Source organism: Adiantum capillus-veneris, chromosome 16 (assembly GCF_014529385.1).
Source record: "Adiantum capillus-veneris isolate H3 chromosome 16, ASM1452938v2, whole genome shotgun sequence".
Classification (NCBI taxonomy): Eukaryota; Viridiplantae; Streptophyta; class Polypodiopsida; order Polypodiales; family Pteridaceae; genus Adiantum; species Adiantum capillus-veneris.
The window spans coordinates 154,528,939-154,601,027 of record NC_140946.1 but is presented as its reverse complement, the minus strand read 5'-3'; the positions used below and the strand labels follow the sequence as shown (position 1 = coordinate 154,601,027).

Sequence of the window (72,089 nt, the reverse complement as noted above, 5' to 3'; positions counted from 1 at the left end):
TTGGGCGTTTCTACCTTCAGAGCCATTTTTGCAGTGCTCTTTTCCTACATATGTTTCGTGCGAGCTGCATGAGAGGTGACAGCCAGGATTTCAAATTTTTGTGCATACAGGTCTTTATATGTAGAGGCCAAAATTGTAGGAACAAAGTCATCACAGTCCTGCCGTTCATCAGCATCTGTCTCTCTTCAGACCTTTGCACTTAGTGGGCTTAACTTGCTGCTTTGCACAAGACATTGCATATCTATTCTTTCAATCAAGACCCATCTAACTTCTCAATGTTATAGGCAGTCTATGATGAGTTCTTTAGTGAAAGGTAAGCAGAAAGCCGAAGCAAAGAAAGGTGATGGTGAAGATGCTTAAAAGCGGAGCACCACTATGGTGCTGCCATTATGGCGCTAAGGGCCATTATTGGTGGAAGTGTTTTCTTGCCCAAGCGCATAGGAAATTCTTCAGCTGCAACAACAAACTCACAAGCATTTGTGCTTACTGTGTAGGATTATGGAGATTGCAATTTAGATACCAAAAGTGCAACCTAGTGTTCTTAATTCAAGGAGGAGGAATATTCTCCTTCAACTTCACATCCAAAGCGAATAGTTTACCCTAACCAGTGTTCTTAATTCAGGAAGGAGTATCCTCCTTCAACTCCACATCTAAAGCAATAGTCGGTCCTTTTTTCCGGGAGTACAAAACAAAAGTTCATATAAAACTGTGGCATGCCAAGAGCACATTAGAGTGAGGCAAGTCGACGATGTTGGAACAGTCGTGAACCTTAGTTTGTGGAGTCACACCACCCATAACTAATTTGGCTTGAATAGAGTTGCCAAGGGAGCATGGTGTCTTGCAAAAAAGTTCTTAAAAGAAATTTTTTCGAGCCTCCGGGATCGATTGTTCTTTCTGGAAATTCTTGTTGCATGGGAGTAAAGTTGAAGTTCTGAAAGGTGTGCTGGTTGGTTTGGTTAGGTCCAGGTGTGGTGTCTATGGAAGATTGAGGTATAAGAGACGAATAAGTAATGAGTGTAGATAGAAGAGGTGCAACCTTGGAAAGGCATTGGCCATTGATTGTGTCCAACGGCAACATGATCCATAAATTCTTGCATTGTGGAAACTTTGATTGTAAGACAATACTCCTTGAAGATAGAAACAAGAAGATAAGCATCCCAACATTTTTTATAATAGTCATCAAGGGTAAAGAAGGAACCATCGATGTAAAAGGTATCTGCAAGCTAGGATTTTTATTGGCCATTGTACAGAAAATACCTCCCATTAATGAGGAGTGAGGATAAGAAACAACAAGAACGGACACTAGGTGGTGGAACAAAAGTCATGGTTGAATTCAAGGGTTGAGGAAGGGTTTACTTATCCCAGTAAAGTGCACCCCAAAACATCATAGAGACTTTAAAAATCCTCGACTTCAACATAGAGTGCATGCTGTTCAGAGGTGATAGCGTTTTTTAATTTGCATACCAAATCCACCAAGTAATTCAATCATTGCGGGTTTCTTGGAAGTAGTAGTATTTTGAGAAATTCCGTGGGTTTCCTTTGCCAAAGTCGGATTAGGGTTAGTCTCTATTGTAGGTGATCATTCCTCTTGTGAGAACAATAGAAAAAGTGTGCTCTCTTACCATTGTAATCACCCTCTCTAAGCATGATCCACTCACACAAAAAAAGTGCAATGAAAAAACCGGTAGAGAATAGAATAATCCGCATTTGTAAACTTGTAGATGTAAGGTCCTCAACCTGTTTTAGCTTGTTGATTATTCGTGCACGCTCCCGTTTGTGACACTGGCTTACTGCAAGATACAAGAGCTACTAACCATAACTTATTCTTTACTAACCGTAGTATTTTTGTGTGAACGACGAGTTTCTCTGCTAATAGCAAGTCCCATTTGGCAAGAAGATGATGTATCAATAGATATCTTTTCAAGGGATGTCTTTCAATAGTATTCAAACAAATTTATTTTAAAATTAGACAATACTTTCATCAAACGACTCTCTTCGATTTAGAAAACATATGCTTGTCTCTTGATGAAAATCACATATTTTGGCTGTTTTTGGGATCTCCCAGGCTTCTCTTACTAAGGTCAACTATGTATTAACAATGCAAAAATTGATAATTTGACTTGCGAAGACACATGCGGGTGCAATAATGGCTTGCCAATGCTGATGGCCATTTGCAAGTTCGTTCACTTGTGCCGTGGATCAAGGGTTCACTGGAGCTGTAGGTATGGCGTTGGAACTTGACGTATTTCTCCTTGGTGGGGCATCCCTTACGCAGTACATAGAAAAGTAAAAAAGGGTGGTAATACTAAAATCAATAGAATTCACTTGGATGTTAGTCGCAAACAAGGGAATATTCGAATTAATAGATAGGGAAAAGAAGTGAAGAAATAACCCTAGTACATGGGATTCATATCATCTTAGCGCACACACAACCATAAGTGGAAAAAACCCATGCTTCACATACCAATTTCAAGTGATTAATAAGCTAGAAATTAGGGAGGAGTAATACAACGAGGGGAGTGAAATAAGGTAAACAAAATCACAAAAGAAAACAAAGGATTCTATCTCCCAATTATTGGTGCATGCGTCCATAATACACCCATCTACATGCATATTTAACTAGGTCTAGATTATCCTTCATATGCCACATGTGGTTTAGTGCATAGTTTTTTTTGCTTGGTACGGATCTCCAACCGTGTTGTAGTACGTGTCCGAGTATGGAAGCGTACGGAAAGGGATTCCGTACCCCCAAGCCAACGGGAAAGAGAATTTGGAGCAAAACTTTCTCAGGTTGCAGATTTTTTGCCGCGTGAGTACTACTGTAGAAACGTTTATGCAAGGAGTGCTCCATGTGTGAGATTTGGGCATATCAACCCATCCTCTCTCTCTCTCTCTCTCTCTCTCTCTCACCTTCTCCCGTGCCCACGAAACCTAAACCATCACGCATCTTCCTGGCGAGCCCACCACCGACATGGTGTGACTCTTCCTTGCGAGGGCCAAGACACTTCAAGCTCCATCTTCCAAGCTGGATTCTTTGCAAATGGGCCGAACAAGCATGCAGAGTGGCAATATAAAGGCTCTTCCAAAAGGAAAATGGACTTGCTAATATGTTTTTTGTGGGCATTCATTTGACGGTGGTCCTTTGCATATCCATGCACATCTACAGGGCATTGTTGGCCATGGTGTGGGAGGCCCATGTGATGAGGTGTGAGTTGATGTTGCAGAGATTGTCACAAGATACATGTAGATGCAAGGCTAGAGGGAGAAGAGAGAGGTGCGTTGTAGATTTATTGGTCAATGATTTGGGAGGAGTTGCCTCTCAAGCGTAAGGAGTGTTAGGAAATAGGGTGTAGCTTAGTAGATAATTGAGTAGATTACTTAATGGAGAGAGATAATTTTCACACACAAGAGATTATAGAGTAGATAGAGAGAGAGAGTACACATGATATACGTGGTTCACCCAATGTGGGCTACGTCCACGAAAAAACGGCCACTCAATGGCTTTAGTACTTCAAAACAAGAAGTCGAATACAAAGGGATTATACCCTTTTGGAGCTCTCTCCTTGCTTCACTCTCACCACCTCACACCCACCTTGTTGCCTCAACTTCACACTGCACCACAATGCTTCACAATCCGTTTTTGTGTGTAGAAAAGGCCTCCTTTTATAGGCCAAAAGGGTTGTCCTCTCTCATGAGAGGCAGCCATGTGTAGCCGCCCTTGTGTTGCCTCTCTCATGAGAGGTAGCCATGTGTAGCCGCCCTTGTGTTGCCTCTCTCATGAGAGGCAGCCATGTGTAGCCGTCCTTGTGTTGACAAGTCCAAATCGGACTCTCCAATCCACCTATATGTGGCCTCCCTTGAGAAGACAAGTCCGTCTTTGAAATCGGTCACCGATCACCGGCCATTGACTTTTGGTCAACCAGCCAACCCGGTCAAATGACCAGCTGTTTTTCGACCACTTTTCGACGGCCGTCCGGCAATAATACTTCGGCAAAAAAGAATATTCCGACGACAAATGTGCGTTTTTAATACAAAAATTTACAAGGGGTAAATCAGGGTCCATATTTAACAAGGAATTGATTTAGTGAGTACGCATGCTAAGGGAAACTAATGTAAGTCGCTCTTTCAAGTCCAATGTGGGGTCCTCAAGCAAGAAGAGAAAGGTTGTGCAAGGGGGTTTCGCAAGTGCATTCAGCTTGCAAGCAGGCAAGCAAGCATACCAAGCCGTGTGCAGGTTTTTTTATGTTGAGGATGTTCCTACATGGAAAGTGAGGAGCACTTACTTTTTGGAGATGGTGAAAGCAATTGGACGAGCAGGTCCTTCATATGTTCCCCCGTCTTACCATGTTTTGCACACCACATAATAGAATGAGGAGATCAAATGGGTGTGCACAAGAAATGAAAAAGACATGGATGCGCTAATGTATGTGATTGATGGTCTAATATTAGACAGGCCTATCATTAACTTTCTTGCATGCTCTATTCATGGGTCTTTTTTTTTTGAAAGTTGTAGACACATCTAGGGAAATGAAGACATCCGAATTCATTTTTAGGCATCTCAAAGAGGTTATCATTGAGGTTAGCCCAACAAATGCTGTATAGATATGCATGGAAAATGCAACCAATTATGTTGGTGCTAGGGAGATGGTTAAAAGGGAGTGGAAACGTAGTTGTTTTACCATTTTTTATTGCCATTGCTTGGACCTTCTATCCAAGGATATTGGCAAGATTGGTTGGGTTGCAAAAGTGCTTGAGGATGCAACAGAGATTGTTACAAGCTTGGACACTATGAGCAAGAAATCAATAGCAACACATATAAGAGAGAGAGAGAGAGAGAGAGAGAGAGAGAGAGAGAGAGAGAGTCGACACGGCGCAACAGAGTTTCGTGCCTAGACGCACTTGCCCCACAGATTGGCGCCCTTCCAGTATTTCTTTATTATTGACTCGTCAAGGTACAACTCCCGAGGGTCCTCTGCTCTCAAACTCTGCATCCAAATGCTCTGCAAAGTGAGAGGCCCTAGGGACCTTATAAACAATACAAGGGATTCCCAAAAGCAGAGCCCTAAAAGCACTTCACCCAAAAGCATGTGCTCACAAAAGCGAGCGTGGAAACTGCCAAAAGTCGCCAATGTAAAAAGCAAAAATTTGTGCAGCTTGCCATGTGGCATAGAAATGGCAAAACATGGAAAATCCATACATCCCTACCACGTCAGCATCTGTACGATCTGCCATGTCAGCATGCCAGTGCAATTTATAGAAATCAACCTCAGAGCTCAAGCTTCTGGTTTTTTGGGTTTTAGGCCCCTCAACCGATGCTCCACAAGGTGGGTGGGAACTAGGATTTAAAAATCTATCCTTCTCTTTAGTGTTAGTCCCCTTGGCCATTCTTTCGAGGTCATACTTTCTGTGTTATTCAGGTTTAGTTTCTCTTGTTCTTTGTGCCATTTCTTTCCAATTGGGCATGCCATGTCATCACTTTGCGAAAGCGATTGTCATATTTGTGACAAGAAAGTCTATTGTATTGGCATTGTTTCAGCATCTTAGCAAGAAGGACTTGGTGAAGTCGTCAGAGCCACATGATTTGTATACTACTTTATTATGTTGGCCAATCTGTGGATGAGAGATGCATGCAAGGTGTGCGTAAGCTTATGATCGATGACAAATTTGCGAAGACGAAGACATCAAAGACTACAAAGGCTATTGAGTTCTCGAACATTGTGTTTAATGCATCCTTTTGTCTAGAGGTCTAACTAAATTCAAAAATTTGTGCTCCCATTTTTAAAATTCTCTGTTCGGCTGATAGGGAAGAGGCCACCATGGGGCTTATGCACGAGCTTACGGATCGCATGGTAGAGAAAATTGAAGACATGCAAGGCATTGATGCTACAAGGATGAGAGAAATTAGGGATCTATGCATTGAAAGATGGAATATGATGCACACGTCGCTACATGTTGTTGGATACTTGCTGCATCCTATTGGCGAGTAAGAGGGAAAGATAGTGATAGAGAGGTGCATAAAGGATGGATAACTGTTACGGGAGCGACTCACACATCCATGAAGTGCATGAAAACACTACCTAGATCAACATAATGTCAATCGAGGACACAGATGACACGATAGGCACACAGAAGAAATCTCTTTAGCTTGTCAGGCTGAGACCATCCTACACATACAACACTCTGGAAGGCCAACTAAACCACAATCAAGAACCTCACTGCTCTCAACTACACCACCTAGCCACATACACACATACGGAAGGTAACTCACCTAATCATGCAAGATTCGTACAAAAATTAAGGAACACCATCCCCTCACTAGGATACACCTGTCCCTAAGCTTCTACACTCAAAACCCTCACTCTAAACCCATCTGCAGAAAACGCGTAGGATGACAGATCATAATTTTGAAAGTTCCCGAAAATGAAATTTATGAGTACCTATGCATAGCTTATGTCGCCACGATTCTATAGACTTCTAGCACGCAGAAAACAGAAATCGTTTGATACACTTACGACCACAAATAGCTCGTAGATGCGTCGACGTGTGCGCTTCGTCTCGCGTGGAATGCTTGGCGTTGTCGCGTAGCCCTCCTCAAGCCTATAGCAATGGTGCAGTCGGATCTCCAATTTCATAACTCGCAAAAGATAAGACTTTGGCACGAAACTTGAGTTATGTTGTGTTGTTGACCCAGCGGTCAACACTCCCCCCTTCCGCGTTCATGTCATCCCCGACATGACCTGATTGTCGATGGCGATGTGGTCTTTGCTGTCGTTTTGGCTTCATCTGTTGCATTGCTTGTAACTTTGTCTAACCACAACAAGAACTATGATCCATTAGAGCGGACATCTATCATCATAACCATTCATCTTTTGAGATCCTCTGATTACTTTTATGTCTGCTCTTCTTCATTGGGGACTTCTTTGTTCCTGTGCAATCATGTTGTTAGTGTTGTCTGCAGCTTTGTCATTGTAGGCCATTCTTTGACTCGCCATTGAGGAGAAGTATGCTATGATCTAAAATTGGTGCTCCAATTCATTTGTCAATTGATTTGAGTAGCATTTCCTTATTGTTGATGTAGAAGGAATATGTACAAGAGGATGGTGATAGGTGTCTTTAGATTAGGGTTTAAAACCTGGATGACCAAAGGGAAAAAAACCCGGTGGGAAAAAAAATGCCTTTGGTATACGCTCTTATTGGAGTTGAGCAGTTGAACGTGAAGTACATGTTCATGAAAGGTGAGTTCTTGGGTGAAACACGGAAAGAGTGCCTGATGCAAGTACCAATTATGGGATACTCTATATGCATATGAGAAATTTGTCAACAAAAGCATGCAACGTGAAAGAAGGAGATGGTGGGTGTTTCGAGGAATAAATGTAGCACATGTGACATCAAAAGATGTCTCAATAGCTTCCACCTTTCCAAGAAGGGTTGTTGATGTAGAAGTTTCTCCACTCGTATCTCACTGTGCTTAGTACGTGAGTGTCTTTTGGACCTTCTCCTTCACTTCACCAGACTTAAGTACTTAGACTTCGACTCTTTTGTTCACGTATACCAGCATGAGCGACACAACGTAAATATGCTCAACTCTTCCAGCTTGAACAGTACCTAGAATAGCTAAGACGCTTAGACCACAGAGAATATTACTTGAAGCTTTGGGACTAACACCTCACTCATTTTGTGGCTTAGCTACTCGACTCTGACTTTTATGACTTGTTGGTTGCATGTTGACGCTGCTTCGTGACAACTTCTTCGGCTGTTGTAGTGGCTGCTGAGACATACTTCGTGAAGTTTCATCCTTTTCCTGTACCTTCTTCTCTTTGTAGTGCTCAGGCCTCTCGTCAGTCTTTTCTTCATGTGGATTATGGATTTTTTAATTTTTTTCTTAATAATAAACAAAGAAAATCTTTAAAAAACTTAACAAAATAAAAATCATTCAAATAGAAATATAAATTCTATGTACACTATACACATGTCCCTAGGGGCTCATATATGGATTTTGTCCCCATACTCCTCTGTAACACTACTATGAGGGCATATACTCTAAATTTCGTCAAAAAATTATCACAATAAAAAGCAAAAATTCAATGCATCTAATAGTCATAATGTTAGGTCCGCATTCAGAATGCCTCCCCCCTTCCTATTTGAAGTCGTCCTTTACGACAGGGTATCGCAAAGGGTATGTGTTGTGCTTGGGCAATTAAAAGTTGTGCCTATGCAGGCCTTGTAATGTAGCCCTATTATGCATACACAATCAATGCATGGAAAAGATTTAGGTTGTGCAAGATGTGGGTATAAGAAATTTTCTTATTGGCATTTGTTGGCAAGGCTTCTTATTCTAAGCAATGTAATGGTCTTTGAAGCTCCTGTATCATTGCTTGATTGAAGCGACTTGCTCTCTTCTAACTGTACTGTAATCGTAGGAAGAATTGTAAGAATTCAAGCGGCGATGCACTGACAGCAGTTTTGTTGTTCTTCTTTGGGACCCATTTCTTTGTGATTACTGGCTGTTTTGTTGCTGACTCTCGTTTGGGAACCCATACTTGCCCGTGCTTTGTTTGTGTTTGAAGAGACTTCTTTGGGATCCACCTTTTTGTTGTGTGAGTCAACAGTGGTCTTTACTTCAGCCCTTGTACGCTTGTTTGGGGACGGTATTCATGCTTTGAAAGTTGATACTGTGGTTGGTTTGGAATCCAAATGAATTCCTGACTTTTTGTGCTTGAATCAACTTCTTTGGAGTCCAAACCTGAGTTGTGAAAGCTTGCAACTTTGTGATATTCTTACCCGTTAGTGCACGCTTCCTTGTTTTTGTTTTGGTGTTGGATCTTGTGATTTGTCATTAGAGATATTTGTCTTCTTGATCCATATCTATTTTTGGCCGATCTGGCTTTTTGGTATCCAAATTTGTCGAGCTTTTTGGCTTTGACTTGTTGTCATGTTCTTTTGACCTGTCATGGTTGTTGCTAAAGGGGTTGGCGATAGTGATGGCCTGAGTTGATGATAGGGGATGTCGTAAGATTCATCACTATCGCTACTATCCAAAGCATGGTTGACTTCTTGTACTTTCCCTTGATTTTTTGGCTGGTAGTGGAAAGTTACTGTTTGTTTGCTCGTGGGTGGTAGTTTCTTGGAGGACTTTTCTAGCCCATTGATTAAAGCATTGTTAGCCCGTTGCTCTGGTCGTATTCCTCCTAGCTGAGTCTTTGCATCCTTATTAGGAGCCATGTATGAGGATCCTTGTGGTGGCCGTGTCTTCATGGAGGACTTTGGAATCCACTTTTGATGCACTTTATTCGTGTAGCGATGACATTGATTCCCAGGTCGTTGATCTTCTTGAAGCTCGAAGTGTTCTACAGAGTCATAGAACTCGTCGTCTTCCTCATCTTTTGATTCTCCACATTTCTTTGTTTGCTCCTTATTTTGAGAGCTTGTTGATGTCTGGTTCTCTTTGTTTTCCTGGATTACACTCACTGCAAAATAAGGAACGACATCATAGCCATTTTCATTACAAATCTTTGTTGTAGGAGCATCCTCCACGGCACACACGTCCAAAGTAGCCAAGATGTGTTCCCATCCAAAAGGCTCTAACTCTTCTTCAGGAAATGGTTCTGGGATATAGTCCATATCCTCTATAACCCGTCTAGGATACATTCCTCAAGTTTCAAGCTACCACATTGTGAAGCTCCACACATCCACAGTTCTTTAGGCTTACCTAACCAAGCTGGAAATTCTGATCCTGCTACTGTGGCGGAATCAAACTCCTCAACCGGTGTTCTCGTCACATCCCTATAACTATGGTCCCTCAAGTTTATCCTTGTTATGATTTCCATATGTCTCAGGTATATATGGTCATAACCCCAATCTTGGACCATTTTCAATTGTCACATGAATGGTCTTCCCAGAATGATGTCATAGTTGTTCTTCTTGCCAAAGTCAACAACAGCAAAAGTATGTTCATATTCAATGCCACAAGAAGTAACAAGTACTTTTTCTAGCAGTCCTAGGGGCTTTTCTTTGTGTCCATCTGCAAGCTGCACGGTCATTCGTGTGGATATCAAGGCAGGTTTTCCCCATTTTTTCCAAACCTCTTTGGTTGCAATGGCCACACCAGCTCCACTATCAAGGATTGCCATGGTTTTTACATTATTGAATTCCATAGAAAGGGTGGTGTTTCCATCTTCTCCCTCGTAATACTCGCCTACCTTGTTTAATGGCACTGGCCTAGTATTTAGTTGAGGCATTTCAAGCTCTTTGTGCCTTCCACGATTTGAGTCATTGGGGTTTTTACACCAAATTTCTCTAGACATTTACCCACATTAGCCCACATGTTTGGTCTTATTCTGAGCAACTCGGCTAACATTATTGTATAGGTGACTGGGGTAGATAGAATATCTACTAGCCCCTTTGAATCGATGGCCTTGTTGGGAGACAGTCTCTGTGATGGGATTGCAACCACATCTGACTTGGTCTCGTACTCTCCCATGTAGGACGGTAGTGTTCTTAGCGAATGGGGTTGACTATCCATAGATTGTACAGATCCTTTGTCGCCCCAATACGATCGCACGTCTAGATTCATTTGAGATCCAGTCTCAAATTCCTCTATTGGTGGTAGAAACACTCCTCGTTCATCACCAGTCTTGTCTACTCGTCTTCTTAGGTCATCGGCTTCATTGGCCTCTCTGAATTGTTTCCACAATTTGTCAAGACCATCTATCTCTTTACAATCCTCAGGTATAGCTTGGTGAAATCCCTCGGAAGAGTTATCCGTGGTATTCAGTACTATCCTTGGTTCTAATGCTGGGTCTTTGAGGTTTGGTCTGTGCTCTTGACTAGGATCTGGATCTTTTAGTTCCTGGTTTGGTGGGATTACTTGTGTAGGCAGGACACGGATCACATCCTCAGGTTTTGCAACTGGTGGTTCTAGTAAAGCTTGGGCTGTTTGAATCATTTTCTGGCACATTTCAAACCTTTGCTTTTCTAGTTCTGCATAGGGATATGTCATCCACCCGTGTTCTTGGGTTTGGTTGTTTTTGAGTCTCACATCATAGGCTTTCAAGAGGGCATCTAATGTCTCGTTAACCTTCTCTGCCAACACAGATCCTCCTGAACTAGCACTTCTCGGTTTCTCATCCGTGGATGGTTCTTAACCATCTGTGTAAGAGAAGGTGCCTCCTTTTCCTCATGTTGTTTTATCTTCTCCTCAGCTTCGGTAAGCTTCTCAGCTAGGGATTTTTGCTCTCGTTCCCTGCGTGCTTTCATCCTAGTCTTTCTAACTTTCCAACTATTTCGTTTGCTCTTGGTTTTCTGACTAGGTGCGTCTGTCTTTGGTCCATCATCTGTCTTTGGACTCGTGTCACTTTCCGTGTTCTTTGTCTCTAGATTCTCATCAGATTTCTTTTGAGCTTGTGCTCTCCTCACCACTTGAATTGGTACGACATTTTCATTTTCTGAGCTACTAGGTAGCTGAACAATACCTAATACATTTGTCGTGATTTTCCTGATTTGGTTTGGGTTTTTCGGGCAATCAGGGATCAAGTGAGTGATTCCACACTCAAGACAATAGGCATTTACTTCAGTGATCTCTGTATGAGGACATTGTTTGACCAAGTGGTTGTCACGACTTTTGTGACAATTTGTCTCTGGTTGAGGAGATTCTTTTAGCATTTCCTCTTGGCTATAAGCAAGCTTTGACCTAGATAAGCCGCTATTTGCAATGAATCGCAATGTCCTTTCGTCCATTTCATACCTTCTTTCTTTCGACCGAAACCCAGGAGTTGGAGGTTGTACCGGCCTCACCACTCCATGTGTTTCTCTCACATTTTGTTGCTCCGAAGGGTAGTACTCACTTTGGTTGCTATACCACATTGTAGCTGGTAATGGAGTTGGTTTATTTGATGCTTCCATCATTGGCATGTATCTCATGTCTACCTGCATTCTAGCACCTGGCAACGGAGGTTGTTGTCCTAAGAAAATCTGTGGCCTTAAAACTCCTACTGGTCCTGGCGCATTCCCCGTAATGTATCTAGGTGGAGTAGGTGCTTCTGGAACAGGTTGTACATACCTCGCCCTAGCATTTTCCATGCTATAATAGCACTCTTCCCCCGTATGGTTCGTTCATTTTCTCTCAATTTCACACCACTTCGGCTCTCCCGAATCAGACCTTACAAGAGGAATCAACCTCTTGACCAAGTCGTCGATAAGTTTTTCTTGATCAATAGGTGCCGTTGGCTTGGCAATGGACTCACTTACATGTGAAACACTGTGCTGAGAGGATGTGTCATCTCCTTGACTCTTTAAGTCCTTTTCTTTGTATGCCTCACAATTATCCACTAGATAAAGAGCTTCTTTGATCAACTCGTTTAGCGCAATCCTCCTTATCATATGCAGATCCTTCTGAAAGCCTGCATGTCTCATTCCCTGGATAAAGATCAGCATCAGTCGTGCTTGCGTAGGTAATTCCTCTCTCGGACAAAGCTTAACATATCTCTTGAGCCGTAATGATGCTTTGCGTACTCATTCATCCTCTTTCTGTTTGAGTCTATGGATTTGCAAGACCGTGTTGTGAGCAATGCCTTTTGGCGAGAATTCTTCAATAAACTCCTCAAACAGCTCATATGGGGTCTCAAAATCCCATTTTCCCACCGAGTCTCAAAATCCCATTTTCCCACCGAGTCGAACCATGTAGCTGCATCATCTTCTAGAGTCAATCCAAATCCCGCAAACTGTGTCGCAAAATTTGAAACTTCCTCTGCTCTAATCACTCTTCTAAAAGCCGTTACGTGATCTCTCGGATCTTTATCTCCGGAGTATTTTATGTTTACCCATTTCTGGACTTGGGATGGTCTAACTCGTCGATTGTCTACACGTTTAACCAGAGACTCTCCCAATCCTTCTCTCGTTATCGCTCTTGAAGGGAATCTTGGTGGCTCTCTTCTTGGAATTCCTATAGGAATTCTCGTGTTTGGTGGAGGCATTTGTGGTCCTTCATTGACCAAATATCCACCTCTTTCTAGTACAGTCTGTGGAGTTGTGCTTTCTACAACTCTGTATTCTCGTCCATACTTGTCGACAACTATGGATCTCCATTGACATTCGACTCCGTATGTGTAGACATATAAGAGCTTGTAATCCGTTATCTCTTCTAGGTATGGATGTGAGCACCTATAAAGATTGACCTCATTGTTGTCAATGTATCTATATAGTCCTTCACTCTCATGACCAATCATCCAAACTCTCTCAACAAGATGGATCTTTATCAATTGCAAGTTTGGAAGATCCATTGTGGGAGGATATTCCTCTATCGTCGGGATCTCCAAGCTTGTGTAAGCTGCATTTGAATCTAGGGTAGACATGATTTCTGGGCTTAAGAGCTTTTTCTTGGTTCAAGTAGACTTAGTCCACTGTGTTCAAGTGCTTTGGTTAGGGAAAAGTCGAAACTATGTCCAAAACCACAATCGTTTCGTCACAATTCTCGCAAATTGTCGCTTTTAGACACCCCTAACTTGCGGATGTATTTTGAGGCCTCAAACTACGTTTTTTTTCAAAGTTGACCTAAATGGTTGCCATAGGCGTACATTTAATTCAAGTTTTGCTCTAAGATCTGTAAAGCCGCTCTCAGGCTACGTTTTGATATAAAAACTTTTCCGATCCGATACCGTTTGTGAAAGTTATGGCCAAAACAGTGAAATGCAGTTTAGAATGGTCAAAATGAGTCCAAATTCAATTTTAAAAGAAGATTTGGGATCTCTGTGACACCGTAAACACTTTTGTATGGTCAAAATTACATTTGGACCCTAAAACTGGCCTATAGACATCCTACGCGTAGGATGTCTATATGCTCAGAATTTAACAAAATTTGGTCCAGAGACTCCCCTTAAGTCCAGCAACACAATGGTATGCTCAGAATTTCATTTGGACCTAAAAATGGCCTTGAGACATCCTACGCATAGGATGTCTTTCTGGTCAGAATGACTTGAAATTTTCACCCAAGCTTCTCCTTGATGTGCTGATCACAGTGGTGTGCTAATAGGTTGGTTTGGAGTCCTAAATCAAGCTGGAGACATCCTACGCGTAGGATGTCTAACTGCTCAGATTTTGTCCAAACTTGATCCCAAGACTCTCCTAGTGCTCAGCAACCCAATGGTATACTCAAAATTGAATTTGGATGCCAATAGGTCAAGATTTAGGCTACAAGAGCACTCCAAGAGTAGGATGTCTTTTTGCTCTGTTTCAGCTCAAACTTGCACTGTAGCTTCCCCTTGATGTGCTAAACTCACAGTTATTTTTACTTTTTGATTCTGACACCTATAGGTTGGTCAAAAGATCAAGAATCTATTCCAAAAGCTTGATGTCCGTTCTGATGAATTCACCAGTCAAATCAACTCCAAATTGGAACAAAATTGACTAGGAGGCTTGCCTAAGGCTACTATGCCTAAGGCTATACAACACCCTGCTATGTCCACAGTTTGAATTTGGCCTCTAAATCATGCCTTAGACATCCTACGCGTAGGATGTCTAACTGCTCATAATTGCCCCAAATTTGAACCACAGCTTCCCCTTGATGTCAGCAACCCAATGCTATGCTTAGATTTTAATTTGGATGTCAAAAGACCCCAAAACTAGCTGTTCTAGCCTTTTTTTCTCAAAAAAACGCTAAAGTCTGCTTAAAACCCAATTTTCTCACCCAAATGAGCTGAAACTCCTCACATGCACTCAAAACATCATGTATAACATGCACATGAAGTCACCCTCTGGTTTGGTCTCAAAATGAGGCCTTTGACACAATTTGGGTAGGATGTCTGGCAATTCTTGTCTTTTGGCTTTGATCTGTCAAAATTTGGTCAAATTTCCACTTTCAAGGTGAAAATAGGGTAAAACCTACCTTCTAAACACACTGGTAACCTCAGATTTTCAAAAAAATGCCCAGATCACCCTGTAGACATCCTACGCGTAGAATGTCTATTGCTTATTTTTTTAGACCGAAGTATCCCCGATGCTTCCTTATGCTCTCAGCAAGTGCAAGTATGCTTCACAATTGCAAAAACATGCAAAAATCACTCAGTTTAAGCCTTTTCTGAAATTTTACGTTTTCTCACTCCGCCTTTTGGCTTTTGGTCAACAAAAATAGGGAAAAACACCCAAGTCAATATGTTACTAGGGTAAAACTTACCCTCTGAACCCACTGGTAACCTCAGTTTCCCCAAATTCCTTGCCAAAAGTGCCCTGGAGACATCCTACGCGTAGGATGTCTACTGTCTTAAAATGCAATTTTTTTTGGCAATAGTATTCCCTATGCTCTGTAGAGCTCTCAGCAATAATCACAGAAACTTTTGGACTTCAAATCAGCTTCCAAACACAATTTACCGTCTTTCCTACTTAGTGTTTTCCACTTCTCTGATGAGCCTAACAACAAATAAGACATGCACAAAGTACTCTATATCAATAATCAAGATATCCTACTTACCCTACTCCTACTTATCAATGTGAGATGGTGATTTTGATGTCTTGGTTGCTTCCTAGACTCACACGGACTCTCAAGTCAACCTACCACCACATCTACCACTCCAACTCCTACTCTCTACACCACAACCTACTCTAATCCACAGATCCTAACTAAACCTATCTAGTCGCAGACCCTCTGCAAGACACACGCTTCCTAGCTATCCACTTGATCGCGGAATATCCTCTTCCGGATCCACTTAAGAAAAACGCTTTCTTTAGCCGAAACTAAATCAAGCAACCATCACACAAGTGTTAGTAGGAAACCTACTTAGGTCCTTGTGTCCTCGGCAACGGCGCCAATGTTGCTGGAGCGACTCACACACCCATGAAGTGCATACAAGCACTACCTAGATCAACATAATGTCAATCGAGGACACATATGACACGATAGGCACACGGAGGAAATATCTTTAGCTTGTCAGGCTGAGACCAGCCTACACATACAACACTCTAGAAGGCCAGATAACCACAATCAAGAACCTCACTTCTCTCAACTACACCACCTAGCCACATACACACATACGGAAGGTAACTCACCTAATCATGCCAGATTCGTACACAACTTAAGGAACACCATCCCCTCACTAGGATACACCCGTCCCTAAGCTTCTACACTCAAAACCCTCACTCTAAACCCATCTGCAAAAAACGCGTAGGATGACAGAGCAGAATTTTGAAAGTGTCCGAAACTGAAATTTATGAGTACCTATGTGTAGCTTACGTCTCCACGATTCTATAGACTACTAACACGTAGAAAACAGACATCGTTTGATACACTTACGACCACAAATAGCTCGTAGATGTGTCGACATGTGCGCTTCGTCTCGCGTGGAATGCTTGGCGTTGTCGCGTAGCTCTCCTCCAGCCTACAACAATGGTACAGTCGGATCTCCAATGTGTTGAGCGAGCCGGGCGTAGCAAGAGGATAAAGCTCACGCTCACTCTCTTTCTCTCTCACACACAGTAGACGACAGCGCTAAAGTTTTTATTATTATTAAAGTCCCCCCTTTACAAAATGACCTAGGTACCTTATATACTAAGGCTACCTTAGGTTTAACCAAAAATGGGGTTGAAAGGGTCAAATGGCTTTGTATTTACAATCTGGAAGTGCCATTGCACCCCGGCTTCTGAAACTAGAATAACTACTCATTACAAATGACGTTTATAGCCATAATCCGCAGCATTTCATAACTCGCAAAAGATAAGACTTTGGTACGCAAAAGATAAGACTTTTTCTCTTTGGTACGAAACTTGAGTTATGTTGTGTTGTTGACCCAGCAGTCAACAATAACAATCTTGGACAAGTGCACGAAGGGTGATTTGACCTTGCAAGGCATCCTAATTGATGACTTTGACATTTATAAGGCCAAAAGCAAGTCTTTTGTCCATCCAATTGCAAAAGATTAAAATAGGAAGCAAGGGGGAGTGAAATGGTGGGTATCTTTTGGGGCTTGCACATCCGCTTTGCAAGCTCTTTCTTTAAGGGTGCTTCCTCAAGGAAAGTGTCTCCATTTGAGAGAAAATTGGAGTACCTTCTCTCTCACTCATACTAAGAGAAGAAATAGGCTACTCCCATCTCATACAGAGAAGCTTGCGGACATACACACAAACTTGAAGCTCATATCTAGAATCAAAGAGTGTGGCTATGAGAGAATGGAGTACATTGGAAATTCTCAATAAGGAAAAATATGAGGACCCCTTGCTTGCCTTGCAAGAGATTCAAGAGGCCATTGTAGAGAGTACATATGATGCAATAGAGCCTATTCCCATTGCTAGTGCCAGTCATATTCGGACATCATGTTTAGTTGGTGGTGATGAGGATGAGGATGCTGATGATGGTGATGGTGATGTTGGTGATAACAATGCCGCTTATGAAGATGAGAATGTGAGCTATGGTGAGAGTTTGACCTCACTATGCCTGCTTCTAACCTTGGCCTTCCTCTAGGCTCTACCCTCTACTTTCTACCCTTGGACCTTACTTATGGTGTTGACCTCCAACATCTACTTATGTTTTATTGCCTCCCACCTCTAGGATTTACAATATAGATTCTAGCCTCTAGTGTTTACTTATGTTTTGGATTCAAGAGCCTACATTCCTTCAGGTATTTGTCTTGCTTCTACGGTCCTTTTTTCTTGGAGCCTACTTCATTACTTTTGAGAGTCCATCTCTCCACTTTTTGTTATTTGTATACATGCCTTTGGCTAGTACAATTTGTCTAGTTATGAATCATGATGGTCATTGACTGATTGATGTACTGTGTGCATATTGAGTAGTGATCTAGTCTCTAGATTCTAATTTCTAAAGTTTCTATGATTTTGTGTTCGTGTATACATGGTAGCTTTCAAATATGTGAAAACTTTTTGGCTTTTAACTAGAGATATCGGATGTAATCTTAAAGAGCAAGGGAGACTAAAAAGCTTGGGTATTGATTGTCCTTGTATTAAAGCTAACTTTTCTTCTTACCTAATGGAGCTTTGGTCATGTGGTTACTGCCGATTGCTCTATTCTTCCTTCTGATTCCTTGAAAGATCTCTTCGCTAGAGGTACTAAATATAGACTTCCTTTCTCGGATGACTCTTGTCTTCTCAAAGCCATAGAGAAAGGAATTTATAGAGAGGTGGTCTAGGGAAGGCAACAAGAGAGGCGACCTCTAAGCACCTCTCAAGGCTCCCGTGCTGCTCAATTAGGGCTGGGAAAACCACAAGCACAAAAACACAACAAACCCACAACCAAACCCAAACAAGATAGAGGCACCACCTAGTTATGGTATGAGAACTAGGATGCAAGAGACATTAAGTGCCACAAAACACACACAAGCAACCTCACACCAGGACACACACAAAATGGACCAAAGAGAGCTAGAGCAAAAGGAAGAGAGAGAATAATGGAACTTGCATAATACTTTGTTTGTGACTTACAAATGGAGATGGTTCCTTATGATGCTATCATAGAGCTTGTACAAAACTAACTCAATGCTAAACATTACCAACACACACACACAATCTTAGGGTGTGGGAGACCTCTCACCACAATACCCTCTTACCATGGACACAAAATTGGCGATGAAAACACACTACCACACTTTCTCAAACAAGATCAAATGATAGAAACATAAAATATACAAGTCACCTTGAATTCACCAAACCGTATTGCACAAGTGGAAGGACGAAAATTTGAACGTCGAATCACGCCTTTGATGCACCAAACCTCAATTTATTGATGATGGAGGAACATATACAATAGTGGTTTTGAAATTTTTGAACTCACGCTCTCTCATTTGCAATGTGTAGCTTGAAAGCTTCTCTTCACACCAAAAGTGAAGCTCACAAAGTGGTTGCTACGCTTAAGTCTCTCCTCACGCATAGAGTGTTGGGGTGCTATGTGAGATATTGGGGATGATTTACAAGAAGGAGAGGGGCCTATTTATAGGTTGGAGACCTCTCATTAAGATTATTAAAAATTCTAATTTACAAGCTAACAAATCAAGATTATGATTTTTTTTTAATATCAAAACATTGCGAGCCTTCTTTGTCTGCTTGAGTCAAAGATGTGGGCTCAAAAGAGAGAATTATTGATGGTAGATAAGATGAAAGTAGAGTTTTAAGGAAGGAGAGAGAGAGAGAGAGAGAGAGAGAGAGAGAGAGAGAGAGAGAGTTACTATGCATATCTAGGCTTGAGGTGAGGTGTCTTTTATGGTTAGGTCAATGGATATTTTATGTTAGTATGTTAGTGGTTAATGTTAGTAGTTTCGTAGTTAGTAGGATGGGGTAGAACTACATGGCATATGTACTCAAGGTGCATTATATGATTTATATAATGATAAAAAGTAAGAGAAGGATTAGAATATATACAATTTGATAAAAATCACAAGATGAAAAGCGATTTTTCCACCTATCTCCTCCAGCGAATGAGAGGTTGTAGAAATCCATCGGTGTAGTTCTTGTGATCATAGAAACGTTGAATTTTTCATTATTGAACTCCTCCTTTTGTAGAGCTTGAGCTTGGTTATTTGGTAATCTTTTCTCTTTTTGTGAAAGGATGAAGAGGTTATGGTAATATGAGTTTAATTCTAGAGAGAGAAATTGAGCTATATGTGTGTACAGATGACAATTTTGAGCTATGGAGTAAAGGAGAGATGGGAATAGTGAAGAAGATGAAAGAAGCCATGAAAGTTGTAGGTTTGAGTGAGGGATTGAGAGGAATGAGTGTGTGTGTGTGTGGAAGTAGGAAAGGAGGTGAGAAAAGACTATGGGCTACTTCTGAGAAAAGTGGGCAGATTGGGGTCCATTCAAAAAATCCTATCTCATCGATGGTAGCTCCAAAAATTATGAATTTTTTTGAGGTGATTATTTAGATCTTGGTCCAGTTTTATCTTTTGGCCACCGCTTCAAATTCGGAGTGGAGATGGATATAAAAAATCCCACCAAAATGCCTAGTTTTCTTCACAAAAAAGTCTTCAGCGGCTCCCCTTTTGTTGAATTTTCATGTGGCTTCAAAGGTGAGCTCTTCTTGGCATGAGAGCATGACCTAATTTATTCTTAGGGGTTTGAAATATGCATGGTTATGGATTATGCATAAATATAATATATGGATATGATGGAAAAAAAAAGATCGATATATAATTAATTCATGTAATCTAGAATACTGTTAGCTATATATAAAAATAAATATATGAAAATATAAAGAATCAAATGAGGAGGGTCCTCATTTTTTTTTATTGATGTATATTTATTTACAAGAGGTAAGAAAACACCTGTAGGAAAAAGGAATTTAGTGAAAGGCAATGACTGATGTGGTGAAATGTATTTTTGAGGTTTTTCCTTTGAGTGGATTCACACCAAAAATAAGAGAAGCTTGCATGAAAATATTTTTATATGAAATAAAGAGTATGCAAAATGGTACCAAAAATTGTGGTAATGATGAGTCAATTGCAAATAACGTACACCTAGGTAGAAATATTTAAGTAAATACCAAAATAATTATAAAAAATCTCTATATTTAAGCCTTATATACAATGAAATATTTACACACAAAGGGCCATAATATTTTCTTATTTTTTATTTTTATTTATTTTTTGGTTCAACTAGCTCAATTACTAGCTAGTTGAGGGTTTTGAGGAGATATAGAGAAAGTCCCCTGACTCACACACGCCTATGTATAGTGAAAGGGTGAAGATAGCCACAGTGTTTGAGTGATTTTGGTAGGGTGAGGTAGCTCACTATGGAAATTATATAGAGCCATCATTAGCCCTCCCCCAGGATGAATGTACCATCAAAAGGCATATTTTCCAAATAGAGTGGTTCTGAGTTCTCTATGATATTTGGTCCCTTGACATGATTTTTATTGTGTGGCTTCTTGTCACACTTATGCTTCATGGAGTAAAACTCACAGGAGATAGTAGATCTTTGACAATTCTTTGGTAGATCCTTTGGTAGAAGGCGACATAAGTAGGGCTTTAGCCGATACCCGTTTACCTTCGTAGAGTGCTCTTTACCATTCAAGTCCATGAGTTGGTAATAACTTGAATTGAAAGTCTTTTTGACAATGTATGGTCCCTGTTATCTAGTCTCAAACTTGGCATTAAAATGATTATCAAGTCGATTGTCATACCTTAGCATAAGATCTCCTTCCTTGATACCTTTGTCCTTCAGTTTTTTGTCAAGCTTTTCTATTGCTTGTATAGCTTTTCTCTTGTAGCACTCGTAAGTTGCTTCTCTTTTCCAGTCAAGTTCTACGAAGGTAAGAAGTCGATCCATCTATGCTTCTTGATTATCTTGTGCTGCTTTTCTATGAAGTCGCATCGTTGGGATGTTGAGGTCAATAGGCTGCAAAGCCTCTTGACCATACATCAAGTGAAATGGCGTGAACTCTGTTGCCTCCCTATATGTGGTTCAATATGCCCACAAGGCACCATCCCATATGTTTGTCTTGTTTTGCATCATCTTTATAATGATGCCTACAATGATACCATTAGCCTTCACCAAACCATTTGACTGTGGATAGTAGGGTGTGCTATGACGATGTAGAATCTGAAGCTCTTCACAAACTTCTGTGAGTAAACCCTTCTTGAACCCTGGACCATTATCAGAAACAATCTCTAGATGTGTGCCAAATCTACAACAAATATGAGTATAGACAAACCTACTCACTTTTTTTCCATTTACCCTTGCCACACTTTGAGCCTCTACCCACCTAGTCATGTAATCTACAGCCACTAGAATGTAGAGTTTACCATTTTTTGTTCTAGGAAGAGAACCCATAGCATCGATGCCCCATTTTTCAAAGGGTCCATTTGCAAGCACTATTTGCCTCAGGCTATGCACCAACCTTCTATTTCCATTTACTTGACAATTGCGATAGCTTTTACACCAATGTTGGACATCCACATGCAAGCTTAGCGAAATATACCCAGCAAGTGTTGGGGTTAAGGCCTATGTGCCTTGACCGGTCGCCCAGGTCATGGACGCCCGCCCACTGTTTCCCTATACTTATAGTGAGTATATTGTATAGGGGGAGCTGCCACTTCATAGTCTCCCCACCCACATCGTGTGTGTGTCTCCTTCTCTGTCTCTCACTCTCCGTCTCTGGTGCTCCCCAATCCCCTTCAATTGGTATCAGAGCTATGGTGACCACGGAGAGTGAGAGAGAGAGAGAGAAGGAGACACACACACGATGTGGGTGGGGAGACTGTGAAGTGGTAGCTCCCCATATACAATATACTCACTATAAGTATAGGGCAACAGTGGGCGGGCGCCCATGACCTGGGCGACCGGTCAAGGTACATAGGCCTTAACCCCAACAACCTCCCACTTAAAGGCCAATGTGCCTTTAAGCAAGATCTACTAGTGTACAACTAATAGAAGGTGAGATATTCTCTCAACCTATGCCCACTGACTCTGGATGAGCTAGCTCTGTGTGGCTTCCGCGACGGGATGTTTGTCTATCAATAGAGCCGGATGCACTCCAATACCTGCAAACCTCCCCTATGCTCTATGCCGAGATCAATCATCGAACAACTAATCAACCCTGCTGCAAATGCTCCCACTGCAGTTGCTATGTCGGGCCTCGAGATCAGCATCTCGTACATGAGAACACCGAACGTTGATGCAACCCTGGCAACCTCTGCCACCTCCAACTCAGAACTCAACTCATGGCAATCCTGTTCCCTATCATAGAGACCATGGCACTTTGACTCCGAGCTCTGGAGTGACTCCTCGTGCCCACCACATATCACATGTGTACCAAGAGTATCCATCTGTCCTGAATCTGCATCAAGCTCTGGCATAAGCATATTAAGAAATGACTCCACAATAGCTGACATCTCAGCATCCATGTGAGTCATCTCTGTCATCACCTCTGATGACACATCCTGCTGTGACTCACTAGAGCTGTCCCGCTCTACCTATGCATCCATAGATGCAACCTGCACAACAAGGTCACTGCTCTGCACTCCATGCAAAGCATCCTGCAACCCACAAGCAAAAGAGCCTCGCCTGCTCTCTCGCTCTCTACCTGGCTGCATGATCACAGAGACAACACCGTCTCTCCCGTGATCCACATGCAATAAGTAACCTGTACAACTCCTGGCACCTCTCGCAATCACTAGCAAACCCAAATGCATCACAAAATCTTGCTCTCGTAGCGAAATCTGACATCCACAATCTCTAAGCTGACCAATCGAGATCAAACTCACTGTCAAATCTGGTACATAGCGCACATGTCATAACAAGTAAGATGCACCACTCGGTAATGACAGTCTCACATCTCCTGCACCTGCTATCTCATGCACCGATCCATCGGTCAAACGTACACTGCCAAGCATCCCGCTAGAAAAGCTACAAAACCATTCACGATGCGGCGTGACATGAAACATAGCATCTGCGTCTAGCAACCACCGCGAAGGGAGTGCACTATCCACATGTATAGCATCTCGTGCATAGCTCAAGGTAAAAGTGACATCCCCGTCACTAGTATACTCCGACACTACATCTTCCTCAACTGTCAAAGCAACTGAGTCCATGGCATCACTACATACATCTCTGAGACTGCCATGTCTCCTACGATGTCGCATACGACGAAAACAGCGCCGTCCAACGTGTCTAGAATGACCACAATACCAAAATGTCACCTGTCGGCGTACTCGTTGAATGCACATGTCTCACACGAGTTCTTGGTGACTCGATCTATCAAACATATCATGTTGTCTGCGCCAAAGTGCTCTCGAATTAGTTCTCATTATAACAAGAAAAGAGCATATAATTACTTGCAAGGTCGGCAATTGAGAGCGTAGACAGTGCCATCTCCTCTAGCTCCTGCCCACTGATCGTCAGACATGTTTGAAGGTCTCTTTATACCTGCATCACCACTCAATGGTCGATGCAAACCTCGCTTGTGTCAATGCATAAAAGCATACACTCTCTCCATGCTGCGAAGTTGACCCATTCAAAAACATGACACATTTGGAGAGATCATTAATCTGAAGCGATCACTGTCTTTGCCATGAGCACAATGTAGCAAATAGAAAGCAAAAACCACTTCACCAACAAACACCTGGAAACGGTTACAAATATGGCATAAACACAAGTGAATACCTGTGAGACACACTCCAAAATAGAGCTCCGCAATGTCAATACAAGACTCGCCTGCTCTAGTATCACACTGCAATTTGTGAGCTAATCACCAAGCCCACACTATGCGGTATCGATGCATACACACGCACAAGTATCCCACCTACAGAGAACACGCACGCAAATGCTGAGTGGCAACACGCAATCTCTACCTAGATCGCATAAATGATACACATAAAAACTCCTGGGAATTTCGCCAAAGTTTCGAGTACAATGGCTATCAACACAAAAATAACCATTGTCCTGCAAGCTCAATACAATGAGCAATCAATGCGTATCAAACTATACTCAAACATACATGCATAAGCTCTGCAAAACTATGGCAAACAATGCTCGAGATCACAAGACTTCCCACCCGAGAAGCAAACCTTCTGTCTCTCAAGCAAAGAAAGATATACAACCTCACTCTTGCGAGAGTGGATACAAAAACACAAAACTGTGTCAAACTGACAAAAACTATCAATCACAGTGAGAGTAACACTCGATCACAAACTATGGCGAGAATCTGGGAAAATCCGACAGAATCTCCCCTGAAAACTGAGCAAAAAACTCAAGCACAATCTCTACCATAAACCATAACACTACTCAATGCCAATGAGTAGAAATGCCAAAATGGCTCCACATTTTCACATACAATGGAAATCCGCACTCAACGTACATCAACGGAGTGACTGCGCATAAGCAAGCGCCAAAAGATTTGCAATCCGGAAACTTGATCAATGCGAAAACAATGCTCTCAAGAGAGCTCACCGGCACTTGAAAGTGCTCGCCAAAATGCATGTATAATGGGCATCAACCATGCGCCATAACCATATGCAAACCATCCAAAAAGACCATGAATCCAAGCACAAAATCACTGCCAAAGTATCCTGTGAAAACCAGTGAAAGAAGCTTCACCTGTGTGCTCCAAAAAACCGTGTCTCTCAAGAGACCGCCTCGGTGGTGTGTAAACGCCTCCGTACTTCGTTGCCCAAGTCTACCAAAAAACCCTCAAACCACAAGCTTAACACAAGTTGCAATTGCATCTTCAGCTCAAAATTTATGCACTCAATTTCAAGCATCTCTCGTGCTTCCAAAAGTGCATCAAACTCGCACACAATGCGACAACAGAAATCTGAAATTTCTGTATACAGTCAGTCTGAGCTGAATATCAGCAAAACGGTGAGGAATTTACAAAAAGTTTCTTTTGCAAAGTTGTAGACCACGTCAAAACGGATGGACATCTTCGAAAAGAATTCTCAAATCTGCATTCTACAAGGAGAAAAACGAATCTGAAAACAGTGCTGCTGCGCACACAGTTTTAGGGCAGCACCTTCACTTACACACAATCTTCCACACTTCTTTCTGAGCTTCCACAAGAGCATACATCACTCTCAACTGAGCTCACAAGTTGGAGGTGGTAGAGGTTTCCAGGGTTGCATCAACGTTCGGTGTCCTCATGTACGAGATGCTGATCTCGAGGCCCGACATAGCAGCTGCAGTGGGAGCACTTGCAACAGGGTTGATTAGTTGTTCGATGACTGATCTCGGCATAGAGCATAGGGAAGGTTTGCAGGTATTGGACCGATACTTGTAGGAGTGCATGAGCTCTTGTAGACTCTTTGCAGATCTTGGAGTTAGCTCTGTGTGGCTTCCGCAGCGGGATGTTTGTCTATCAGTAGAGCCGGATGCACTAGCTCATCGAGAGTCAGTGGGCATAGGTTGAGAGAATATCTCACCTTCTATTAGTTGTACACTAGTAGATCTTGCTTAAAGGCACATTGGCCTTTAAGTGGGAGGTTGTTGGGGTTAAGGACTATGTGCTTTGACCGGTTGCCCATGTGATGGGCGCCCGTCCACTTTTGCCCTATCATAGTGAGTATATTGTATAGGGGGAGTTGCCACTTCACAGTCTCCCCACCCACATCGTGTGTGTGTCTCCTTCTCTCTCTCTCACTCTCTGTGGTCACCATAGCTCTGATACCAATTGAAGGGGATTGGGGAGCACCACAGACGGAGAGTGAGAGAGAGAGAGAGAAGGAGACACACACACGATGTGGGTGGGGAGACTGTGAAGTGGCAGCTCCCCCTATCCAAAATACTCACTATAAGTATAAGGCAACAGTGGGTGGCCGCCCATGACCTGGGCGACCGGTCAAGGCACATAGGCCTTAACCCCAACAGCAAGCAAAATCTTCTTCATGGTTAATTCTTGGGCAAAATGACCACCACATGTCTCTTCATGAAAACCTTTTAGAATGGCTGGAATTTCCTCGATAGTTGGTACTCTTCTACACACTTGATCCTTCCCTCTTTGATAGAGGGAGCCTTCTAGGAAGAGATAGAAACTTGCCTTCTTCATGAGTCTCCTCTTCTGAGATTTTGTGAAGTCTTGTGGAAACTCACCCTCCAAAATGTAGCCAATAATGGAAGCCAATAACTCCAATCCCTGGTATCTTGGTTGCTTGACACCTGCTGCCACCATGATGAATTCTTTCTCAACACATGTAACTGCTTCTTGTGCAAGTAAATTGGCATCTTCATTTTGTTTCCTAGGAATATGATATAGTTGCACTTCTTTAAACTGATTAAACAACCTACAAATGGCATGAACTTTTGTCCTTAAGCTTTCATTCTTGCATGCCCAAATGCCTAAAACCTGCTTCACAATGAGAAGTGCATCCCACTTTACCATGAGACATTGTATACCTTGGCTAATGCACATCTTTACACCATGAAGTAGTATGTCGTATTCTACTTCATTGTTGCTAGTTGAACCTAGTAGATTGACCTTCTCTTTCATTACCACCTCTCCACTTGGGTTGAGCAACACTAGCCCTCCCCTTGCTTTTCCTGTGGCTCATCGAAAAGATCCATCAAAGAACAAGGTAAAAGCATTAGGAATACTTTTTGGTGGTGGCAATGGTAGGGTCTTTACTTCAGGCACCTTAATCTCCTTCTCATGTACCTTATAAGTGATAATCCCTCCCAATTGTGCATGCACACTATCTTCTACTTTGAAAGAGTATTGGAACTCTTGCAATTCCATGATCCACTTTGAGATCCTAGTACTAAGATTCAATTGAGATGACACCCAAAGGGAACAAATTTTATGCAGTGAGAATTACAAAAGGTTTTTATAGCAAGTAGGATCTAAACTTTCTCACCGTAAACATGAGAGAAAGCATCATGAGTTTTGCCTCTGTGTAGACTCTCTCCAAAGCATTCATGACCCTACTAGCAAAGTAGATGGGTCGCATCCTACTACTGTGGGGATCTTGTTGTAGCAAACCAAAACCAATTGTTTCTTTCCCAACACTAGAGCTAACAATGAATTTGTACTCCCAACAAGGAGGCATAAATATTGGTAGTTCTGACAGAATGACTTTGATGTTACAAAAATATTCTTCAAGCTCATCAGACAAAAAAAAACCAACTTGTTGTGTCAATTTCTGCAAAAAGTGAAGTAGCTTTGAAGCTAAGTGAATGAAGCGTGACATATACTTCACCTTTTGAATGAATGAGATGACCTCCTTAAGACTCTTGGGTGATGGTAACTCAATAAGATCCTTTGCCTTTGAAGGATCCACCTCAATACCTTTATAGAAAACCTTGTGACAAAGCAAGATCACTTCATCCTCACCTATGTGGCATTTGTCGGGGTTGAGTTGACCTCCCATGTCATAGAGTTTCTTCAAACCTTCTTCTACCCTTTGTAGATGTAATGATTTTGAGCTATAAATGCAAAAATCATCAATAAAAACCCTAACGAACTTTCCAAAGAATTCTTGAAACACCATGTTCAGGAAGCGTTGGAAAGTTGCAGGAGTGTTTGTCAGGCCAAATGGCATGACTCTGAAAGCATAACAACCCCACGGAGTGATGAAGGTTGTTTTCAAAATGGATCCTCTAATGCGATACCTATTTGAAAGTATGCCAAGTAGCCATCACACATAGTGTACTTCTCATGAACAACTACCTCATTTAGTATCTCATCCTAAAATGGGAGGGAAAAGTAATCTCTTTTTGTTGCCTCATTCAGTGGAGGGTAATCCACACACACCCTCCACTTTCCGTTTTTCTTGGGGGTGACAACAACAGGAGAGACCCACTCTGAATTCTCCACTGAATAAATGAAACCTGTTGCTAGAAGCTTTCTTACCTCCTTGAGTAAAGCCTACTCCTTGATGACTCCTAGCCTTCGTAGCTTTTGAGCCTTAGGTGTGGTCTCAGGCTTTAGCTTGATCTTGTGTTGAACATCATCTACTCCACGCACGTCGGTGTAGTCTTTAGCAAAAAGCTTAGAAAAATTTCTTAGCACACATTTGAACTCCTCTCTTTCATCCTCTGTAAGTGTGGTAGACAACATACCTTCTAACATTCCTTCATCTTCCACATTTTGGTTCTCTTGAAGACCTACCTCCTCCAAGCCTGGGCAAGAAGTTTTTTGGTTGCTTGGCTTAAACCTTACCCCCCATGACTTCAATGGAAGACTCCTCTTCCATAGTGCTACTGCTGCCTTCTTCTTTTGAAGCGCTATTAGTCTAGTCTTCCTCCGTCTCACTTTGCGATGATTCTTCATGGAGCTCCTCTTGACGTTGCTCCTTCATATCAAAGACAACCTTCTTATGATTTTCATTTCTGCAAATCAACTTTTCACTTTCCCAATCCTGCAAAGCTTGCATTTTCATTAGCCATGGTCTTCCTAAGATAAATGGATAGCCACTTCCCTTGGTCGAAATAACATAAAAATTCACCATCTTCTTAATGCCAAAGGCCTCCACAAAGACATTTTTACAAATACCTACGCACCTAGCCTTGCTATTGTTTGCCATTTTCACTTTGATTTGAGGTGTCTCATGGATGTGCATGACTAGTCTTTGCATGAGTCCCTCTATCATGATGCAAATTTGTGCACCCCCATCCACTAGACCTTTCCTAACCAATAGTCCTTTGATGTAACAATCTAGCACATGTGTAATATTCTCATTCATTTTAACTTGTGTAATTTTTACAACAGGCACACTCTCTTTTACCTTTCTCCTCGTGCTAACTGCCTTTGTTAAATCCCTCCTAACTTGTGGACATAATGCAAGTAATTGAGGCCATGAGATATCAGGACCCTTACCTCTCATGTCTTCCAACAAGTTGTATGGAGCCATACCATGAAAAGAGGGAAGTCTTGGAAGTTGATGTGATGTCGAGTCCTCTTAGCTTCCTTGGTCTCCTTCGCCTTCTTTTCTTGTCCATGGTCACTTTGTGACGTAACTCCTTCTTTCTCCTTATTTTTTCATCGGCCACGCTTAATGCCATTTGCTTCTATGTCAACCTCTTTTGGATTTTTCACCTCTACCACATGCACATTTGGGTCTGGCAAAGGTGAAACTCCTTCCACTCGTCATGGAGGTGGTCTTGCTCCATTTGTAGAAGCCTTGGTTGTTGACTAGTTCCTTCACCTTCATTTATCAATGGGTAGTTCAAGTTAGGTCTCCTTGGCTCCCCACAGGGCCAAGGACAGGGGCCAAGGACAATTATACATCCCATGTCCAGATTCCCCGCAATTCCAACATTACAAGACTCTCATAGGTCGTGGTGGCTCTCACTCTTCTGACTTCTTTGCTTGTCCCTTTGGACCTATAGCTTGTGCAAGGTGAATTGACAGGTTGCTTAAAGATTCATTTAACTTCTCAATCACTTCAGGCATTACCTCAGGAGACTCGCTAGATGTTGATACTTGAAATTTTCCCTTTGGTCTAGGACCCTCTATTGGAACCTCTCCTCTTAGACATTTGAGTTTCCTATACTTCTCAGCAGCCCTAGTTTTAGTTGCATCAAACGTAGCAGGTGCACCCACCTCAACTTTTATCTTGAGTGTGGAAAAGAGACCGGCTATAAACCTCTCCTTCTTTTGGAACTTTGCACCATCACCATGGTTAGCAAGATTTCTCATCCATACATCCCAAAGATGTAGAAACTCTTGTTTATACATGTAGTAGTCATTTAAGTTTTTTTGTTTGTGAGAAATGATGTCTTGCCATAGCTTTTGAGTGTTTTGGGGGTCAAAGAAGTATCTCTTGAAATGATCAACAACTTCGTTATAGTTTTCCTTAACATCCTAAGATAGAGAGTCAAACCAAGTTCTAGCATCCTTCCTTATAACTACCTCAAACATTTCTAAGCGTTCCTCATCTCCTATTACTCTTTTTATGCGGCAAGCCATTTTAAAATTTGCTAGAAATACTCTACATCCTTGCTAGGCTCTCCAAAAAAGAGAGGATATCCTTACATTTGGCATTGGGCCTCCGTTGAATCAATTTCAAAGTGACAACACTTTTTGTTTTTCTTTCTTAAAAGAGTCTATGCTTGACCTAATGCTTAAAACAAAACAAAAATATAGATGTCCAAACTAAGGTCGTACCTAAGCAGACCTAATTCTTAAAACAAAATAAAAATATAGACGTCCAAACTAAGGTCGTACCTAATGAAAAGCAAAATAAAGGATTTACTGAAGCGTTTATTTCGGCCAACCTAAGAGGCCCCAGAATTCTACGAATTACTCGTTGAAATTGTAATTTTGAGCTTACAATGATATGGACCTTTTGCCTTGCAATAGGAACAAACGGGTCATATGAATTTTCATAATTTATGCAAGCTACTTGATTACTCTAAAGGCTGAGTATTCATAATAACATATACAAGTCCTCCTCAGTGGGGGCACCAAAATTGAGGCGGCCCAAGGCGGGCAACAAGAGAGGTGACCTCTAAACACTCCTCAAGGCTCCCATGCTACTCAATTGGGGATGGGGCAACCACAAGCACAACACAACAACAAACTTAAACAAGATATGGGCACCACCTAGTTATCGTATGCGAACTAGGATGCAAGAGATATTTTGTCACAACCAAGAAGATGCGCCATAAAACACACACAAGAAACCGCACACCAAGACACACATAAAATGGACCAAAGAGAGCTAGAGCAAAAGGAAGAGAGAGAAGAATGGAACTTGCGTAATACCTTGTTTGTGACTTGCAAATGGAGATGGTTCGTTATGATACTATCGTAGAACTTGTAAAAAACTAACTCAATGCTTAGTGAATGCTAAACATTGTCAACACACACACACTCTCTTAGGGTATGGGGGACCTCTCACCAAAATACCCTCTTACAATGGACACAAAATTGGCGATAAAAACACACTAACACACTTTCTCAAACAAGATCAAATGAAATAAACTTAAAATACACAAGTTACCTTGAATTCTCCAAACCGTATTGCACAAGTGACAGGACGAAGATTTGAACGTCGAATCACGCCTTTGATGCACCAAAACTCAATTTATTAATGATGGAGGAACATATACAATAATGGTTTTGAGATTTTTGAACTCACACTTTCTCATTTGCAATGTGTAGCTTCAAAGCTTTTCGCACACCAAAAGTGAAGCTCACAAAGTGGTTGCTACGCTTAAGTCTCTCCTCACGCATAGAGTGTTGGGGTGCTATGTGAGATATTGGGGATGACTTACAAGAAGGAGAGGGGCCTATTTATAGGTTGGAGACCTCTCATTAAGATTATTGGAAATCCTAATTTACAAGCTAACAAATCAGGATTATGATTTTTTTTTAATATCAAAACATTGCGGGCCTTCTTTGTCTGCTTGAGTCAAAGATGTGGGCTCAAAAGAGAGCATTATTAATGGTAGATAAGGTGAAAGTAGAGTTTTAAGGAAGGGGAGAGAGAGAGAGAGAGAGAGAGTTACTATGCATATCTAAGCTTGAGGTGAGGTGTCTTTTATGGTTAGGTCAATGGCTATTTTGTTTTAGTATGTTAATGGTTAGTATTAGTAGTTTTGTAGTTAATAGGATGGGATAAAACTACATGGCATATATACTCAACGTGCATTATTTGATCTATTCACCTATCTTCTCCAATGAATGAGCGGTTGTAGAAATCCGTTGGTGTAGTTCTTGTGACCATATGAAAGTTGAATTTTTCGTAATCAAACTCCTACTTTTATAGAGTTTGGTTTGATTATTTGCTGTTTTTTTTTTGTGAAAAGATGAAGAGGTTATGGTAATATGAGTTTGATTCTAGAGAGAGAAATTGAGTTATATGTATATAGAGATGATAATTTTGAGCTATAGAGTAAAGGAGTGATAGGAATGGTGAAGAAGATGAAAGAAGCCATGGAAGTTGCAAGTTTGAGTGAAGAATTGAGAGGAATTTGTGTGTGTGTGTGTGTGTGTGTGTGTGTGTGTGTGGTGTGTGTGTGTGTGTGTGTGTGTGTGTGTGTGTGTGTAGAAGTAGGAAAGGAGGTGAGAGAAAACTATGGGCTACTTTTGAGAAAAGTGGGTAGACTGGGGTTCATTCTTTCGCATCCTATCTCACTCGTGGTAGCTCCAAAAATTATCAAAAATTTTGAGGTGATTATTTAGATCTTGGTCCACATTTTGTCTTTTGGCCACCGCTTCAAGTTCGGAGTGGAGATGGATATACAAAATCCCACCAAAATGCTTAGTTTTATTCACAAAAAAGTCTTCAGTGGCTCCCCTTTTGTTGAATTTGCATATGGCTCCAAAGGTGAGCTCCTCCTTGCATGACATCATGACCTAATTCATTCTTACGGGTTTGAAAATATGCATGGTTGTGGATTATGCATAAATATAATATATAGATATGATGAAAAAAAAACAGATTGGTATATAATTACTTCATGTAACAAAAGTAGTGTTAGCTGTATATAAAAATAAATATATGAAAATATAAAGAACCAAATGAGGAGGATCCTCATTTGTTTTTATTGATGTATATTTATTTACAAGAGGTAAGAAAATACCTACAGAAAATAAGAATTTAGTGAAAGGCAATGACTGATGGTGAAAGGTATTTTTGAGGTTTTTCCTTGGAGTGGATTCACACCAAAAATAAAAGAAGTTTGTATGAAAATTATTTCTATATGAAATAAAGAGTATGCAAAATGGTACCAAAAATTGTGGTAATGGTGAGTCAATGTACATAGCATATATAGGCACATAACGTACACCTAAGTAGAAATATTTTAGTAAATACCAAAATAATTATTAAAAATCTCTATATTTATGCCCTATATACAATAAAATACTTACACACAAATGGGTCATAATATATTTTTTATTTTTATTTTTATTTATTTTTTTGGTTCAACTACCCCAATTACTAACTAGTTGAGGGTTTTAAGGAGATATAGGAAAAGTCCCTTAACTCACACACGCCTATGTACAGTGAAAGAGTGAAGATAGCCACAGTGTTTGGGTGATTTTGGTAGAGTGAGGTAGCTCACTATGGAAATTACTTAAGCCGGAAAACGGCTATCACTAGTTTCGTAGTTGTAATATAATCAATATCTAATTCTCCTAAATGATTTTCTCATATTAAACTGATCATTTAATGTGGGGAAGGCCAGGGGAGAAAAAGCTAGAATATTGGTTAAGCTAGCAGACCGGCCATAGTAGGGATCCAAAGGAGGGAAAATAGGGATCCAAAGGGGGGGCCATCTGCAAAAGAGCCATGTGCAACAATGGGCTAAAAAGACCCTAAGGTTCAGCCCATTAAGACTTCCAAAATGCTAAGGTTCCAAAATTCAAAGGTTGTGTCCAAAGGTCAACCTAGGGAAAATTGGATGCTTGTGTGTGCCCTAAAAGTCTTTGCACATCCCTACATGGGAGGGGGCGAGCCCTAAAGGTAGGGGATGAGAGAGACACACACACACACACACACACACACACACACACACACACAGGCTCCCTTTACACAAAGGGAATGAGGGACACATGTCAGCTCCCTAGGCCAGATGCCCACAAGGTGTGCCCAATTTCTATTGGATGACCCTTGAAGTGGACCAATGAGAATTAAGCTAGAGTAAATCTAGTTTAATTAATTTAAAAACATTTAATAAAAGAAACCAATGAGAATTAAGTCTCCTAGAAGACTATTGGGCAGTCTCCCAAGGGGTCCAATGAGCATTCAGGAGCCCCATGGCTTGCCTGATTCCTATTGGCCAGGAGGCAAAGGGGTCCAATGAGAGTTTAGTTTAATTATTTAATTACCTAAAGCTCTCACAAAAGGGAAAAGGGGGACACATGTCAGAAGGCTATCACTTATGCTGCTTAATTGTATTGGCTTGACTTGGGAGGGCCAATGAGGCAAAAGCAAGAGCAATTAGCAAGAGGGCTCGCCCAAGAGAGAGAGGGGGCTGATTTTTGCAAGGCATTATCACACACACACTCACACAAGCTCATGTGTGAAGAAAGAGAAGACTATCTCTTCCCAAGCTTTAATGGAGAGCTCATCACCTACTCCAAGCTTGTGAGATAGAAGCCTACATCAACACTCTCTTGGCATGTGGATGCAAATCCAACCAAGAGCCAAGCTTCAATGCATGCTCATCTCCTCTACCAAGCTAATTACTAAGCTAAGCTATGCTAATATGAGTGATTATGTGAGGAGATGTACATCTTTCTCGTAAGATACTCCTTCTTCCTCTCAATCTACTCTCATACCCTGCTAGCTCTCACCATCTTCGAAGGTGTGTGAGGTCTTGGGTCTGAGAACGGGGATAATTCAAGTTGTGTTTGTTAAGTGTTTTGCTTAGTGCATGAAGCTTTCATCTTCATTGCACTAGCTAGTCTTGAAGGAACACAAAGAATTGTATTGTACAATGTCTCTCTTGATGGGAGAAACCATAATACAAAGCCTTTTGGAGGGGGGACCGGCTCCATGCAAATCCGGTCCTCAACTGTTGTCAATAGCTTAATTTCTCTCTCTTTTGAAAGTATTGTCGATGCTATCTAACTAGGTGTTATGCTTTTTGTTGCTCTCTCCACCCAAGCACTCTTGTAATTCTCATTAGGAATCTATTCTAATGAAATGCCCACTATGTTCATGCTAATTTCCGCTACACATAAGTTATTAGGCCATTAAATGTTACATTGGTATCAGAGCTCAAGGTTTCTCTTTTCTTGCTCAAGAAGGGAGGTCCTCAAGCTAGCTACAAATGGTTGGTATTATTAATTGCCTGTGAGTAAGTAGAATAGGGATTTTTCAGCCTTGCAGTGCGCCTGCCTTTGTGCAGTTAACGGGGCATCACCGTCGAGAGCTATGGTCTTAATAGTGGAGTCCTACGGGGCTTGCCTACGGCTTAACCACTATTGAGCTATTAGAAGCTTGACAGGAGCCGGTGCTGTTTTGGTGTCGAAAGACCCTCTCTTCTATTCCTTGCAATTAATGGTATTCGAGCCGCGGGTACAGTAGCTTGAGTGCTTTTTCTAAAGGGGTAAAGAGGAGTAGCAACTAGGGCTTGAAGTGCCAAAGTACACCTAAAAAGTTTACACCTAAAAGTTGTTAGAATGGCTGACAATAGTAAAGAGAGTGAAATTAATGTTGATAACTTTGATTTTGCTCATGAGCAAGCTACTAATGATGCTTCAATGCTTGTTAACTATCTTGTTTCTAGGCTTCAACAAGCCATGGGCAATCCATCTCTCCAAAGTGAAGTGCAACGGCAGCTCCGTGCTCACGGGATTCTCCAAGCTCATCACCATGACGAGAGAACACCTAGGAAGCCTCCTTGTGAGACTACCAAAAGAGGTCTCTCTCCGATTCGGGAAGAAGAAGAGAATCCATATGAAGGGCTCAAGAATTTACTTCTTGATGATGCATCTCCTTCCCAAAGGAGAACTCAAGAGCCTCCACCGAAGGAACGAGAAAGAAGCGAGTCTCCCGCCACCTCGGCGGAGATGGCTCCACGAAGACGGCGGGCTAAACGCTCTCCATCACCACCAAAGCGGAGAAGACCATCACACTCTTCTCCACGCCATAATTCAAAGAGGGATGATAAAAAGCAAGAGAAGAAAAAGGCGAGAAAGAGGACACCCTCTTCTCCATCTTCTTCATCCTCTTCCTCTTATGAAAGCTATGGTGAAGACGACAAAGATCAAGACAAGAAAAAGGCGAGAAAGAGGTCACCCTCTTCTCCACCTTCTTCAAATTCTTCACCTTCTGAAGAAAGTGATGGTGCAACCTTTGAACCATCAAAAAGAAGAGGCCATAGGAAATCCTATGCCGCATGGAAGAGGTCGTCCAAGTTGAAGAAATTCAAAGAGGGAGGGAAGAGCATCTCTTTCCTTACCTATGATGGTACCTTTGGTGCTACGGACAAAGTCTTGGCCTTTATCCACAATTCGATGCGGCGTTTGGAGATGAGGGCTTCACGGAGTCCTCTAAGCTACGCCATGTAGCTATGCACTTTCAAAAGTCCGCCAGACAATGGTGGTCTAGCCTACGAGCCAACGGTGAAGCTCCACGAACATGGAAAGCTTTAAGAGCTTCCATTATGAAGCAGTTTTTGGCCACCGATGCCAAAGACAAAGTACTCACCGAATGGCGAAGCTTAAAGCTCTCTCCCAATGAATCCATCCACAAATATGTAGACAAGTTTTGGGACCTACAACTCAAAGCCACTGTCTTCAAAAAGTTGGATTTTGGAGAGCAAAAGCAACAATTTTGTGCGGGCTTAACCGAAGAAATGGCGGAGTATGTCAACTCCCAAAGCCACGTACCATATCGGCGGTAATACACCATACTATGGTCGCCTCTCGAATCAATTTCCAAACGGGGGCAAAAAGAAATAATAAGCCCCCGGAAAACAAGGGTTCCAATGAGCCTAAGGGGAAGGACAATGTCCAAAAGTCTCCTAAGGGCAACTCCAACAAAGCTAAAGAGAAGGGAGTTTACAAAGGTAAGAATAAACTCTCTCCTGAAGAGCTTGAGCGTTATCGTAAGGATAACCGGTGTTTCAAGTGCGGCGAACAAGGGCATGCGTACCGCGCTTGTTCCCAAAAGAACAACCGCCAAGATCCTCCTAGAGCTTCCTTGGTTGAAATCCAAGAGGAGGAGACTCACCAAACTCACCACAAAGGATCTCCTCTATGCCATGCTTGGGGAAAGGTAAGAGAACATGATGCTTTTATTCTCTTTGACCCTGGTTCTACTCACAATTTTATATCTATAGAGTTGGCCACCAAGCTAGGCATACAATCCTACGAGATGGGAGATGTCCTACCCGCAGACAGTGCCTTCAAGGGGCAAGAAGCTTCAGTCACTCCCTTAATCGGGAAATTGAGGCTTCATGTCCAAGGCTATGTGGACAAAGAGGACTTCTTTATCTCTCCTCTCAAGCATGAGGATGTAATCCTAGGGGCACCATGGTTTGACCGCCTGGCTGCCGATGTTAAATTTCCTGAAAGGAGAATCTCCTTTAAGTTCAGGGAAAAAGACATGTATATAGATGCTAAGGAAATGGGTAACACCATCCCCATTGTACATACACCAGCTTTCAACAAGTCAATAAAGAGCTCTATTTCCGTGTACATGATTTTTGTTAAAGACTCTCAAAATGAACCTAATGCTTTAGCAAAAGAAAATAAAAGCAACCAAAAGGAATTAGAGTTATCCAATTTTCTCAAGGGGTTTCAAGATGTTTTTATTGACGACATCCCTTGTGAGCTACCTCCTAAACGAGGTAATGATGACCATGCAATTGAACTTCTTCCAGGAAGTTCACCGCCTAATAAACCTCCTTATAGAGTTTCTCAAGCTCAACAAGAGGAGATTATGCGGCAAGTGCATGAGTTAGTTGAGAAGGGTATGGTTAGGCCAAGCTCATCTCCATTTTGCTCACCTGTGCTATTAGTGCAAAAGAAAGACGGCACATATCGTATGTGTGTCGACTATAGAGCACTAAATAGGATCACTATCAAGAATAGGTTTCCCGTTCCACGGGTAGAAGACCTATTTGATAAGCTACAAGGATCGACCTACTTCAGTAGGATTGACCTAAAAAGTGGCTATCATCAAATAAGGATAGTTGATCAAGACATTGTAAAGACCGCATTTCGTACTACATTTGGTCTTTACGAATACATTGTCATGCCTTTTGGCTTGACCAATGCACCAGCCACATTCAACCGCTTGATGGAGAAGCTGTTCAGGCCTCATCGAACCTTCACTGGAGTGTTCTTTGATGATATTATCATCTACTCTAATTCATTGGAGGAACACAAGCAACACCTCCAGGTAATATTTCAAGTTTTAAGAGAGAATAAACTTTATGTTAATCGAAAGAAAAGTGAATTTTTCTTGCAAGAGATTCAGTATTTAGGTCACATTATCTCTCAAGATGGCATCCAAATGGATCCATCCAAGTTAGAGGTAATAAAAGGATGGCCTAAACCAAGGAATCTTCATGAACTAAGAAGCTTTATAGGTATGTGTGCATACTATAGACGCTTCATAGAAAAGTTCTCACAAATTGCGGGACCATTACATGACCTAACAAAGAAAAGCGTTAGGTATACATGGTCTGCTAAGGAGAACAATGCTTTCGAAAAGCTTAAAGAAAAGCTTATCTCTCAACATGTGCTTACACTACCGGATCTCTCAAAACCATTTGAGGTCCAATGCGATGCTTGTGGTGATTGCCTTGGAGCTGTTTTGCTCCAAGAAGGGCACGCCATAGGCTATGAGAGTCGAAGGCTCGACCCTGTTGAGCAAGCTCTAGGCATATACGAAAACGAACTCCTTGTAGTTCTACATGCCTTAGACTCATGGAAGCACTATTTATTGGGGACTCCTTTCATTCTGCGAACGGATCACCAAAGTCTTAAGTACTTCATGACGCAGAACAAGCTCTCCGACAAACAAATGAGGTGGGAAAATTTCCTTTCGCAATTTCATTTTCATATTGCTCACATTGATGGCAAGCATAATCAAGTAGCTGATGCACTCTCAAGATGGCCGAGACTGAATGCGGTTTCCATAACAACTCACAATGATCTATCTTCAATGATAGATGAGTATGCTATTGATCCCGATTTTAGAGATGTGATTTCAGCCCTTGCATTAGGGAAGAAAGAAGAACCATTTACTTTACAAGATGGTTATCTTCTCTATGGAAATAGACTATGCGTTACTAACTCACTACGTGAGAAAGTAATGTATGAATCTCATGCTCCACCTTATGCGGGGCGTAGAGGGATTCAGTCTACCTTAAAGGGAATTGAAACATATTTCTATTGGCCTACCATGAAAGCAAAGATACAAGAGTATGTTTCTAAATGTGTGGTATGCCAAAAGACAAAATTTGATAGAGGGAAGCAACTTGGATTGCTTCAACCCTTGCCAATCCCTAATTCACCATGGGAGAGCATATCCATGGATTTTATCTTTGGATTGCCTAAGTCTATCCATGGGAATACGGGAATATGGACGATAGTAGACAGGTTTAGTAAACAAGCTCATTTTATACCTGTCAAAAAGACTATCAAAGCCCATCAAATGCCAACCCTCTTTATTTCACAAATTTTCAAGTACCATGGCTTGCCCATGTCCATAGTGTCGGATAGAGATCCTAGAATGACCAGTAATTTCTGGAAGGGTCTCTTTGAGAATTTAGGAACAAGGCTAAACTTCTCTTCGGCCTATCATCCACAAACTGATGGCCAAAGTAAAATAGCTAACCTAACCATTCTCGATCTACTAAAAGCCTATGTAATGGAAGTAGATCAAAGACCCCAATGGGAGAAGTACTTACCCTTAGTGGAGTATGCTTACAATAACACTGTACATAGTTCCACGGGAAAAGCACCTTTCGAGGTAATTGAGGGAAGATCAAAAAGTCCCTTGCTACTTAAGGTACATGGGAAGATCTTCGCTGCAGATGAGTATAGCCAAGACCTACAAGAATCTTTCCAAAAGATTAAGGATGCTATCTCTATCTCACAGCAAAGGCAAAAGGCTGCTGCTGACAAGCACAGAAGAGCCCAAGCCTTTAAAGAAAACGATTGGGTCTTGTTAAAGTTTCCCAAGGCTCGATTAAGGCACACAACGGGCAAGAATCCTACGGGTCACCAAAAGTACTATGCTAAACTAGCAAAAAGGTACTATGGTCCCTTTCAGATTCTTAGGCCAATCAATGAGATGGCCTATCAACTCAAGTTGCCCAATCATTGGCTCATACACAATGCTTTTCATGTGAGCCTATTAAAGCCTTACAAAGGAGAGCCACCTCAAGAACCAACTATTGAAGACCCACCGGAGATCGAGGACCAAGAAGAGGTGCTGCAGCCCGAGTCCATTCTCCGACATGAAGACAAGGTACTAAAAGGCGGTAAGACTATCCGACGATATCTTATTAAGTTTAAGAATTATCCTTTTGAAGATGCTAGATGGATGCAAGGCATACAATTAAAGGATAACCTAAACCTTGACAATGCTTACAAACGCTTCCCAAGAGTAAGCAAATGTACAAAATGTTAAAAATGAAAAAAAAAATTTGTCTTATAAGACTCTCTTTTTCTTTATTTGTGCACAAAAATGAAGTAGTATGCATGCTTAGATCAAGTTTGCGAAGACGACGTCTCCCAAACACCAAGTAGAGCTTGTCAGTCTACTATGGAAGACTGATAGGACTAATGTGCAGACATGCTTGCGGCAGCCTTAGGCTCTCAAGCGCCAAATGGACTAGTCATCCATTGTGGAATGATGTCGTAGGGTAACATAGGGATCCTCTACCCGCTAAGAAAAGGACTCATGAACATGCTTTATCTTCTCTACACCATAGTCGAGGACGACTATGATTTCAAGAGAGAGGTAATGTCATAATAATCAATATCTAATTCTCCTAAATGATTTTCTCATATTAAACTGATCATTTAATGTGGGGAAGGCCAGGGGAGAAAAAGCTAGAATATTGGTGAAGCTAGCAGACCGGCCATAGTAGGGATCCAAAGGAGGGAAAATAGGGATCCAAAGTGGGGGCCATCTGCAAAAGAGCCATGTGCAACAATGGGCTAAAAAGACCCTAAGGTTCAGCCCATTAAGACTTCCAAAATGCTAAGGTTCCAAAATTCATAGGTCGTGTCCAAAGGTCAACCCTAGGGAAAATTGGATGCTTTGTGTGTGCCCTAAAAGTCTTTGCACATCCCTACATGGGAGGGGGCGAGCCCTAAAGGTAGGGGATGAGAGAGAAAGCCACACACACACACACACAGGCTCCCTTTACACAAAGGGAATGAGGGACACATGTCAGCTCCCTAGGCCACATGCCCACAAGGTGTGCCCAATTTCTATTGGATGACCCTTGAAGTGGACCAATGAGAATTAAGCTAGAGTAAATCTAGTTTAATTAATTTAAAAATATTTAATAAAAGAAACCAATGAGAATTAAGTCTCCTAGAAGACTATTGGGCAGTCTCCCAAGGGGTCCAATGAGCATTCAAGAGCCTCATGGCTTGCCTGATTCCTATTGGCCAGGAGGCAAAGGGGTCCAATGAGAGTTTAGTTTAATTATTTAATTACCTAAAGCTCTCACAAAAGGGGAAAGGGGGACACATGTCAGAAGGCTATCACTTATGCTGCTTAATTGTAATTGGCTTGACTTGAGGAGGGCCAATGAGGCTTCAGCAAGAGCCATTAGCAAGAGGGCTCGCCCAAGAGAGAGAGAGAGGGGGCTGATTTTTGCAAGGCATTATCACACACACACACTCACACAAGCTCATGTGTGAAGAAAGAGAAGACTATCTCTTCCCAAGCTTTAATGGAGAACTCATCACCTACTCCAAGCTTGTGAGATAGAAGCCTACATCAACACTCTCTTGGCATGTGGATGCAAATCCAACCAAGAGCCAAGCTTCAATGCATGCTCATCTCCTCTACCAAACTAATTACTAAGCTAAGCTATGCTACATATGAGTGATTATGTGAGGAGATGTACATCTTTCTCGTAAGATACTCCTTCTTCCTCTCAATCTACTCTCATACCTTTCTAGCTCTCACCATCTTCGAAGGTGTGTGAGGTCTTGGGTCTGAGAACGGGGATAATTCCAGTTGTGTTTGTTAAGTGTTTTGATTAGTGCATGAAGTTTCCATCTTCATTGCACTAGCTAGTCTTGAAGGAACACAAAGAATTGTATTGTACAATGTCTCTCTTGATGGGAGAAACCATAATACAAAGCCTTTTGGAGGGGGGACCGGCTCCATGAAAATCCAGTCCTCAACTGTTGTCAATAGCTTAATTTCTCTCTCTTTTGAAAGTATTGTCGATGCTATCTAACTAGGTGTTATGCTTTTTGTTGCTCTCTCCACCCAAGCACTCTTGTAATTCTCATTAGGAATCTATTCTAATGAAATGCCCACTATGTTCATGCTAATTTCCGCTACACATAAGTTATTAGGCCATTAAATGTTACAGTAGTAAATTTTTAGGAGTCTTTAGGAGTTCAAGGTGTTTTTATGATTGGAAGTCTGTAGTCCTTGAGAAAGCTTTTTTGAAATACCATCTTTAGGAAGGAATAGCTTATCTTCTTTTGATCATCATGCTCTTAGGAAATTTCATCGTGATTATGTAATCTCTTATTTAAATAAGAGCTCTAATAACTTTGTTGTTACATGCAAAAAGTTCTATTTAGAATGCTTGTTAGGTAAAGTAAGCTCCCCAACTTACAACTTTTGTGATCTTTTGATGGAAGAGGTTATCTTGAAACATCTAAGTCTTTTGGTTTCAAGTGCCATCCGAAATTACCTGTTTTGTATACCGTTTAGAAGCTCCACAAAAATCCTATTAAACGTAGATTCATAGCTGCTTCTTATAACACCTCTCTAATAGAGGTTTCCAAAAGGCTTAGTTATTGTTTCAAAGCCATTCTGCCTAGAGTGAATGTTCTTTGGAAAATCTTCTAAAGGAAACAAACGTACCTATTGACTCAAGTTGGATTTAAATTGATTCAATAGGTAAAATCCCTGTTATAAAGTTTTTGAACTCTTCAAGAAGCATTAATGAGAAATCATCTCCTTTAAGCCTCCAAACTTTTGACTTTTACACTGCTATATATAAAGCTAAATTTAGAGGAGCTTAAATTCAGAATCAAGTCTCTTATCTCAAAGTTTTTGCATACAAGTTTGAGAAGGATAGGTAGAAGGCATTGCCGGTAGAAAAGTCAGCCTTGAATTTGACTTTATGGCTAAAAAGCAAGAATGTAGATGTAGACAAAGGGAGAAAGAGATTCACCAAGATTGTAGATGACATTGACATCATATCTTGGTTTTTCTTTTGGATAATCTATATATAACCGTTGGTAACTCTCTTTTCAAGCAAAATTTTTCATTCCTATGGGCACCAATTGTACTGTTTTTCTTGCCAATTTCTATCTTTTGACATATGAGTTTGATTTTATGGAGCGTCTTATCCTTCGTAACTCTTGCCCAATATTTTTGCACAAGTTATGCAATGTAAGACGCTTTGTTGAAAAAGATTACTCATCATTTTTGTATCGTAGTGAGTTTATTTTTAATGTTTCTTCCTTTGGAATGTACAAGATCTTTAGTAGTAAATCCAATAAAAGTGGAAGCCTAAAATCCCACTTATTGTTTGATTAGTAACACACTATTTTGTTGTTTAGATCTTTAGTGATTTTAGTATTTTTGCTCTTGCTTGACAAATGCTAGCCTTTACCATGGCTCAGTATGCCCATCATCTTTTGAGAGGGTGACAAAAACTCAGCTCGTTGATTTTATAGAGTACATTCAAAGCATGAATAACCTCTATACAAACCTACACCTACTCTTGGGGCACTGACGACGTGAGTAGAGATGTCATATTGTCCAGGCTATGCATGGTAAAGATGATAATCTTATTCTTCCTGTTTGGACAAGCAGCGAAGTTGAGGTCGCATATTGTTTAGTTTTGAACTTTGTACTTCTTTTGTTATATTTAGCCACTTCTAGGTAGGTTGGTAGTAGTATTTATTTCTAGTAATTAGCTTACATTAGGATCCAAGAATTTGTTCCTTCAAGAGTTGTTGTGTGGAGTTTGATTTCTAGGATTAAGTCTTTGACATGTCTTATCTTTGTTAGTTTAAACTTGAAAATTGGTTGCAAGTACTTTAATTTATGCCTTTTCTAAAAGAATTTTTAAGTAAATAATGGTTTGTTTTGTTAGAAAAGAATTTTTAAGTGAATAATGGTTTGTTTTGTTTAGTAGCAGATAGTGTTTTTTTTTGGCGTCTTTTTTGGTTTCTTGTGTCCCTTGATTTTGCATTTGCGTGAGTGTTTTTAGTCACTCTTATAATTCGTAAGTTTAGACTATATTGACCTTATGAAGATATATCATATGTGGTAGGCTATCTGGCATGTGGAATTTCTAGGGAGTATGATCCATATTTATTCTATACTTATGTACCCATGCATCTGGCGTGTGGGAAAACATTGGTTTAGCGTAAGTAAACTGAAAATTTCAAGCTTAACCTCACATTCTTTTGGAGAGATAAACAACAAAGAGGCTTAACTCAATGTGTAGCTACTTGCGGTTAAACACTCTTGTGCCGGAACACTACTAGGATGGTTGACCTCTCGGTAAGTCTTGACATCAAGCGAACGGTAGTCCCTCGCATGTAGCAGAGCCAATGATGCCTTTGTAGCCTCGTAGCCAAGGACTTTGCCTTGGTCGCTACCTTAGAGGAAGTCGTGGGGAGAAGGTGACGGGGTTATGGCTCACACATGCTTTTCAGCTCTCTGTGTTTTGCATCGCTACTTTCGGCTCCCACACCTCTTCTTTCTTTCCGCCCAATGAACTTTCTTGACATATCTTTTTTTGAGTTCTTTTCTCCCGGATTTTCGAGGGCCGTGAAAATATTCAACGCTTACTTTCTTAAATTGTAGATGTTCTCAAAAGCCTTCCCATTTTTCTAGGGTCTACAACGTAAAAGTAGCATAACTTACGGTTTACTTTGAATAGAGCCCCAATCATTAATACATTGAATAATGATCGTAAACTCAAAAAAAAAAAAAAAAAGTGTCTTGAGTGAACGCAAAATTTATTGAAAACAAACTCCCATTAGACAATAGATGGGAGGCATAGTTCCCCTCGAGAATCCTGGCAGTATTTCTTTATCTATTAACAAAAGAGTTATTACCACGAACAAGATGGGTTCCACCTATTGTTTGCTAGAACTTTGATCCTCATCATTTTTATTCACTACGTACTTATGCAAAGCTTAAGAAAGATGGAGGCTTTTCCTCCACCTCAGAGGGACTCAGATGAAGCCCCGTCGCCCACCATGCAGAGGTCACAATACGACTTGCTCTCTCGCCAACAAAGTAAGCGAGCCTTGCAACAGAGGTGGAGCACCTTCAGGCCACCTCTCTATCATCTGCAAGAAGATGATCGGCACTCAGCCCAATAGAGGCAAGGTGCGTGATCTCCTCCAAGTCTGCCTTCTCTCAGAGGTAAAAAGATCATCGATATATAATTTATCGGGTGTGGCTCCTACCATATCGACTTTGAGTCTCCTGAGATGGCATCCAAGGTCATTTTGATGAGCCTGCTGGCCATTTGGGCAGTCAAGGCTCATTTTCAACAGAGGTGCCATGGTTTCGAGCAAGTTTCTAATGTTATTGTCGAGGAAGCAAATTTGTCTATTTCGGTCTACTTCCGCATTTTGACGAGAGAGTACCTCCCCCTGTTATTCTGGATTGGTTCCGAGATTGGCACAATCTTGGAGACCCGGTGTACGACAGCTTCAGTCGTTGCCAAGGCAGCAGGTATACCTGTAATATGCGTTTTGGTTTGGGACACCCACGCTCTTTCAAAGGTAGTCCTACTGCCTAGGGTGAGTGGTGGATGGTTCCATGAGAGAATGGAGTATTCAAGACTCCCGAACCAGTGCTTCATATGCAGATAGATGGACCATCTTGCGAAGGCCTAATTACGTAAGAGAACTTAACCTGCACCACAAACTAAGTCTACCAAGGCAGGCCGGACATAGCAGACAAAGACTCAAGGTGCACAGGCTGGCACCTACTCAGAGACTGGTGCCCAGTCAGCTGATGGATGGCAGCAGGTGCACGGTCGTTTCCGCAAGGGACAGACACACCCCACAGCCCTCTATGGTGGGCAGATTCCGACTAGCCAGTAGCATTGGGTTCATACAGGGATCTGTTTCGATCCTCTACAACAAGATGTCCAAGAGGACACTCCATCCACTTCATCCTCACCACCACTAGTTCCCCCTCCCCCTGCTGTCGTTTTCATCATCCTATGCTCACCTCCCTCTCCCCCACCCTCTTTTCTCGCCCCTCCCATCTCCCTACTCATCTTGTAGCCTCGTCTCCTGGCCCATCTCATACCCCACCACTGGCTCAAGGGCCAAGGCACTCCTCAGTAGCTCGGAGATCTCATGGCTAGTGCTTTTGCTACAAGTTGACTAGCTCGAGAGACAATCCTACTTGAGGATGCCACTTGTGGTGCAGGCTTCCTCTTTTAGTCACTCCCTCAAGGGTTGACTAGCATTGACGTTCGCAGACGATGGGACTTCTTAGGCTACAACTTCACTCGTTTCCTTAGTGACCTATCTCCTGACCTTGAGGCAGCTTGTTTCAGGATACATGTTCTTTTTCGGTAACCAGAGGAACAGATGCCTTAGACACAGCAATTGGTTTTTCATTTCCACTTGATCTATCTTATCCTCAAGGAGGGGGGCACTTTGGATGAGATTCGACAGTGGCGGTCCATCACTATTCTCAACGCAATCTACAAAATTCTAGCTAAGGCTTTGAGTTTGAGAATTTAGACGCTACTGGAGAACATCATACATGAGACACAGACGGGTTTTGTCAACGTGCATAGCATGCTTGACAACATTTTCACCTTCTGGAAGCATGGGAGGCGACTACTCTCGCTCATTTCCGAGGAGAGGATCTTGTGGTGCTCCTCGACTTTGAGAAGGTCTATGATAGAGTTGATTGGGGCTTCCTGAGAGAGTTGTTGGGAGCTCATCTGCAACTTGACACTTTGTTTCGTTTGGAGAGCCCGATGCTTCCGCATCTTCGAGGTTCAATCCGTTCCTCCAGCTGAGACTGTATGAGACATTTAGCCGGAGCTGATCCATGCTCTCAAGGAGTCCTCATTGTACATTTTTTTTTTTTGGGAGACTCCCCCCACATTTTGATGTAGCCCTCTCTAGTAGGGGCAGTTTGTAGACGATTGGGCACTAATGGAAGGATCTTTCCTTGCCAAAAAAAGACAAATTTGAGGATGTAAGTAGCATGACTGACACATACCCTTACATACAATATATTCTGCTAAGAATGGTGATCAATCAACCGTGTGCCTATTGTCCTCATAAAATGAATTTGTAGATTATTTGCACAATTGCCTACGCTTTACATCATTTGTTACACTATAATACATATCATACATGTGCCCTCCCAGATTATAAGCATGGGTTGGGCACGCAGCATGAACCACAGTATATTTGGTTGTAGGGCAGCCAATAAGACGTTTGCAGAAGTTGCTGTAATTTCCTGTCACACAAAATTATACCTTTGTAAACCAAAGAGAGTCCTTCAGACAAACCTGCCCAAACAATTGGAGACAGCAAATCTTTTCTGGTGAACACCAATGATTGCAGCAAGTTGTTAACAATGGATGCTGTGAGCCTCAACGTGCCTTCTATTTACCCTATCCCTTTCAAGTAAAACTGTTTTTCATTTGCTCCATTGTTTTCAGTTTCTTTTGAAAAAAGAGAATCTGCATAGATGTTTGACATCAAGGTGAGCACGGAAGACTCGTACTCTTCCAAGCCAGACAAATTATCAAACGCTTGTACACTCAACTGCGTGTTGCCCCAATTTCGACAAGCACCCAACACAGTACCCCATGCGACCCTATCGGGGTGTGCAGGCATCATGTCCAAGATATGTACAGCTTCCTCAAGTTGACCTGCTCTACCCATAAGATCAACCATGCAGTTGCAGTGCTTAAAAATAACTGCGTTTTCATATTCCTGGTTCATGGTTTCAAACAAGATCTGTCCCTTAACAACAAGGCCAGCATGGCTGCATAAAGAAAGAATACTAAGATATGTGACCTCACTTTGTAAACCCATCTTCCTCATATGTTTCCACAGAGTAAAGACAATTTTTCTTTTCTCTTGGCGTGCATAACCACTCATCAGAGTGTTCCATTTGACAATATCTCCAGAAGGGTCGGCATCAAAAGCCTGTTGCGCATCAACCATGCTCCCACATTTTCCATACATGTCAATGAGTGCCGTTGTCATGATTAGACCATTACCATCAATGGTATGCAAATTGCAGACTTGAGAATGAAATCTTTGACCAGCCTTTAAAGCTGCACTGTTACCGCAAGCCCTGAAAATGCTTACATATGTTCCAAAGTCAGGCAGTATGCCTCGCTCTAGCATCTGTGCATAAATTGACAATGCATCCTCATTGTCTTGTGTTTCAGAAAGTGCCAACATGACTGCATTCCAAGCAACCTCATTTGGAGTTACCCCCTTAACTTGCATCTGCTCCAAACATTGGAAAGCTGTCTCAATAAGTCCACAATCAGCATAACCGACAATCAATGAAGACCAAGAAATCACATCCCGAGTTTCCAATTCATCAAAAACATCCTGTGCCTCTACAATGAGGCCAAACTTCGCATACATGTCAACCAAACTGTTTCCAACATATGGATTTATTTCCAGCCCTTCTCTGATAATTTGTGCGTGCAATTCTTGGCCCTTATCCTGGGCTCCTATGCGTACACAAGCTTTTACCGAGCAAAGAAAACAAACAGCATCTGGAGTAAAGCCTGCTTGTTCCATACGGTCCAGGTATTGCAGGGTCTGTATTACAGATCCATGCTCACTATACCCTGCAATCAATCCAGTCCATGCCGCAGCATCTTGCTCAGAGAGCATTGTGAAAGTCTTTTCAGCCTCCAAAAGCCAGCCACATTTGGCATACATATCCACAAGGGCAGAGCCAATAAAAGACTCCTTTTCTAGTCCAAAGATAATTATTTGTCTATTGATGTCCTGGCCCTTGAAGATAGCTTTAAGACCTCCACAGGCATTCAACATACGAACCAGTAAGAGAGCAGTCGGGGACAACTCCTCACATTCCAGGTTTTCTAGGCAGGCCAAAGCAGTATCATAGAGATTGTGCTCAACATATCCTGAGACAAGGGCACTCCAAGAAATGACATCCCGACCAGGCAGCGTGTCAAACACATCCTGTCCTTCTGCAAGCATGCCAAGTTTAGCATACATGTCTATCAATGTGTTTCCAATCATCAGGTTGGTCTCCAAATTATCGTTCACAATTTGTGCATGCAGCTTTAGTCCTTCATTCAAAGCTCCCAAGTCAATAACAGCTTTCAAACTGCCTACATATGTAATCTCATCCATACATACATCCTCTTGCTGCATTCTCTCTAAATACTTCATTGCTTCACCTCCCAAACCATGTTCCACATGACCGAAGATTAGTGTGTTCCATAATGCCACATCTCTGATGAGCAAACTCTCGAACACTTTGCAAGCCTCTGTGAGGGAACCACATTTGACATACATATCCACTATTGCGTTTCCAACAATACTCTCTCCTTGAAATCCCTTTTTGACAATGTTGGTGTGAAATTCCCGGCCCTTCTTCACATTTTCCAGAATAGCGCAAGTTTGTAAACCACAGACCAAAGTGATGGCATTAGCTGTCACACCCTCTGATTGCATCTGCTGCCAGCAAGCAAGAGCTTTCTCGCCATAACCATGGTCAGCATAGCCTGCAATCATTGTGTTGCATGAGATCGTATCTCTGACCACTAGACTGTTAAAAAGATTTTCTGCCTCAATAAACATGCGGCATCTGGTGTACATATAAATTAGTGCATTGCTCACATACGAGTTCCTTTCAATTCCATGCTTAATCACTTTGTCGTGTAACCTTTGGCCATTCTCACTGTCGGATACCATGCCACATCCTTTCAAGCTACACACGAATGTGATAGGATTCAGAGAACAACCTTCATGTTGCATTGCTTGCACGCATGAAAGTGCCTGTGCACCACGACCCTGTTCACCATAGCCACCAATTAGAGCATTCCACGGAACGCTGTCTCGGACTGGCATAGCACGGAGGACATCATGTGCCTCCGCCAGTAAGCCAAACTTAGCATACATATCGACCAGGGCGCTTCCAACAAGATAGCTACTTTCAAACCCCTCTTCAGCAACCTCCATGTGTATCAGTTGGCCCCTACGTGTATCACCCAGTCCATTGCATGCTTTTAAACCTGAAACAAAAGCTATTGCATCAGGAAACACACCCTCCACCTTCATTTGTTCAAAGCATTCCAATGCCTCATTGCCAAATTCAAGCTCACTGTAACCCAAAAGCAGTGCAGTCCAGGACACTACATCGTTGGTTGGAAGTTGGTCAAAGACTCTTTGTGCTTCATGCATAGAACCACACTTTGCATACATGTCTAACAATGTGTTTCCCACAGAAAGGTTGTTTTCCAATCCTGCATACACAATGTCTGTGTGTATTTCTTGCCCATTTTGCAACGCTCCTATGCTGCCACAAGCTTTCAAGCCACAAAACAGTGTAATGGCACTTGGGAAAAATCCCTTCCCCTTCATTTCTTCCAGAAAACTCAGTGCTTCCTCCTCAAGGCCCTGTTCTGAATACCCACTAATAAGTGCAGTCCATGATACTATGTCTGGATCACGCAACTCATCAAAGACATCTCGTGCTTCCATGGGTAATCCGCATTTGGCATACATGTCCACCAAAGAATTGCCAACAAAAGACACTGTCTCAAATCCTTGTTGAATAATCTCTGCATGTATTTTCTTGCCTTTGTCAGATTTTCTCAGTTTGGTACAAGATTTCAACAGAGTCACAAGGGTGAAGGAACTCGGATGCACACAATTCACTTGCATTGCTTCAAACAGTTCCAAAATGAGAAGAAACTCTTCACGCTCATAGAACCCTTGTATCATGGAAGTCCAAGCAATCTCAGTCCGCTCATCAAGTCTTTGAAATGCTTGCTGAGCAAGAGGCATGTCTCCACAACAAACAAACATAGTTACCAGATGGTTTGCAAGCACATTCTGGGCTTCTAGACCATGATCACACATCTGCAAGTGTACTCGCTTAGCTCGAGATAAATCCTTCTCTTTCCTGCACTTCTGCACGATCGACATTATATCATTGACGTCCGGTACCTTCACCATCCAGTCCAAAAGGTCTGCAGCTTCATTTGAGTGCCATGTGTCACAATTTGAGCAGTACGATTCTGTGGCATCCTCCTGAAATCGACAAGAAACGCTGGCAATGCGGTCGCATCTAAGCTGAGAATTTGATCCTCTCATAAGAGTGGAGGGGGAAGACCCCTGCCAGAGTGAAACTGAAACGCATTCCATATGTTCTGATGGCAAGTAATTCAGTTGAAAGATGCAGCACATGATTTACATATCAACTAGGTAAGACTTTTTGCAGGTTCAAGCTTTGGAAGTTTTTGTAATGCGCCCACACCTATAAAACCATCTGACCCCACAATGCACTCCGTGTTCGACTCGATGTTCTAGCTGCTTGATCCAGAAACCCCCTTCGGCCAATCTTGGAGATGGAAACAAGGACTCTCTCTCTCTGGTCGCTGCAACCCCCCCGCCCCGCCCCCGCCCCCGGGCTTGTCTGCTGCTCCAACGCGTCTCAGCACCCGACCCTTGGTTGCCCCCACTGCTCGCTGCCTGCTCGTCATCCCCCCACTGCACAATTCGTCTGCTGCTCCATCACGTCTCAGGCCTTTGGTTGCTGTCTGACCTGCCGGACCCTTGGTTGCCACTGCACTGCCCAGCCAACCCAGCCTCTTGAACCTTAGGCCAAGGTAAGGCGGGCAGACGTGGCTGCACTTTCTGATACGCTGTGCAAAACGGACAGAGGACAATTTTTTGAACAGGGGGTCTTCTGCCAGCTCAGCCAAAATCAGTCACCGAACCAAATACGCTGTACACTGCGCTGGAAATTACACGCTTTTTAAAAATACTAGTGGGGCCGCCTCTCTCTTGCGCTCTTTCTTTGTCTGTTCTCTGTGTGCCTGGAGGTGCAAAAAGCACTCAGTGCTGCCTCGTCTCTCCCCCTCTCTCCCTCTTTATCGCGTGCAAAGGGGTTTGTTTTTGTCTTGGACTTTAGCCTTCAGATGGCAGATTGTTATTACGTTAGTAGATACAAATATAGATATAGATTATGCAAATGGGTGTTCTAATACTCTCTCTCTCCCTCTCACTCTCAATGAGACTACAACATTGATGCCAAAGAACATTGTGAAGGAGGAGGTGGTCAAACTTGAAGATAAGGCGGTGTCCTACATTACAAACACCCTCAACGTCATCATCAACCGGATATCGAAAGAGGTCGAAGCGTTGACCAAGGAAGCGTAATTTATGGAAGATTGAGAAGGAGAAGTGGGAAGAGGAGAGAGAGAATGAGAAAGAAGAATGGAAGAAAGAAAAGGAAGAGTTGAAGGAGCAAATCGAACTCCTCCGTGCTTCTATTGCATCCTCCCGCCCCCGCCCCCCCAAAGAAGGAAAGATCAAAGCAAAAGCCAAGGAATCCCTCAAGGAGGAGATCACCAAAGCTCTCATGGCAAGCATCGACGACAAATTGGAGGCCACCAAGGAAGGATAGGCCGAAGTAGTCAAGAAGAATATAAAAAAAGAGGTGAGAGCGAGAGCCCAAAAAGATGAGGCACTCATTATACATAAAACCGTTGAGAAGGAGAAGATGCGACAAGCCTGCCGGCTCAACGAGTGACTGGTATCAAAGAAGCGGAGGGATACACCCGAGAGCGATGGAGAAAGCCTTATGCATGAAACTCGGGTATAAGGAAGAAGAGGAGCTATCCTTCTCCAAAGCTTGAAGAGTCGGAAAAGACTTATAGAAAACAACCCTAATCCTCCAATTCGCCTCCGAGGAGTCTCAAACCTCATTCATCCGAAAGAGGGCCATCTTGAGAGATCTAGAGGGCCCTCCTATTTACCTTGACGACAATCTCACAAAGATACAATAAGACCACCGCCGTGCATGCATGCCTAGAGTCAAAAAAACTCGCAAAGAAGGGAAGAAGGTGGTATAGCGACATGGTAGGGTCAACATCGATGGGATGGCAAGACCATCGCATAGGGACTTGCGGTCTATGAGACACATGAGGAGATCCACATTGCGGTTTGGAACTGCAATGGGGATCTATGGACACATCTAGAAAGGCTTGAGGAGGTGATGAGAGGACGAGACGTTATTCTCCTGACAGAGACACATGAGAGCCCAGAGCACAGTCTACCAAGGATTCATGGCTTTCAGTGGGAGTCCTCACATGGAGGGAGTACTCGCCAACACACTACACCAAGATTGGGAGGGGTGGCTATACTCTTCCGACAGAGAATCCATAGTAGGATACAGATTGTTGCACGCGACCCGCAGGCTCGCTATCTTTGGATTCCTCTTTGAGCTATCACGAGACATAATCATCTACATTGCCCTCTGCTACTTCCCCCCCTCAGGCTCCAAATTTGCTACTACAGGGATGAAGAAGGATGGGGAAGAGAGACCATCCCCATACACATGCTTGTCAGACGACATTATGGAGTACTCTACATTGGGGGAAGTCTTTTACATGGGCAATTATGTGACTATCACGTGAGTGGAACAGAAGGGGTTATTAAATATCAATTTTTTCTCACAGTTTTACATACAAAAGGGTACTATAAAAGAAAATTGGAAAAAAAAATACAGATTGAATAGTAAATGGGTGTATTTTATTTGTCAAAAATTTATAGATAAGGATTTTTATAAATAGTTCTTGAACGCACGTGATATACACAATTTATACATGGTGACCCCCCCAAACTCAAGGGAGACTTCAATGCCAGGACATGTTGTGGCCAGTGTGAGCCATACGACACAGAGGGCCCTATGAGACTACATGCCACATAGGAGGAGGCTACCATGGGAGATTTAGGAGACATGCTCCGCATCCCGCATCACAGAGTACGGCCATCATTTGCTCAGGTTAGGCTCTCAACACTGTATCGTTATTTATAACAAGATGGCCCAATGGCCCACCTTGGACCCAACCACACCTATCTTGCGCTCTCCCTCTGTCATAATAATCAATATCTAATTCTCCTAAATGATTTTCTCATGTTAAACTAATCATTTAATATGGGGAAGTGCCAGGGGAGAAAAAGCTAGAATATTGGTTAAGCTAGCAGACCGGCCACAGTAGGGATCCAAAGGAGGGAAAATAGGGATCCAAAGGGGGGGCCATCTGCAAAAGAGCCATGTGCAACAATGGGCTAAAAAGACCCTAAGGTTCAGCCCATTAAGACTTCCAAAATGCTAAGGTTTCAAAATTCAAAGGTTATGTCCAAAGGTCAACCCTAGGGGAATTGGATGCTTTGTGTGGGTACAAAAAAGTCTTTTGTAATCCCTACTTAGGAGGGGCGAGCCTTTCTTGTAGGGGATGAGAGAGAAAGCCACACACACACACACACACGAGCTCCCTTTACACAAAGGGAATGAGGGATACATGTCAGCTCCCTAGGCCAGATGCCCAGAAGGTGTGCCCAATTCCTATTGGATGGCCTTGGAGGTGGACCAATGAGAATTAGGCTAGAGTAAATCTAGTTTAATTAATTTAAAAACACTTAATAAAAGAACCAATGAGAATTAAGTCCTCTAGAAGACTATTGGACAGTCTCCCAAGTGGTCCAATGAACATTCAGCAGCCCAATGGCTTGCCTGATTCCTATTGGCCAGGAGGCAAAGGGGTCCAATGAGAGTTTTGTTAAATTATTAAATTACCTTAAGCTCTCACAAAAGGGAAAAGGGGGACACATGTCAGAAGGCTATCACTTATGCTGCTTAATAATCATTGGCTTGACTTGGGGAGGCCCAATGAGGGTAGAGGAAGAGCAAATAGCAAGAGGGCTCGCCCAAGAGAGAGAGGGGGCTGATTTTTGCAAGGCATTATCACACACACACTCTCACACAGTCTATGTGAGAAGTAAAGAAGACTATCTCTTCCCAAGCTTTAATGGAGAGCTCATCACCTACTCCAAGCTTGTGAGATAGAAGCCTACATCGACACACTCTTGGCATGTGGATGCAAATCCAACCAAGAGCCAAGCTTCAATGCATGCTCATCTTCTCTACCATGCTAATTACTAAGCTAAGCTATGCTAATATGAGTGATTATGTGAGGAGATGTACATCTTTCTCGTAAGATACTCCTTCTTCCTCTCAATCTCCTCTCATACCCTGCTAGCTCTCACCATCTTCGAAGGTGTGCGAGGTCTTGGGTCTGAGACCGGGGATAATTGATGTTGTGTTTGCTAAGTGTTTTGCTTAGTGCATGAAGCTTTCATCTTCATTGCACTAGCTAGTCTTGAAGGAACACAAAGAATTGCATTGTACAATGTCTCTCTTGATGGGAGAAACCATAATACAAAGCCTTTTGGAGGGAGGACTGGCTCCATGCAAATCCAATCCTCAACTGTTGTCAATAGCTTAATTTCTCTCTCTTTTGAAAGTATTGTTCATACTATCTAACTAGGTGTTATGCTTTTTGTTGCTCTCTCCACCTAAGCACTCTCGTAATTCTCATTAGGAATCTATTCTAATGAACTGCCCACTATGTTCATGCTGAATTCCGCTACACACAAGTTTTTAGGCCATTAAATGTTACATTGGTATCAGAGCACAAGGTTTCTCTTTTCTTGCTCAAGAAGGGAGGTCCTGAAGCTAGCTATAAATGGTTGGTATTATTAATTGCCTGTGAGTAAGTAGAATAGGGATTTTTCAACCTTGCAGTGCGCCTGCCTTCGTGCAGTTAACGGGGCATCACCGTCAAGAGCTATGGTCTTAATAGTGGAGTCCTACGGGGATTTCCTATGGCTTAACCACTATTGAGCTATTAGAAGCTTGACAGGAGCCGGTGTTGTTTTGGTGTTGAAAGACCCTCTCTTCTATTCCTTACAATTAATGGTATTCGAGCCACGGGTACAATAGCTTGAGTGCTTTTTCTAAAGGGGTAAAGAGGAGTAGCAACTAGGGCTTGAAGTACCAAAGTACACCTAAAAAGTTTACACCTAAAAGTTGTTAGAATGGCCGACAATAGTAAAGAGAGTGAAATTAATGTTGATAACTTTGATTTTGCTAATGAGCAAGCTACTAATGATGCTCCGATGCTTGTTAACTATCTTGTTTCTAGGCTTCAACAAGCCATGGGCAATCCATCTCTCCAAAGTGAAGTGCAACGGCAGCTCCCTGCTTACGGGATTCTCCAAGCTCATTACCATGATGAGAGAACACCTAGAAAGACTCCTTGTAAGACTCCCAAAAGAGGTCTCTCTCCGATTCAGGAAGAAGAAGAGAATCCATATGAAGGGCTCAAGAATTTACTTCTTGATGATGCATCTTCTTCCCAAAGGAGAACTCAAGAGCCTCCATCGAAGGAACGAGAAAGAAGTGAGTCTCCCGCCACCTCGGCGGAGATGGCTCCACGAAGACGACGGGCTAAACGCTCTCCATCACCACCAAAGCAGAGAAGACCATCACACTCTTCTCCACGCCATAATTCAAAGAGCGATGATAAAAAGCAAGAGAAGAAAAAGGCAAGAAAGAGGACACCCTCTTCTCCATCTTCTTCATCCTCTTCCTCTTATGAAAGTGATGGTGAAGACAACGAAGATCAAGACAAGAAAAAGGCGAGAAAGAGGTCACCCTCTTCTCCACCTTCTTCAAATTCTTCACCTTCTGAAGAAAGTGATGGTGCAACCTTTGAACCATCAAAAAGAAGAGGCCATAGAAAATCCTATGCCGCATGGAAGAGGTCGTCCAAGCTGAAGAAATTCAAAGAGGGAGGGAAGAGCATCTCTTTCCTTAACTATGATGGTACCTTTGGTGCTACGGACAAAGTCTTGGCCTTTATCCAACAGTTTGATGCGGCGTTTGGAGATGAGGGTTTCACGGAGTCCTCCAAGCTACGCCATGTAGCTATGCACTTTCAAAAGTCCGCCAGACAATGGTGGTCTAGCCTACGAGCCAACGGTGAAGCTCCACGAACATGGAAAGCTTTAAGAGCTTCCATTATGAAGCAGTTTCTGGCCACCGATGCCAAAGACAAAGTACTCACCGAATGGTGAAGCTTAAAGCTCTCTCCCTATGAATCCATCCACAAATATGTAGACAAGTTTTGGGACCTACAACTCAAAGCCACTTTCTTCAAAAAGTTGGATTTTGGAGAGCAAAAGCAACAATTTTGTGCGGGCTTAACTGAAGAAATGGCGGAGTATGTCAACTCCCAAAGGCCACGTACCATATCGGCAATAATACACCATACTATGGTGGCCTCTTGAATCAATTTTCAAACGGGGGCTAAAAGAAGTAATAAGCCCCTGGAAAACAAGGGTTCCAATGAGCCTAAGGGGAAGGACAATGTCCAAAAGTCTCCTAAGGGCAACTCCAACAAAGCTAAAGAGAAGGTAGTTTACAAAGGTAAAAACAAACTCTCTTGAGCGTTATCGCAAGGATAACCGGTGTTTGAAGTGCGGCGAACAAGGGCATGCGTACCGCCCACTTACCTGGGCAACCACATTGGGCTTTATACCCCAACAACCTCCCACTTAAAGTCCAATGTGGTACTTTAAGTGTGAGAGAAGCTACTATACAAGCTAATATACAAGAGATGTAGAGAAGTGATGTACTACCCTACACCTAACTGCTTGCGAAAATGTGCAAAGCTCTCTGAGGGAAGTCCTTTTGTAAGTAGATGAACAGGATTTTCTGTGCTGTGATCTTTGACAAGCTGAAGTTGCTTATCCTCCAGCATTTCCCTGATGAAATGATACTTCACATCCACATGCTTTGTCTTTGAGTGATAAACTGGATTGCGAGCCAATTGTATAGCACTTTGACTATCACAATATAACACAGGCATCTCTTCTTTGATTCCCAAATCTGTTACTAGTCGATTAAGCCAAATTGATTCTTTGCATGCCTCTGATGCTGCAACATATTCAGCCTGTGTAGTAGACTGAGTAACACAATCTTGTAATCTAGAATGCCATGATACTGCTCCACCAGCCAATGTAAAGACATACCCTGACGTAGACCTTCGGTTGTCTAAGTCACCTGCATAATCTGAGTCTGTAAAACCCTTTACACTTAGCTCCTGACTCCCATAGCATATACACATACTCTTTGTAGCTTTCAGGTATCTCAATATTCCTTTCACTGCCTCCCAATGTTTCTTGCCTGGGTTTGACATGTATCGACTTACTACTCCCACTGCAAATGCAATGTCTGGGCGAGTAGCAATCATTGCATACATCAAACTACCCACTGCAGACGCATATGGAATCTTATCCATTTCAGCCTGTTCTTCCTTAGACAAAGGACAATCTTGTTTGCTAAGTTTCACATATGGTGGCAATGGAACACTCAATGCCTTTCCCTTCTCCATATTGAAACGTTGCAAAACCTTGTCAATATACTCTGTTTGAGATAACCAAATCAACTTCTTTGATCTGTCTCTCTCAATGCGCATACCAAGTATATGACTTGCCTCACCCATGTCTTTCATGTCAAGAGATTTTGCCATCTTTGACTTCAAAGCTGAAATTTCTTCCAAGTGCTTGCCAACAATCAACATGTCATCCATATACAAAATAAGGATCAGCCAACTGCCATCCTTAGCCTTCTTTGTATATAGACAGTGATCGAACTCACTACGTTTGTAGCCTTGAGAAAGCATAAACTTGTGGAATTTATGGTACCATGCCCTCGGTGATTGTTTTAAGCCATAAAGACTCTTTAACAACTGGCATACCCAATCTTCCTTGCCTTTCTCAACAAACCCTTCTAGCTGCTGCATGTAAATTTCCACATCTAAATCACCATGAAAGAACGCTGTCTTGACATCCATTTGGTGCAACACCAAATCTAATATGGCAACCAATGCAAGAAAGCATCTCAATGTAGTCAGATTGACCACCGGAGAGAAGACTTCCTCAAAGTCAATGCCTTGTTCTTGCTTAAAGCCCTTGGCAACAAGCCTTGCTTTGTACTTTGGCTGACTATCATGAGCGGTGATCTTATACCTGTAAACCCATTTACAAGGTAGAGCCTTTTTGCCCTGTGGTAATTTAACTAGCTTCCATGTTTTGTTTTTATGCAGAGCTGTCATCTCTGACTGCATGGCCAATTGCCAATTCCCGGAGTCCTTCATTTGCACTGCTTCCTTGTAACATGAAGGCTCATTGCAATCAGTCAACATGACATAGTTCATAGATGGAACAAACCTATCAGGAGGTCGTGTGACATGTCCAGATCTACACACAATAGGTGGCTCAGGCTCAGCCACAACCTGTGGTTCCACTCTATCGTGTCCTTGCTCCTCTTGAGCCCTGACATTATGTCTTGCACGTGCAGGTCCATCTTCTTGGAAGACAACTCTTCTAATCTCCTCAACCCTCTCTGGTTTAGAATGATATTTGGATTCATTAAAGTGAACATCATTGCTGCGGACAACCTTTCTGGATTCGGGATCCCAAAGTCTGTACCCCATCTCACCAGAATTACCATAGCCTAGAAAGATGCACTTTCTACTCTTTGGCTCAAGTTTGTTCCTAAATTCCTTTGGAACCTGAGTATATGCCTCACAGCCAAAGACTCTGAGATGCTTGTATGAGGGCATTTTGCCTGACCATACCATCTCTGGCACTGAATTCTTCTGCAAAACCTTGCTAGGAGATCTATTTACAAGATGAACAGCTGTTGATACAGCTTCAGTCCAAACCCCATTTGGCAGCTGTGCATTAGACAACATACTTCTGACCTTCTCTTGTATGGTCCTATTCATCCTCTCAGCAACACCATTTTGAGGAGGATTGTAAGGAGCAGTAAGTTTACGTTTTATACCTTTTGACTCAGAAAAGTCCTGAAAGGCCTTCGAAACATACTCTCCACCATTGTCAGTGCGTAAGAATTTAAGCTTCTTGCCACTCTGATTCTCCACAAGTGTCACAAACGTTTTGAAAACACTAAACGCTTCATCCTTGTGCTTGAGAAAGTAAACCCATACTTTCCTCGAGTAATCATCTATAAATGTCATAAAGTAAGAAGCTCCCCCTAAAGATAGGTTAGGCATAGGTCCACACAAATCACTATGAACAAGTGCCAACTGTGTATCTCTTCTACTGCTTCTATGCTTATGTGGCTGCTGTGTTTGCTTACCATACAGACAATGTTCACAGAATTCAAAATCATTAAATGAAAATCCAGGCAAATAACCAGAACGAGACAAGATTTCCATTCCCTTCTTGGACATATGTCCTAACCGGCTATGCCACAAAGAAACGTTCGGCTACTCGGTTACATTGATTACATTTTTAGAGACATTTGATACATAAATCATGTAAATTCCTCCAGACTTTACTCCATGTGCTACTGTCATAGAACCCTTGGATATCTTCCACATGTTCTGTCCAAAAGTGGTGACATAGCCAGCATCATCAAGTAAACCTGTGCTGATCAAGCTCTTTGTAATTGCGGAACATGTCTCACATTCTTCAGCGTGAAAGAAGAGCCATTCTGAAACTTCAATTGTACATCTCCAACACCTAAGATCTCACATGTCTGCCAATTGCCTAGCCGAACATGATCTTTAGTGGTCACATAAGAGGTAAACCACTCCTTGTTTGGAGACACATGAAGTGATGTCCCTGAGTCTATAATCCAGTCACTCAGTGCATTTCCATCAGATGCTGTAAGAAGAGCTGAGTCCATTGTATTCTTCAAGAAGTAGATGTCTCCTGACACTAGACTGTCATCCTCTGCAACAGTGTTTGTCACATTTATTTCTTGAATCTTCACTGAGGACTTGTTCTTCTCACCATGGTCTTCAGCTTTCTCTTCGCCTTTTTCTACTTTCCATTCTCTGCAGTCTCTTTTCATGTGACCCTTCTTGCCACAATGGTAGCATTCTATGTCACTCTTGCCTTTAGCACTGCGGGACTTGCTACGAGACTGATTCCTCTTTCCACCTTTGTACTTTTCTTTGGTCCTTCCCCTGACAACTAAGGCTGTTCCTTTGCTTTTGTCCATTGGCTTTCTATTGGTTTCTTCAGTAAGCAGACTTCCTTCTACACCTGCTATGTTCAAACCATCTGGAGGTGCAGAATTACTCAAAGCTGTGCGAAAAGTGTCCCAACTTTCCGGTAATGTGATCAACAGGAACATAGCTCTAATAGGTTCATCAAACTTGACACCTTGAGGTGACAACTGACTATAGATTGTGTTGAATTCATTCAGATGATTGGACATAGGTGTCCCTTCTTTCATCTTCAAGTCAACAAGCTTCTTAAGCCAGTATACCTATGAAGCTGCACTCTGCTTCTCATAAAGATCACTCAGCTTTAACCATGCTTGATAAGCCGACATCTCGTCTGCTACATTGAAGTAAACACTTTCTGCCAAAGTCAACATAATGGTAGAAAGTGCCAATTCATCCATTTCGCTCCATTCATCTTTGTCCATATCTTGTGGTTTTATCCCCTTGAGCTTTATAGGTTTTATCTGCTTCTTTTGTACCAACACGTGCCAAATCTGCTTCTTCCACAATGGGAAATTGGTTCCATCCAGCTTCTTGATATTGTAAAGAGCAATGTCCTGTGATCCAGCCATAGCTACGCTTCACAGTAGTTTACTTTTCTGGGAAAAATTCGGCAGAGTTTCCCCTGTAAACTGACCTCTGAACCAATATCAACCTATCAAATGAACCAAGAAAGCTTCAGATTCTGCAGAAATTTTAATAGAGTCTCCTTTGTAAAATAGCTCTGGTGTACTAAAAACAGACCAAAAACAGCTCAAAAAACCACTGTCTCTCTGACACTGTAAGCTGCGGGTAAACCTGTCCTGCACCTGTACTGTCTCTCACTGTCCTGTAAGCATAGACTGTGACAATGCCTCAACGGCAGTAAAGCAAAGATGCAATCCCAACTGTCTAACTCACAGTCAATACATCCTAGCTGCCTATCTAAGGGTGCTCGAGGGATCGCTCCAAGACCTGTATCAGCAAAAGGATCTCAACATTCGAGAATCCCCCAGCTCAATAAAACCTCACTCGACCCTCAACAAAGGCTGCAGTAAATCTGACAGTACATAGACTTCCCACAAAGTCATACATCCACAAATTTCCCACTATATGTTGTAACCGCTGCGACAGTTGTTTGCTGCGTGACTCACAGCCAGCAAACCCTCAACAAACATACATCATCTCTGACAATACATCCCATGTGGAAGTACCTGCAATGTCAGGATGAAATCTGGAATATCAAGCAGCAAACACAAGCTACCTGATGAACTAATGGATGTCGCCTACAGTCTGTGTGTAGATGCGCATGTGTCATATGTGACACTCCTCCAAGAACTGTGAGCCGTCCTTCGATGTGTAGACAGCCACAAATCAACACTCTGGGAGTGTCGATATCCTCATCACCTGCAGTCGTAGGCCGAAAACCCCAAATTTGAAGACTCGGATCTACACCCGTCGAGACCACGTAGTCGAAAATGGCCTGCGCAGACCTTTGTCGAAGCCGAACGGTGGCCGTGTCTTCGCCTGTCGAATTTCACTCCAATCTGAGTTGGTGACTCTAGCCTCCTGCAGTGCTGCCCCGAGCCTCGATTTGAGCTCTGATACCAGTTGAAAGAGTACGAGCGGAAGTGCGATGCGAGAGAGAGTGCGAGAAGAAGCGCATGCCGATATGGTGAACTCACTCTACTGTAATGTGTAGACCATAGTGAGTTCTTATTAGGTTTTTACAAAAGAATATGTGTACATACCTGGCGGCCCGCCCACTTACCTGGGCGACCACATTGGGCTTTATACCCCAACATCCATAGCCACTCACAATGACCTATCTTCAATGATAGATGAGTACGCTATTGATCCCGATTTTAGAGATGTGATTTCAGCCCTTGCATTAGGGAAGAAAGAAGAACCATTTACTTTACAAGATGGTTATCTTCTCTATGGCAATAGACTATGCGTTACTAACTCACTACGTGAGAAAGTAATGTATGAATCTCATGCTCCACCTTATGCGGGGCATAGAGGGATTCAGTCTACCTTAAAGGGAATTGAAACATATTTCTATTGGCCTACCATGAAAGTGAACATACAAGAGTATGTTTCTAAATGTGTGGTATGCCAAAAGACAAAATTTGATAGAGGGAAGCAACTTGGATTGCTTCCACCCTTGCCAATCCCTAATTCACCATGGGAGAGCATATCCATGGATTTTATCTTTGGATGCCTAAGTCTATCCATGGGAATATGGGAATATGGACGATAGTAGACAGGTTCACTAAACAAGCTCATTTTATACCTGTCAAAAAGACTATCAAAGCCCATCAAATGGCAACCCTCTTCATTTCCCAAATTTTCAAGTACCATGGCTTGCCAATGTCCAAGTGTCGGATAGAGATCCTAGAATGACCAGTAATTTTTGGAAGGGTCTCTTTGAGAATTTAGGGACAAGGCTAAACTTCTCTTCGGCCTATCATCCACAAACGGATGGCCAAAGTGAAATAGCCAACCTAACAATTCTCGATCTACTAAAAGCCTATGTAACGGAAGTAGATCAAAGACCCCAATGGGAGAAGTACTTACCCTTAGTGGAGTATGCTTACAATAACACTGTACATACTTCCACGGGAAAAGCACCTTTTGAGGTAATTCAGGGGAGATCAAAAAGTCCCTTGCTACTTAAGGTACATGGGAAGATCTTTGCTGTAGATGAGTATAGCCGAGACCTACAAGAATCTTTTCAAAAGATTAAGGATGCTATCTCTATCTCACAGCAAAGGCAAAAGGCTGCTGCTGACAAGCACAGAAGAGCCCAAGCCTTTAAAGAAAATGATTGGGTCTTATTAAAGTTTCCCAAGGCTCGATTAAGGCACACGACGGGCAAGAATCCTACGGGACACCAAAAGTACTATGCTAAACTAGCAAAAAGGTACTATGGTCCCTTCCAAATTCTTAGGTCAATCAATGAGATGGCCTATCAACTCAAGTTGCCCAATCATTGGCTCATACACAATGCTTTCCATGTGAGCCTATTAAAGCCTTACACAGGAGAGCCACCTCAAGAACCAACTATTGAAGACCCACCGGAGATCAAGGACCAAGAGGAGGTGTTGCAGCCCGAGTCCATTCTCCTACAGAAGACAAGGTATTAAGAGGCGGTAAGACTATATGACGATATCTTATTAAGTTTAAGAATTATCCTTTTGAAGATGCTAGATGGATGCAAGGCATACAATTAAAGGATAACCTAAACCTTGTCAATGCTTACAATGCTTCCCAAGAGTAAGCAAATGTACAAAATGTTAAAAATGAACAAAGTGTTTTTTGTCTTATAAGACTCCCTTTTTCTTTATTGTGCACAAAAATGAAGTAGTATGCATGCTTAGATCAAGTTTGCGGAGACGACGTCTCCCAAACACCAAGTAGAGCTTGTCACTCTACTATGGAAGACTGATAGGACTAATGTGCAGACATGTTTGCGGCAGCCTCAGGCTCTCAAGCGCCAAATGGAGTAGTCATCCATTGTGGAATGATATCGTAGGGTAACATAGGGATCCTCTACCCGCTAAGAAAAGGACTCATGAATATGATTTATCTTCTCTACACCATAGTCGAGGACGACTATGATTTCAAGAGAGAGGTAATGTCATAATAATCAAGATCTAATTCTCCTAAATGATTTTCTCATGTTAAACTGATCATTTAATATAGGGAAGTGCCAGGGGAGAAAAAGCTAGAATATTGGTTAAGCTAGCAGACCGGCCACAGTAGGGATCCAAAGGGGGGGCCATCTGCAAAAGACCCATGTGCAACAATGGGCTAAAAAGACCCTAAGGTTCAGCCCATTAAGACTTCCAAAATGCTAAGGTTCCAAAATTCAAAGGTTGTGTCCAAAGGTCAACCCTAGGGGAATTGGATGCTTTGTGTGTGTACAAAAAAGTCTTTTGTAATCCCTACTTATGAGGGGGCGAGCCTTTCTTGTAGGGGATGAGAGAGAAAGCCACACACACACACACACACACACACACACACACACACACACACAAACTCCCTTTACACAAAGGGAATGAGGGACACATGTCAGCTCCCTAGGCCAGATGCCCACAAGGTGTGCCCAATTCCTATTGGATAGCCTTGGAGGTGGACCAATGAGAATTAGGCTAGAGTAAATCTAGTTTAATTAATTTAAAAACACTTAATAAAAGAACCAATGAGAATTAAGTCCTCTAGAAGACTATTGGACAGTCTCCCAAGTGGTCCAATGAGCATTCAACATCCCGATGGCTTGCCTGAATCCTATTGGCCATGAGGCAAAGGGGTCCAATGAGAGTTTAGTTGAGTTATTAAATTACCTTAAGCTCTCACAAAAGGGAAAAGGGGGATACATGTCAGAAGGCTATCACTTATGCTGCTTAATAATCATTGGCTTGACTTGGGGAGGCCCAATGAGGGTAGAGGAAGAGCAAATAGCAAGAGGGCTCGCCCAAGAGAGAGAGGGGGCTGATTTTTGCAAGGCAATTATCACACACACACTCTCACACAGTCTATGTGAGAACTAAAGAAGACTATCTCATCCCAAGCTTTAATGGAAAGCTCATCACCTAATCCAAGCTTATGAGATAGAAGCCTACATCGACACACTCTTGGCATGTGGATGCAAATCCAACCAAGAGCCAAGCTTCAATGCATGCTCATCTCCTCTACCATGCTAATTACTAAGCTAAGCTATGCTAATATGAGTGATTATGTGAGGAGATGTACATATTTCTCGTAAGATACTCCTTCTTCCTCTCAATCTACTCTCATACCCTGCTAGCTCTCACCATCTTCGAAGGTGTGTGAGGTCTTGGGTCTGAGACCGGGGATAATTGATGTTGTGTTTGCTAAGTGTTTTGCTTAGTGCATGAAGCTTTCATCTTCATTGCACTAGCTAGTCTTGAAGGAACACAAAGAATTGTATTGTACAATGTCTATCTTGATGGGAGAAACCATAATACAAAGCCTTTTGGAGGGGGGACCGGCTCCATGCAAATCCGGTCCTCAACTGTTGTCAATAGCTTAATTTCTCTCTCTTTTGAAAGTATTGTTCATGCTATCTAACTAGGTGTTATGCTTTTTGTTGCTCTCTCCACCCAAGCACTCTTGTAATTCTCATTAGGAATCTATTCTAATGAACTGCCCACTATGTTCATGCTAAATTCCGCTACACAAAAGTTTTTAGGCCATTAAATGTTACACCCTCACTGGAGATGCCACACCCTCCACATCCACGAAACGCCCCCACACACCATGAGCTATTTCACACATGAGCTAGTCCCCCTTATACTTGGCAGAGGTCGAGAGGGGACTCCTTTTACTCCACCCCTCTGCGCCACTACCACACATCACATTTTTCCTTCATACGTCGGTTATTAGTTCTTTCCTGCACACATGCCACACTCCCCCCCCCCCCCCCCCCCCCGGGACTATGCTACAGAACGGCTCATATGATGATGAGTGTAGAGACCCTAATTGTCGATTGCGTGCACAACGGACCCTTGGGAAGTTTACTGATCGAGAAGCCAAACGCCAAATGAAGATACTCACACGCCGAAAATGGTGAGCTATCGAGGAGGCACATGAGCTAGAGCTATACCACTTATTCATGAGCATGGACAGTGCCACAACATGGCGCACCCTTCACCGCGAGCCACGCCTGACTACTCCTATTGAGGACCCACAGGTATGGCATGATTATGTAGAGAGACTCTATGAGGTACCAAACCAGCCTTTGATTACACATCTACTCAAACTGCGACACACAAGCTCTTCTTTCTTCACAATAGAGATGGTCAAGACGGCCATTCACCGCCTACACCTCTGCCGATCTTCAGATCATATTGGATTATAGAGTGATCACCTCATTTACGCAGCTGCCACTATAGCTGCATTGATTGCTCATGTATTCAATCGGGCTATAGGGGAGGGCTTCCCAGTGCCAATCCAAAAATCTAGGGACACCTTTGGACTCAGGGAATTATAGGACTATCATCATTGGCCATACAATGGCTAAACTATATGGGGCAGTACTTGAGGGTGAGCTTAGTTCATATGGAGGAACTGAGGGCTTACGGGATCCTAGCTAGGCAGGGTTCACCAGACCTTCTCCACCATCGACTACATCTTCGTTCTGCACTGCGTCATTGATGGGGCAAAGGTGCGAACGAAGAAGCTTTATTGTTGCTTTGTGGACTTCCACAAAGCATTTGACATAGTCTCACACAAAAGGCTCTTTTGACGACTTCAGAGTATGGGGATACCATCGGAGATGATATGGGCCATCTATGCTCTCTATGAGAGAGTGACTAGGAGAGTTTGTTTTCCAGGCAGCCTATCAGAGTCCATTGCTAGCACCATTGGTGTTAAGAAAGTATGTCCCCTCTCCTCGACCCTCTTTGGATTCTACATCGACGAGATCTTCAACTACATCTTAGAGGGGGAGGGGCAGGAGCCAGTGACCTAGCAGGTACTCCAGTCCACATTATGTTATATGCTGATGACATTGTTTTGATTTCAGAGTCACCAGAGGGTCTATAGAGCCATTTGAGCGCCTTGGATGAGTTTTGTACACACAGAGGACTAACAGTGAACCTTGGAAAGACCAAGGTCATAATCTTCCACACCTCTAAGTCAGCTCGGCGAGGAGCCACATTTACAACAGGAGGAGGTACAATCAAGGTGGTTACCTTATATGTCTATCTGGGAGTCACCTTCAATAGTAGACAGGGCCCCTTCTCCAAGGCTCAGGCTGCCATTGACAAAATCACCCGTGGATATGCAACTTTGGCCATGTTAGAGTGGATATGTCATGAAGCACACTTTTAGAAGCCCCACACAAAAGGGTGGCTACTTGATACATAAGTCACTCCAGCCCTAATGTACGCAACAATAGTGTAGGCATCCGGATTGATAGGTAGCCAATGGGCACGGATCAAGAGACCACAAGTATATATGATCTCCTACTTTTTTCAAGGCAAGCATACAATGCAACAGGACATCATCAGGGTAGATCTTGCTAACCCCCCATGGTAGTGGAGGCACTCTTTAAGACAATCTGCTTTATCCAAAGAGTGATAGAGCTATCGCTTGAGAGACTTACATGGTGAGCATTTGAATCAGCCATACAAATATCAGAGTTTGGATATGACAGAGCTTGGTACACCCATGTGAGAGCATGGTTCAGAGCACATGGGCTTGAGAGCTTGCCATCATTCTAGTATGACCCCGACTCACGCCATGTTCATATCTCACGTAGTGAGAGGAACATAGTGCTTCGATAGGATCTCTGGCAGTTATATATGAGAAAGACTTGGTCACACCTCCCCTTTAGCAAAAGATGTCACACTACAGAGATCACTTCCTTACCATACTTGAGGACGAGTTCATACAGTGACCACGCTATATGGACACCTACATGCTACACTGCTCACGAGCGGGTATTAGCTCATAGTATCATCACACAGACTAGAGATAGAGGTGGGTGCTCATGACATTCCCTGGGAGGAGAGAGTTTGTCAAGTATGCGGAGAGGGGGACAGTTATGGAGCGAGATTTTTTAAAAAAGGGCCGCCACCTCTACCTCCCATTTCCGCCCTTGAGGACCCATTGCCACCACCACCTAAGTCCACCATTGGTGGTTACTGGTGCTAGATTACTGCCACCATGAGCCGCCCCTAATCCTACCACCACTGCCCATTTCCACCCCTCCCACAACTGGAGTAGCCAAGGATCTCCTCTCTCTCTCTCTCTCTCTCTCTCTCTCTCTCTCTCTCTCTCTCTCTCTCTCTCAATATGTCTCTATCTTGTTGAATCTCAGCCATGACTTAGACCTACACACTTTCCTCTCTCAGGCACAATGTGGGCTTTCCATTGCGACTCTCATCACCACAATTTTGGAGCATCGAGAGTCACTCATTAGCCATACACATACTACATCGCATGTAACTTTGGTCCCACAGGTCATAGTTGACCTCTCAAGGCGATCATAAAATCTATCTCTCCCAACCCCTCCCTCTCTTTGGCGCCTCCCCTTCCCCTTATTTCCCTTGCTCATTCTCTCCGCCCCCCCAGCTCTCTCTCCCCATCCATCCCCCCTCCCCCCCCCCCCGCTCTCTCTCTCTCTCTCTCTCTCTCTCTCTCTCTCTCTCTCTCTCTCTCTCTCTCTCTCTCTCTCTCTCTCTCTCTCTATGGCAAGGCACCGATGACTTTACTTGTAGAAAGCACAATGGTGATAGCGTGATTGACTATATGTTGTTCTCGGAAGATACTTTAGAATGCATATAAAGCTTTACACTTGTGAATGGAATCCGGAATCGGATCATAGGATGTTATGTACTAACCTCAAGTGTGGTAAAGGGCCTTAGCATGTAGCTTCCAATCATGATGTGAATCATTTCTACCTACGTCTATACTTCAAACGAGCACTTATATATGCTGATATGGTGGACCAAATGTTAAGCATGATAGAGCATCAAGAGAGTCCAACATTAGAATGCAAGTGAAAAGTTTTCAAAGAAGTAATTTGCTCTTGTGCGACAGAATGCTTTTCAGTGAAACACATGTCTTGCAAAAGGTCAAAGAAGGGTAGCACCAAGAAGAAATGGTTTGACATGGAATGTAGTCAAGCCCGAAAACACTTGCTAAGATTGGATGCAAGAAAAGACAAGGAAGTTTACTTGGAATGTTCACACACATACAAAGCACTTGTTCAAAAGAAGAGGAGAAGGTGGGAAGTCAAAAAACAACTTCTTTTATCACAAGAGAAAGCACATGCATGTGGCAAGTTTTGGCAAAATCTAAAAGGCAAGTGTGTTGAGAGCTCTGGTGACTTGACTCTTGAGGATATATATATGCATTGCAAGAACCTCTATGAGCAACCCAATGTTGATAAGATGGAGTGTTGTAGCTCCCTTCCATTTATGTCTCCCTTCTTTACCATTGAAGATGTATACCACACGCTTGAGAAACTTGCTACTCGCAAGGCAGGGGACCTTCAAGGTGACAAGGCTGAAATGATTAAATGGACAAGCAAGAAAACACGATATTGGATATGCGATATGTTTAACCTTGCACTTCAGCATGGCATGCCTCATGATTGGAGTGCAAATTGGATCAAACCTTTGCACAAAGGAGGAGATGTAAACAATGTGAACAACTATCACACTATAATGGTTGGTTCTTTGGTAGCAAAGCTATTTGCATGTATCATGGAGATGAAGATAAGTGAATGGGCTGAAAACAATGGCAAACGTGCCAAGCAGGTTTTCAAAAGCATCATAGCACTATTGATCACCTTGTCACTCTTTGAGTTCTTATGGAAGCGTCTCGATTGAAAGGAAAAAAATTGTATTGTTGCTTTGTGGATTTCAAAAAAGCTTTTGACATGGTACCACGAGGAAATCTTTGGAGACGTATGCAAAGCTTCAAGTGTCAAGAGAATTTATGCATGCAATCTTTTGCATCTACCAAAAAGTGATATGTCGATTACGTATGGGAGATGGAATTTCAGAATTTTTTGCAAGCACCGTTGGTGTCAAACAAGGATGCCCACTTTCCCCAACCCTCTTTGGGGCTACTCATTGATGAATTGGAATGCATGGTTCTTGATTTTAGGAAATAAGAAGGCATAGAAGAGGTTAAGAACAAAAATGCGGTGATCATGCTTTTGCTTTATGCCGATGATGTAGTGCTCTTGGCACATACCTTAGAAGATGCACAAAAGCTTATGAGTGTCTTGGAACACTTTTGCCTACATAGTGGGCTCTGATCTTGAATGGATCCAAAACCAAGGTTATCTTGTAAAGACCCTCAATGACGAAAATACATGCATTGTATACAACAATGAGCAACTTGAAGTGGTAGATCACTTGAAGTACCTTGGCCTTGAGGTTCCATCCAATCATAAATGGAAGGATTGTGCAATGCATCGCTTGGAAGCCGGAAAGAGGGCTTATTATGCATTTGAGAACATGTGCAATGCTAGAGAGATCAAGTGTTGGGCTCTCAAAAAGTACCTCTTTGACACATTGGTGACACCAGTGCTTCTTTATGGAGTGGAGGTGTGGGGTGGAAGCATCCGGAAGTCTACTTGGAAAGAGTTTGAGAATGTTCAAAAGAGTTTTCTCACCAACTTTCTCCAAGTCAAGACACAAACACCCTACATGCTCTTACTTCTTGAGTCCGGATCGCTTCCCATTGAGGTCTTGGGCATGCAAAGGATTGTGGAATACATGCTTAAGACACAACGTAGCCCTTTGCATCGACTTCCTAGAATTGCATATGCAGCATGTCAAAAGGTCCAAAAGACATGCAAGAGCAAAATACTAAGTTCGGGGTGGATGCTTGACATCAAGAAATGGTTTGGAAGATTGGATGCATGTCACTTGGTCAAGGATGTGTCGATCGACTCCCAAGTTAATGAAGCCTTCTTACAACGCCAATATATCACGGCTTGGGAGAAATCTGGAGGTTCTCGCTTCAGCCATTACACCACACATGTTGCCCCAAGCTACAAATCTCTCTTCTTCTCCGAACGAGGTAACCGAACCCATCCCTACATCCTTGATCCCATCCCGTTGAGTGCGATCTGCACCATTGCCTCCATTCGTCTTAGCTCCCATTCTCTACGCTGCAAGACAGGACGTTGGGGCACCGGCGAGGAGTATCATCGACTTTGCACCTTATGCCCTCGTCAAGTGCGAGAGAGTGAGTACCACACACTACTTGAGTGCTCAGCTTTTGACCACATCAGGTCCTCCTTTCCCCATATATTCAGCCATGATCTCTCCCTACATACCTTCCTCTTCCAACCACGATGTGGACTCTCTATTGCGATGCTCATTTCAACCATTTTTGAGCATCGAGAGTCACTTATGACCTCCACTCACACCGCATGACATGTTCATTTG

General features: G+C 42.4%; 1 protein-coding gene across 1 annotated transcript; it reads right to left on the bottom strand.

The window, feature by feature from the left end:
- Positions 1-46,809: 46,809 nt before the first annotated feature.
- Positions 46,810-52,125, bottom strand: LOC147440097 (pentatricopeptide repeat-containing protein At3g09040, mitochondrial-like). Its single transcript, XM_086483852.1, has one exon. The coding sequence runs from the start codon at positions 51,458-51,460 to the stop codon at positions 47,657-47,659; it is 3,804 nt and encodes a 1,267-aa protein (XP_086339978.1). The 5' UTR covers positions 51,461-52,125; the 3' UTR covers positions 46,810-47,656.
- Between the last annotated feature and the right edge of the window lie 19,964 nt (positions 52,126-72,089).

Bases quoted from the DNA above. Each gene is read 5' to 3' on its own strand.
- LOC147440097 (XM_086483852.1), bottom strand. From the start codon at position 51,460: ATGTGCTGCATCTTTCAACTGAATTACTTGCCATCAGAACATATGGAA.